The sequence below is a fragment of the Benincasa hispida genome, chromosome 9 (assembly GCF_027475165.1).
Source record: "Benincasa hispida cultivar pf3 chromosome 9, pf3_genome.v1.1, whole genome shotgun sequence".
Taxonomy (NCBI): domain Eukaryota; kingdom Viridiplantae; phylum Streptophyta; class Magnoliopsida; order Cucurbitales; family Cucurbitaceae; genus Benincasa; species Benincasa hispida.
This window is the reverse complement of record NC_143486.1, coordinates 61500030-61572118: the sequence shown is the minus strand read 5'-3', so window position 1 is coordinate 61572118 and position 72089 is coordinate 61500030. Positions and strand designations below refer to the sequence as shown.

The 72089-nt window shown below is 34.0% G+C and overlaps 2 protein-coding genes across 2 annotated transcripts; both read right to left on the bottom strand.

Moving 5' to 3' along the window:
* Window positions 1–21888: 21888 nt before the first annotated feature.
* On the bottom strand, window positions 21889–24586 carry LOC120086792 (cytochrome P450 CYP82D47-like). Its single transcript, XM_039043586.2, has 2 exons — window positions 23578–24586; window positions 21889–22812 (listed from the first exon to the last, which is right to left on the bottom strand). Exons 1-2 carry the CDS (start codon window positions 24532–24534, stop codon window positions 22147–22149), a joined length of 1623 nt encoding a protein of 540 aa, XP_038899514.1. The 5' UTR covers window positions 24535–24586; the 3' UTR covers window positions 21889–22146.
* Window positions 24587–36364: 11778 nt separating this feature from the next.
* LOC120086933 (cytochrome P450 CYP82D47-like) lies at window positions 36365–38534 on the bottom strand. The gene is made up of 2 exons (XM_039043740.2): window positions 37552–38534; window positions 36365–37154 (listed from the first exon to the last, which is right to left on the bottom strand). The coding sequence occupies exons 1-2, from the start codon at window positions 38509–38511 to the stop codon at window positions 36489–36491; spliced, it is 1626 nt and encodes a 541-aa protein (XP_038899668.2). The 5' UTR covers window positions 38512–38534; the 3' UTR covers window positions 36365–36488.
* Between the last annotated feature and the right edge of the window lie 33555 nt (window positions 38535–72089).

The window sequence follows — 72089 nt, the reverse complement described above, 5'->3', positions numbered from 1 at the left end:
TTTTAGAGGAAAAAATTGCTCACTAAATAGTTATGTGTGCTGAATCTCAAACGTTTTGCAAGTCTCTTAACCAAAAGGAGAGAGAGATGAAGGGAATGTGGGATAACCCACGTTTCAGATAACTCCCCTACGTAGGAGTTATTTGATTTAATTAACTTATTAAAAATAATTAAATTAATGAAATTAATAATTAATTAAATCTAATTTAATTAATCATTTCATTTAAATCATATTAATTGAAATATCTCTCACATAACCTATAGTTTTAATTCTATTAATTTAATTAAATCGAATCAAATAAATTAAATAATTATTTAGTTCTTCAATTAAAAAATTTTCAAATTAAATATCAAATATTTAATTTGACATACAAATGAATCATATTCAATTGTATTTCTCTCATAACCTATATTTTTAATGTGTATCTAATAGACATTAATTTTAACCTATAGTTTTAATATGAATCCAATTCATATTTAATTAATATCTGAACTCCTTCAAATATTTAATTCTCCCATAAGTTAATTTTGAATCAAATCCAAAATTAAATTTATATTATATAGTTTAATCAGAATACAAACTTTATATTATAATGTATCATTGTACATTATATTATTTTCCTAAGTGAATCTGAACATTTCAAACTCTACTTAATACATAGTTACCTCAATTCCATTTACGAGCTAGAAAATGGACCTCATGGACCTAAAGATCAGAAGCTCCAATGATATAAAATTAAATTGCTAAACTCATTAATCACATTAATCAATATTCATTAATGTGGGTACACTTCACTAAAGACCCACAGCTGCCCTCTTGTCACTACATATATATTTCTGTGTCCACGGAAATAGATCAATAACAGCAGGTTAGTTCTTCAAGAGTGTTCGTAATACCACCCTGGTCAAATTACCATTTCACTCTTGGGTTACCTCTGTATCTTTAAGTACTAGTGCTCCTCTAATGAACAACTTGTTTATGGTCCAACAATTAAACAAAAACCCCTCTCGAGTAAATGAGAGGGCAGGGCCCTTTGTTTCATGTTTTGAAAACATCACTTAAGGGAAAACTCATCTACTTACCCTAAAGTCGGAGTGAAATCCATCTTGTATTATTATGTTACCATCTCCCTACTCTGTCTTGTCCCCAAAATGGTAGGCTTATTGAGTCGGTGAACTGGCCACTCTCACCCATACAAATCAAAGGTCAATCTCTTGTGAACAGGAGTTCATAATAGACTCGGGATTAAGACTAAGTTGCGTAGGTCATCCTATTGAAATAGAAACCTAACTAGTCAATGGTGTTATATCTAGTGGTTACTATTTGGTGGTTCGATCTTATGCAAACTCATTGTATAGGATACCCCCAATCACATGTCGCCTACACGAATGTGTTGGATCATTGCGTTTGTATCAAATACAGAGTGAGTCGTATCCATAGTGTCACCAAGATAAGGTACCCAGCCTTATCCCTAACTATAGACCCTTTAGGTTGTATCTTGAGCATTGATCCTTATATGTCTCCACATACAGTTCAAGACTTAAAAGATTACCTAAGATGTTAGTTTATTGGATTTAGGGTTATTAAGACAAAACACATACAACACAATTAATAATACTTATTGAAATAACATCGATAACTCTTTATTGATAGAAGTCAATTATTTACCTTTACTATCTACGATTTTTAGGGCACACCCAACAATTATTTCCTCCATTGCTAAGGTAAATATAAAGAGTTATATTTATTAATTTCTTCTGTACGCTTGTTTGACTATCATGAAATGATTGATATAAGTGTTATTGTAATAAATTTGAAATTCAATTTGCACTGAGCATGATACATCCATAGTATAATATAAATGTTATATTAAACTCATGAAATTCATATTAATATGGTTTTCTAATTAATTAGAATTTGATTGTTAATTAATCAAACCATAGAAATCATGATTAATTTTGTAATATTTATAAAATAAATATTTAGTAACCGTCAACCTATAATAAAGAGTTGCATGCAAACTTATGATCTTAGGAAATTAAAATTAATTTTAAAATATTTAAAATTAATTTAGACCTTAGATCACATTAATTCAAATAAGATTAGACTTAAGTCCTATATTTTTTTAATAGATTTAAAATATGACCAAGTAGGATATACAAGACTTTAAGGTTATAAAAGAACTTTATCGGTGAAGTTCTGTCTAAGTTAGGGGTACATAAAATGACAGTTTATGGAACAACTCCTACCAATTGTTTGTTATTCTTTTCAGCATGTCTTCAACAATTATGTCCTTACTAATGAACGAAAAATTAATTGGCAAAACTATGCGACGTGGAAAACTAACATGAATACAATTCTAATTATAGATGATTTGCGATTCATCTTATCGAAGGAGTAACCTCCAATCTCTGCTCCATATGCATCCCAAGCAATGAGGGATGCTTATGACCGCTAGACAAAGACCAATGATAAGGCCCGAATCTACATTTTGGCTAGTCATCTGATGTTTTTACAAAGAAGCACAAGGCCATAATCACTGCATGTCAGATCATGGAGTCCCTTCAGGAAATATTTGGACAATCGTTTTCAACGATCCAACATGAGATCCTTAAGTACATTTATAATATGCGAATGAAGGAAAGCCAATCAGTGAAAGAACATGTTCTTGACCTAATGGTCCACTTCAATTTCGTCGAGATGAACTGCGTAGTCATCGACGAGCAATGTCAGGTGTCATTTATTCTAGAATCTCTTTCGAAGAGTTTTCTCCAATTCCGTAATGATGTTATGGATAAAATAGAGTACACCATAACTACCCTCATAAATGAGTTACAAAGTTATCAGTCTCTTATGAAAAGTAAGGGATTAGTAGAAGGAGATGAAGATGTTGCCCGGCCCTTTCCAAATAGTTGATAAGAGTTCATCTTTTGGAACTATGTTTGTTCCCTCATTGTCGAGTTCTAAGAAGATCAAAAAGAAGAAAGAAAAGAAGGGGAAGGTTCCCGTTGTTGGGAAAGGCAAGGGCAAGGCCACGTGGCTGACAAAGGCAAGAGCTTCCATTCAATATGGATGGTCACTAGAAACGCAAATGCCCAAGTACCTCGCTGAGAAGAAGAAAGAAAAAGAAGGTAAATATGATTTACTGGTTCTAGAAACTTGTTGAGTGGAAAATTACCATAATGTCTAGATACTTGATTTTGGAGCCACTAATCATGTTTGTTCTTCTTTATAGGGAATTAGTTCCTTCCAGCAACTTGAAGAGGGTGAAATGACGCTCATGGTTGAAACAGGAGACATCATTTCAGCTTCTGTAGTGGGAGCTGCGAAGTTAGTTTTTGGAAATATATATTTATTTTTAGAAAACTTATATATAGTTCCTAAAATTAAAAGGAACCTTGTATCTATTTCATGTTTAATTGAACAAACGTACTCAGTTTCTTTTTCAATTAATGAAGCGTTCATTATGAAAAATGGTGTACTTGTTTGTTCAGCTAAATTAGAAAACAACTCGTATGGGTTAAGATCAACTGAAGCAAAAGCATTGTTAAATCATGAGATGTTTAAAACTGCTAACACTCAAAATAAAAGGTAGAGAATTTCTCCAAGTAACGATAATACCTCTCTTTGGCATTTGAGATTAGGTCACATAAATCTCGATAGGATCGGGAGATGGTAAAGAATGGACTTCTAAGCAAGTTAGAAGATGATTCATTACCTCAATGTGAATCCTGTCTTGAAGGAAAGATGACTAAAAGTCCTTTTAGTGGAAAAGGTTATGAGCCAAAGAGCCCTTAGAGCTTATACATTCGAAACTTTGTGGTCCAATGAATCTAAAAGCTCGAGAAAGGTACGAAAACTTCATCTCTTTTTAGATGATTATCTGGGGTATGATTACTTATACTTAATGGAACAAAAGCTGAAGCCCTTTTTAAAGTTCAAGGAGTATGAGACTGAAGTTGAAACCTGTTAGGGAAAACAAATAAAACACTTCAATCCGATCGAGGTGAAACATTCTAGGACTATATGATAGAACATGGAATCCAATCTCAATTTTCAGCACCTGGTACACTTCAGCAGAACGATGTATAAGAAAAGAGAAATAGAACCTTGCTAGACATGGTTCATTCTATGATGAGCTACGTTCAATTGCCTAGCTCATTTTGGGGGTACGTAATAGAGACTTCAATTCACATCTTGAGCAATGTTCTCTCGAAGAGTGTTTCTAAAACACCTTTTGAGTTATGGAGGGGGCGTAAACCTAGTTTGCGCTACTTCAAAATCTGGGGTTGTATTGCACATGTGCTAGTGACAAATCCTAAGAAATTAGAACCTCAAGGTTATGCAAATTTGTTGGTTAACCTAAGGAAACAAGAGCTAGTCTTTTCTATGACCCACAAGAAAACAAGGTGTTTGTATTGATAAATGCTACATTCTTGGAGGAAGATCACATGAGAGATCATAATGTTAGGGTTGATGCCCTAAATCTTGTAGGGTCCTGTAGTTTGTAAACACATATATGAACAAACATTATGTGATTTATAATATATGATATTTTTTCACTTCAGTCTATAAAGTATTTGATATTTTTGTTGAATTCACCACAAACCAATTAACTAAGATCCATGGTTATTGTTGTAACTTAAACATGTATGTGGAGACATACAAGTGGATCGTGTGTTAGGTGATAACCTAAATGGCCTGTAATATATGGATAAGAAGGGATACCTTGTCCTGGTGACACTACGAGTATGGCCCGCTTTGTAGATGTTATAGATGTTGTAAAGTGTTGCAGATGATCTGATCATGATCATTCGTGTATTAGACATGCGAGTGGGGATATTCTATATAAAGGAGTTTGTATAAGACTGGACCACAAAATGTTTAGTCTCGTTATATAACGCTGTTCATAATTGAGACTTTCATTTCACTAGGATGACCATGCGTAACATGACCTTAATCCTGAGTGAGTTGTGAACTCCAACCTATGAGGGTGGTTCTTTGATTTGCATGGGTGAGAGTGGCCAGATCGCCGACTCAACAAGCCTACTATTTTTGGGATTCGTCTGCTTGGGGTGTTGGGAACTCAGCTACACAAGATGTAATTTATTCCTTCCTCGAGCAGGGGTAAGTAGATAAATTGCTCCCTTAAAGGATGATTTTGGGGCTTGAACAATGTGGCGCCACACCCTCTCTTAGCCCGAGAGGGGTTTAGTCATAGTAGAACTATGATCTATTATTCATTAGAGGGATCAATGCTACTTAAGGAGTTAGATGTAACTACAAGGGCAAAACAGTAATTTGGTCTAGCTATACTTATGAGCGATTTGTGAAGAGTCATCGTACTGTTGATTGGTTATATCCAATGGACACAGAAATATATTTGTAGTGCGAAGAGTGCAGTTGTTCGTCTTTCGTGGAGTGCCCGACAGTTAACGGATGGTGGATTATGTGATTAAAGAGTTTAGTCAATTATTCACGTACCGTTGGAGCTTCAAGCTACAAGTCCATAAGGTCCCCTTGGTAGCTCAATGTATTCATGTTGAGAATCAGTTTTTGGGTTAGTTTGAAATGCTCAAATTAACAAGAGGGGATTTTATTATATATGGTATAATTGATATAATGTATTTGATACATTATTGTTTGATTGGAGGAACTAGTATTTGAATATGGTTCAAATATAAATTCTTTAATAAGATTCATAGTTATTAAGTTTAATATAAATATGATTTATATTAAATGCCATAAAAGAAAATCGAACTATGGTTTATATATTGTATATGATGCAATATTAAAACTATAGGTTATAAATATAATATGATAAGTTAGTTATTGTATCCATTTGTAATTTATTAATTATATGATGATTAAAATTTCTTTTTCTCAATAACCGACCATAGTTGATGGTTACAGGGCTTTGTGGCAATTGTGGGATAAAATGAAAATAGTTTTCTAATGTTCCTAAGAGTTATCAAATTCACTATCGAGTGACTATAAGATAGCATCGAGTTTACTAAACGATCAAGTATCCAATCTATGCGATAGACTTCCATTTTCTACACGATACGTTCATTCGTTTACTTGATCGTTTCCTTCTCCACTCCAGATCTTCCCTCTAACCAAAATAATCCAAAACTCACAACTCTTGGAATCTCACACCGAGAATACCAGGGCAATCTTGTGGTTTTGTCCGGTTTGTTCGAGGATCAAGTTTCTACTTGCTGGTGTTCGAGGGAGATCGAGTTCTTGCTCGTTATGTTCACATTTGATCGAGGGATACACTTGAAGAAATTGTTCTTCAAAGGTATTGTCTCTCTAACCTTTTTATTTATTTCAAGAATCATGTTGTAATTTATGATTTAATGTATAATCTGTTTAGTATGACTGTGAATGTATGAGTTCTTTCACAATGGAGTTTGGACGATCCACTTCCGCTCATAGGTCTTCTATAATTAGAGTTCCTTCACATAAACCATGGAGAAAATTGTATTAAATGAAACTACTAAAGAGTCAACAAGAGTTGTTGATGAAGTTCGTCCTTCATCAAGAGTTAATGAAGAAGCTAGCACTTCAAGTCAGTCTCATCCTTCTCAATCTTGAGAGTGCCTTGAAGCAGTGGGAAGGTTATATCACAACCTGACCATTAATTGGGTTTAATTGAAACTCAGGTTGTCATACCAAATGATGGCATTCAGGATCCATTGTTCTATAAACAGGCAATGAATAACATTGGGAATGACTGATGGGTCAAAGCCACAGACCTTGAAATAGAGTCTATGTACTTCAATTCAATATGAGAACTTGTAGATTTACCTGAAGGTGTTAAACCCATAGAGTATAAATGGATCTATTAAAGGAAGAGAGATGTAGCTGGAAAGGTACAAACCTTCAAAGCTAGACTTCTAGCAAAGAGTTATACCCAGAGGGAAGGGGTTGACTATAAGGAAACTTTTTCCCCTGTTGCTATGCTTAAGTATCTAAAAATTCTCTTATCCATAGCCACATATTATGACTATGAGATTTTGCAAATGGATGTCAAAATTTCCTTTCCAAATTGCAATCTTGAAGTGAGCATCTTTTTGTCTCAGCTCGAGGGGTTCATATCCTAAGGTCAGGAGCAAAAAGTTTTCAAGTTAAATCGATCAATTTATCAGTTGAAGCAAGCATCCAAGACCTTGGAACATTACATTTGATACTGCGATCAAATCTTTTAGTTTTGATCAAAATGTTGATGAACCTTGTGTCTACAAGAAAATCATCAACAGTAAAGTAACTTTCTTGGTACTTTATGTGGACAATATCTTACTCATTGGAAATGATGTAGGGTACCTTATTGATGTTAAAGAATGACCAGTAACCCATTCCAAATAAAAGATTTGGGAGAGACACAGTATGTTCTTCAGATCCAAATTATCAAAGATCATGAGAATAGAACGTTGGCTCTATTTTAAGCAACATATATCGACAAAATATTGACTCGATATTCGATGCAGAACGCTAAGAAGAATTTATTATCTTTCAAGCATGGGGTTCACTTGCCTAAGGAATAGTGTCCTAAGACACCTCAAGAAGTTGAGGATATGAGATGTATTCCCTATGCCTCAGTTGTGGGCAGCTTAATGTATGCTTTTCTCATTACTAGGCCAGACATTTGTTTTGCAGTGGAAATAGTTAGTAGGAAAATAAATATGCTTCTTAAGCTATGCTTGATCTCCATGCATCGATGGTCATGCGTTGGACTAGAAAATACACAATATGCGTTTAATCATGTATGCGATGACCATGCGTTCATGTCACAAGTTTTCTCGCTTTCTCACCAAGTATAACGAGAATGCAAGTTTCTCGGGGTGATCCGAGGTCGAACACAGGGACTTGTAACTCAATACTGTTTGTGAAATGATGCGTTTGATGCGATGAATCAAAGTAAAAAGAAAGAAGTTAATGGATTATGTGCTACTCCTACTCCTAACTAAATAGATTGAGCAATGGAAGTTTAACTATGAGAATTGGAAAAGATGCAACAATTGTTAAAGCATAATACTGTTCATTATGTTAGGCCGCTCGAGTAATCCCAACTCGCCACACTAACCATTGCACACCTCTCGATGGCCAGCCGCATGCCTATATCTCTATAATGCATGGTTGCGTCGAGCATAAGATTGTGCCTATCTCTAGGAACAAAACTTACTTTGCTTTAGTGTGTTCCACTACTCACCTTCTCAGGCAATTAGTTGCGGCTAATTAGCTCATAGACAAGCATTGCGAGGGCTCATAGACAAGCATTTCTACTGCCTTAAACCAAGCAAAAAAGATTAACTCACTATACTCTTGCAACGCACACCTCTCGGTGGGTTGCTACATGCGTCCTATCTCTAGGTTGCATGATTGAGTAAGTGACTACCTTTGATAACTAAACAATGAATGTAAATGATGATAAAGGAGACGAAGATGAAGAAGATGGAGCTGAAGGAACTAATAGATGCATTGATTACAAAATGTTTTAATGTCTCAAGCTAAAATGTAATACAATACAGAGATAAGAGGAGAGGTGGAAGGCTAGATGCAATCAATCTCTTGCTTTTCATTGAAAATGCGTCAAGGCTGCTGGTGGTGCCATGGATAGATGGTGGAGAAGTCTCTCTTTGGCGTAACTTCGGTCGTCACATGAAAGGGGTTGTGGAGGTGGAGAATCCTCAAAGAGTATCTACTCATGCTCTCATCTGTGATCACAAGGATCTGCCTTGAGGCAGAAGTTCAAATGATTGCAGTGAAGTCCAAGGTGTTATTTATAGAGCTCAAATGCCGACAGCATTGATGATTGCATTCTGACTCACTGCAACCTTTATTGCGATATGGGCAATGCCAAGATCACCTTATCTTGTTGATACTCCCAAGGTATGCGTTCATGCTTATTTCTCTCGAAGTACCAACACATTCTACCCTCCTTGCGATCAACCTTCTATCACGGTTATTACTCTGTAGCTGCAACATCGATGCGATGAACTTGTCTTCTTGAAGATTAACGTAGGTGATCCACTTTGTGATTGTCTGGGATCAACGTATGCGATCGATTCCTATAATTGCTACAAAGAATAGATATTTTGACGCAGTATAACGCATGATATAGGGTTAATGAGGATTTTTAGTGCTGGTCGGCGTAAGCTCACTTTTTCACATGAATTCTTGGTATTATTGACGCATAATCTGCTTATTAGCCCCCATAATTCTAAGTAAAAGGCTACAATAACTTGTATTTCTACAAGCTATCACATCCCTAAACTTAGAATCATGCTTGTCCTCAAGCATGTCTTATATTTAGGAAATTCAAATTTTACCCTCCGGCTTTTCCTTTGCTTTGACCAGCTTTTCAAAATATAAATCACTTGTACCTCTAACCTTGGTAGTAACACTCCCCTCAAAATTAGCTACTTCTTCTAAGAGATCTTTTCTATGTTTAATTCTGGCAAACCTCTGCTAAAAAACTTTTCTCATTTCAAGCAACTTTGCTTTTAGCTTTTTATAATGCGTTTGATTAATACGATTTAAAGCTTTGTGATTCATTATTGAATTGGGGCATTGAACTTGGTTACACTCTTCATTTTGGCTTACCTCCATAGGTGTCATGTGGGTATCCAACTTCGGTTGCGTGCCATATTCAACTCAAATCTTGTCTTCATTTGGGTTGCGCCAGACAAAAGAGTTGTTCTTATGCGTTGATTATAGTCACCTACTTTTGTTTTGGCTTACCTGCACGGGTGTCATGCGAAATATCCAACTATAGGTAGGTGTCTTTCACAACTTTACATCTTATCAGCTTGGGTCTCCCCCTTGCGCTGACAGTGGAGCTTTTATTAAGTGATTTTTTTTTTATTTAATCACTGCAATGTTTAGGATGGACACATTTTCCTGAACCACTGCCACCCCCAAATTGAGAGATTAGCAGGGTCCTTGCCAAAAAGCTAAAAAAAAACTTGCTTAGGAATGCGGTAAAAATGTTTGAGCAGAGGTTTGCACATAATAAAACGTAAGAACCTTGAAGGAGTTTCTAAAGTGAGGTGAGCCCTGCGACGTTGGTTAGTGGATATAGTGAATTATAAGTGTCATCATGGATGTTAATCTTTCAATGCAAAAGAAAGCAAGCGGTAAAAAGAGAATTTCAAAAGGATAACGCATCAAAGATTACAATAAAAGAACCTACGAGCAGAATATCAATTGCTTCAATACTTTAAAATTCATGTAGAGGATATAGCCATGCGTTGAATGATTGAGAGGACTCTTCCGTTGAAACCACGCACTGAGAGGAATTATTATCGCACCCACGTGGAGCGAACACACACCACATCCAATAAAGAAGCCGCAAATCCAAAATGACAATAATCAAATAAATAAACTAAAGTTAACTAGGAAAGCAAAGTAAAGATAGAGTAGAAGACGTCCCTAGAGAAATTGGAGTGAAGCTTCTGCAAGGAGTCTTCCATGCAAGAGATTGATCTCGACTACTTAGGTCAAGAGACTCATTGTCCTGACCATTGGAGCTTCCAACATTTGTTGGCTGCATATTGGTTGACATGCTCCTAAGATTGCTTCTAGCTCGTGCGATGGATAACCTTTCTATCTCGGGGTCAATATTGACTTTCGGCGCATCGCCTTCACTCAAATATCGTTTGCAACTTGGTCGCACAAGCTACAATACACCCATGATTAAAAGGGTGCCTGCGAAAAGACAAAACTTAACAAACTATTAGCTGCCAAGTCCCCGGCAACGGCGCCAAAAACTTGTTGGTTGGAAAAAGGAGAGGAAAATAAATATGTGTCTTATGCTATGCTTGATCTTCATGCATCGATGGTCATGCATTGGACTATAAAATACACAATATGTGTTTAAGCATGTATGCGATGACCATGCGTTCCTGTCACAAGTTTTCTCGCTTTCTCGCCAAGTATAACGAGAACGCAAGTTTCTCGTGGTGATCCGAGGTCAAACACAGGGACTTGTAACTCAATACTGTTTGTGAAATGATGTGTTTGAGGCGATGAATCAAAGTAAAAAGACAAAAGTTAATGGATTATGCGCTACTCCTACTCCTAACTAAATAGATTGAACAATGGAAGTTTAACTATGAGAATTGGAAGAGATGCAACAACTGTTAACGCATAATAATGTTCATTATGTTAGGCCGCTCGAGTAATCCCAACTCGCCACACTAACGTATCGCACACCTCTCGATGGCTAGCCGCATGCCTATATCTCTATAATGCATGGTTGCGTCGAGCATAAGATTGTGCCTATCTCTAGGAACAAAGCTTACTTTGCTTTAGTGTGTTCCACTACTCACCTTCTCAGCAGTTAGTTGCGACTAATCAGCTTATAGACAAGCATTGCGATGGCTCATAGACAAGCAGTGTTACCACCTCACACCAAGCGAAGAAGATTAACTCACTATATTCATACGGATGTTGAACTGATCAAAGTTCATACATAACAGAATTTGTCATATATGTTAACCAAAATTCTTCCAGCTCATAGATTTCAAGGTCTGTTAAATGGGTTGAATATTAAATTTGGATGATAGGGTGATTAGATAATTGGCCTGGTGCCTTAAATATTCTTGTCATGAGGGAGATTTGTCAAAAAAAAAAAAATACATGTTATTTAAGAGCTTTACGTTAATGACAATTAAGTAATTATACTTGGTGCCATTTATGTAAATAAGGGCTGATGGCATTTTTTAAATCAATTCACCTTCCTTCCTTCCGGGCTTAAAATCCTGAAAGCCTTAAGAAGCGGGAGATAGGTGAGCAGCCATAATATAGACATCTAGAGAGATTTTTTTTTTTGCAGGCCTGCGAAGGAGAAAACGAAGCCACTGTTGTGGGTGTTGTTGTCCGATCCAGTCCTGGGGTTCCGTTTGGCAGTCAACTTTCACTAGCACTTGGCTAGTTACCGAAACCCAACGAGATGATCATTGATGCTTGGAGTTCCGATAACATAGTGCCCTCCTACTGGGGAGAGAGGAGGATAGTCATTTCCTTCTTCAGGCTTTGGGAATGTTAGAATGCCACAAAACAAAAAACAAAAAAAAAAAAAAAAAACGTTATCAAGCAGCAGAGTTCGGTATCAGCAACAATGAATTCTTCCTTGACTCGCCAGTCTGGGCGGGTTTGCAGCGTGGGTAGTCTTCGGTTCACTGGGTTATCTCCGGCGTGGGTAGTTCGGTTTGCAGGGGTTAAGAATAGCACGTGGTCCTCGGTCCCAGAGGTATTTCCTTAGTTTCGGTATTAGAGGCGTTAGTTGGCACATGGTCTCTCGGTACAATGGATGTTCGCCGACTGTAAAGTCAGTGGTTTGGCATAAATAGCTCAGGCGATTGGTCTCGGTCAAGAGGATGAATAATCATGGCTACATTCTTCTTGAATGGTTAAATACAGATGGTTAGTTATTTCTAATTTCTATAATTTGTAATGTTGATTGCTCTTAATAAAAATCATGCCAAACAGGTTCTCAAAGTTTGATATAGACCAAATTGGTCAAACCACTGTATATATGGTTGTGTTCTCTATTCTATTTTTTCTAAGATCAATTTGATTTTGATACTTTTGAAAAAGAGTGGTCAAACACATTATTGTTTTTAATTTAAGGAATTTTTATCAAAAGTATTCGAATGGAAGTAAATTTTTGAAAAATATTTTTTTTAAGTCATTCCAAATATGCAACTCATAATCCATACTGAAAGTTTGAAATAAGTAAAGTTATAGAGATATGTTAAGAAAATGCTTTAGGACTGAAACAAGTCCACTTTGTTTAAGTTGATTGTGTCAAAAGTTGTTCCTATTTTCAGGGATTAGTTACTTTGTTATTCATGCTCTATAACCGTGGAGGAAGTATAGGACTTTTTGTTAGAGGGTTGTTACGTTAAGCTTTAAATATTACAAATTTCTATTGTCTTTGGCTCAACAAGCTTTACTAAATAATTCATTGCTTCAATTTTGCAATAACAAAATCCTTTGTTTTTCTCATATTAAAACTGTCAAAAAAGTAGCTTGTAACTCTAGGGGCATTTTAGTAATTATGTGTACCCTAGGGCTTCCCCTTAGTCTATTTATTTTGCCTATTCTCTTGAACTTTGGGTATCATAATTAATAATAAAAATCAGTGTCTATCGTGGTTTTTCTCCCTATACTAGGGTTTCCACGTAACTGTGTTGTTACTCTCTTCTATACTCTTTTATTTTTAACATGGTATCAGAGCAAGGGGACGAAAATTATGGAAGAGAACCATCCACATTCATCTTCAGCTGGTGGATCTTCGAGTTTTGATATGAAAATTGCTATTCGAGCTGCGGTAATGGAGTGTTTTCAAGCTGCCTTACCGGAATTAATTTCTGCCGTCTAGTTGCAGTCAACAGAAAGCTGCCGTCAATGGGAGCCGCACATAGACATATCTGAAGAATACAAAAACAGAGCCGATCTGCGTCGTCTCGTGCCGCCGTCGACTGATCCCTCAGGTACGGCTGCAGTAACCCCTCAGACCCATCGCGAGGCAGACCAGATCTAGCTCCAATCGGGGACGTCCGCATCTGCAGCAACCCTTCGGCAGACAGAGTTTCTTTCGATCGCACCTTCGACCTGTAGCTTCCGATTGACGAACAGGGTGGGCTTCCGATCACGCCTAGGGCTTCAGACCTTCGACAGCTTCCGATCGCGCCTAGGGCTTTGGCTTCGACCTGCAAAAACTCAACTGCGCTGGCGTACCCTAATGTTTTCGTGTCAAATCTGGCGAACCCACTCGTCCAACAAAGAGAACAGAACCTCTCTTATTCTACCCTAGGCACATTCGACCAATAACAGGCCGACAACTGCCTCCAGCCGTCGATCTCCTTCCAACCGTTAATGGCTGCCCCGTTTCCAACTGGTTGTGGCTCGACCCAATACCTAGATGAAAGCTATGTAAATTCTTTCCCTATTTTACCTACTACAAATATCCTGCCTATGTTTCCCTCAGTCGACAGTACGACCAGCCTAAGTACGGTTGGAATCAGTACCATCACCCAGTCAAGCAATATACAATCTTTTGGTCTTATTAGTGTGAACGGTAAAAAACCTTGGATTGTTGACTCAGGGGCGACGGATTATCTTACTGGTACCTCTTATCATTTTCTCTCATATTATCCAAGTGCTGGTAACGAACAAAATAGGATTGCAGATGGGTCGTTCGCACCTGTTGCAGGAAAAGGGGATTTATCTCCATTTGAGGGTTTGGTTTTGCGGGATGTTTTGCATGTTCCTAAAATTTCATATAATTTGTTATCCATCAGTAAGATTACAAGAGATTTAAATTGTCAGGCAGTTTTTCTTCCGACTATGTTTTATTTCAGGATCTAAGCTCGAGGACGACGATTGGCACTGTCCGGCACGATGGAGGACTCTACTTCCTAACTGATGATGTTTCCTCTAGGAATGATTATAGGACTAGCCTTTTCTCCTTAAATTTTTCTACCTCTGAGAATGATTTTCTGTTATGGCATTACCGCTTAGGGCATCCGAACTTTCAGTACATGAAACACTTATTTCCGCATTTATTTTGCAATATTAATGTATCTTCTTTAAAGTGTGAAATGTGTATTCATGCCAAATAGAGTCGTGTCTCCTTTCACTCCCAGCCCTATAAACCATCCAAACCCTTCATCTTAGTCCACGTGATGTTTGGGTCCCTCACCAACCATAACCTGCACAGGAAAACGCTGGTTTGTCATTTTTATAGACGACCACACTCGGCTTACTTGGGTCTTTCTTCTCACTGATAAGTCTGAGGTGTTATCTGTATTCCAGATATTTTATGCCTCTGTGGAAACCCAATTTAATGCCAGAATTGGTATTTTGAGAAGTGACAATGGGCAGGAATTCTTTAACACTTCCTTCCAGGAGTTTCTTACTTCCAAAGGGATTATCCACCAGAATTCATGTGCCTACACTCCCCAACAAAATGGGGTAGCAGAGAGGAAAAATCGTCATTTGGTGGAAGTTGCTAGGTCCTTAATGCTATCCACATCACTCCCGTCTTACCTATGGGGTGATGCTATCCTTATTGCTACTCACTTAATCAACCGAATGCCTTCCCAGGTCCTCAATTTTGAAAACCACTTAGACTGTTTAAAAGAGTCATACCATACGACTCGTTTAGTCTCCGATGTACCACTTCGAGTTTTTGGCTCTGTTGCCTTTGTTCACTCCCATGGTCCAAACCACACGAAATTTACCCCCATGTTCAAAAGTGTGTCTTTGTTGGGTATCCACTCCAGCAGCGCGAATATAAATGTTACCACCCATCCTCTCACAAATATTTTGTTTTCATGGATATCATCTTCCTTGAGGATCAACCCTTCTTCCCTGTTAGCCATCTTTAGGGAGAGACCTCTAATGAAGAGACTAACTGGTCCACATATACAATTCCTTGGAGTCTGCCTCTATTCCCAAACATGTTGGTCATATCCTTCCTACCAATCAAGTCCCATGGATAACATACTATAGGAAAAATCTCAGGAAGGAAACAGCGTCACCTGTTGCATCTCCAGCTCCGGTCCATGAGTCAAACTTGACATCAGGTACATGTATTCCTAAAATTAATGAGATTGGTACTTGTACTAACGAGTGCAAAAAGGAAAAAGGAGGAAAATGTGCTGATAGTACCACTATAGCAGGTGGGAAGATGACAGTGAATGACGATTCAGACACAGCTCTAGAAAATGTGAGTGATACTAAAGATAATGGTGAAAAAGGTGTGATTTCTTAAGATCAGAAACAGGAAGAGGAGACTAGTGATCACAATGGAAAATTTGACAGATTGAAGGAATATGATGCTTCTCTTGATCTTCCAATAGCCCTGAGGAAAGGTATTCGGTCATATACAAGGTACCCCATGCATAGTTACATGACATACAGTAACCTATCATTAGAATTTAGGGCCTTTACCACTAGCTTAGATGCAGAGGTGATACCGAGTGACATACAGGAAGCAATGGGAACTGAAGTTTGGAAAGCTTCTGTTATAAAGAAGATGAGAGCTCTAGAGAAAAATGGAACATGGGACCAGGTGATCCTACCTAAAGGGCACAAGGCGATTGGGTGCAAATGGGTTTTCACTATAAAGTACAAGTCAGATGGGACTGTTGATTGGTACAAAACCAGGTTAGTTGCCAAAGGGTTTACTCAAACCTTTGGGGTAGATTACTCCGAGACATTTTCTCCCGTGGCTAAACTCAATACTATCCGAGTATTGCTATCAGTTGCAGTTAACAAAGATTGGCCCTTGCATCAACTGGATGTAAAGAATGCCTTTCTCAATGGAGAACTTGGGGAGGAAGTCTACATGAATCCTCCTTCCGGATTTGAAGATCAGTTAAAATAGCGAGTCTGTCGACTGAGAAAGTCGCTATATGGGTTGAAACAGTCTCCGAGAGCCTGGTTTGACAGATTTGCCACCTTTGTCAAAGGATAAGGATATACCTAAGGGCACTCAGATCATACACTTTTTTACAAAGAAGTCAACTTCAGGGAAGGTAGCAGTTCTCATTATGTACGTTGATGATATTATGCTCTCCGGTGATGATGATGTTGAAATTGTGAAACTCAAAGCAACGATGGCCGAAGAATTTGAAATTAAAGACCTTGGGAAGTTAAGATACTTTCTCAGAATGGAAGTAGCCCAGTCTAGGGACGGAATCTCAGTGCCCCAACAGAAATACACGATTGACCTTCTAATGGAAACGGGAATGACTGGGTGCAAACCTGCTGACACCCCAGTTGAATATTATTCAAAGCTCAGCAATACTAGTAACAGTGTTCCGGTCAATAAAGAAAGGTATCAATGGTTAGTTGGGAAATTGATATACCTATCTCATACGAGGGAAATTGATATACCTATCTCATACGAGACCTGATATTTCATATGTAGTGAGTGTCGTCAGTCAATTTATGCAGGCTCCTTGTGAAGAACACATGATAGCAGTTGAACACATCCTTCGATATCTGAAAGGTACACCAGGTAAGGGGTTCATGTTCAAGAAGTCTGATAAACGCTACATTGAAGCCTACACAGATTCTGATTGGGCAAGGTCTGTTGTTGATAGAAAATCAAGGGTATTGCACATTTGTTTGGGGTAATCTTATGACCTGGAGGAGCAAGAAATAGGGAGTTGTGGCTAGAAGTAGTGCAGAAGCTGAGTATCGGGCCATGAGTTTAGGGATATGTGAAGAGATCTGGTTGATGAAAGTGTTGTCAGATCTTCATGAAGACAATGAGCTCCCAATGAAACTGTTTTGTGACAATAAGGCAGCAATAAGTATTGCAAATAATCCTGTTCAGTATGACAGAACAAAACACGTTGAGATCGACCAGCACTTCATCAAGGAAAGACTTGACAACAGAAGTATATGCATTCCTTATGTTCCCTCAAATCAGCAAATTGCAGATGTGCTCACAAAAGAATTACTGAGACAAAGCTTTGATTACTGTGTCAATAAGTTGGGTCTTATTGATATTTACGCCCCAACTTGAGGGGGAGTGTCGAAAAAGCAGCTTGTAACCCTAGGGGCATTTTAGTAATTATGTGTACCCTAGGACTTCCCACTAGTCTATTTATTTGGCCTATTCTCTTGTACTTTGGGTATCATAATTAATAATAAAAACCAGTGTCTATCGTGGTTTTTCTCCCTGTACTAGGGTTTCCACGTAACTGTGTTGTTATTCTCTTCCTTACTCTTTTATTTTTAACAAAAACAATAATTGGTATCAGAGCCTCGTTCTTGAGGGATATGTGAGTAAGTGTTTTTTGTGTCATGGACATTCAAGTAAGTTCTAATTTTTCTTCAATTTCTCCACCAGTGTTTGATGGAGACAACTACTAGGTTTGGGCAGTTTATATTAAAGCATATATGGAAGCTTTGGATATTTGGGAAGCTATGGAAGAGGATTATGAAATTCCTTACGTCCCAAACAGTCCTACCATGGCACAGATTAAATTGCAGAAGAAGAAAAGGACAAGGAAATCCAAGGCAAAGGCTTGTTTGTTTACTGCAGTCTCATCTACTATATTCACTCAGATTATGACTCTAAACTCAACATATGAGATATGGAATTATCTCAAGTCAGAGTATGAGGGAGATGTAAGAATCAAAGGAATACGTGTGCTAAATTTGATTCAAGAATTTGAGTTGGTGAGGATGAAGGAAACAAAATGAATTAAAGAGTATTCTGATAGGTTATTGGGATAGCAAACCGAATCAGATTACTTGATTCTACGTTTAAGGACTCAAGAATTGTTAAAAACATTCTTGTAACAGTGCTTGAATAATTTGAGGCATCTATTTTCAGCCTTGGAAAATACCAAGGATCTAACTTAAATTACTCTTGCAGAAATTCTCAATGCTTTACAAGCACAGGAGCAAAGAAGAGCTATGAGGCTAGAAGGTGTTGTTGAATGAGCCTTGCGAGCCAAACATGAGAATGCAAGGAACAATAAGAAGAATCAAAATCTTAATGAAGAATCCTCAACCAACAACAAAGTAGGAGTTAGAAAGGGGTCCTATCCTCCATGTCAACATTGCAATAGAAAGGGTCATCTTCCTTTCAAATGCTGGAGAAGACCAGATGCCAAGTGCACTAAATGTAACCAAATGGGGCATGAAGCTGTAATTTGCAAGAGCAAGAATCAACAGTAAAGTGAAGAGGCTAAGATTGTTGATCAGGAGGAGGAGGAGGATCAATTGTTTATGGCTACATGTTTCGTGGGTAATGAAGCAAACGAAAGTTGGCTAATTGATAGTGGTTGCACCAATCATATGACTTATGACAAGGAATTCTTTAGAGATTTGAAACCAACTAACATCACCAAAGTAAGAATCGACAATGGGGATTACATCTCTATCAAAGGAAAAGGCACTGTTGCGATTACAAGTTATACAGGTACAAACCATATACAAGATGTTCTCTTTGTTCCCGACATTAACTATAATTTATTGAGTGTGGGTCAACATATTGAAAAAGGCTTTAAAGTTACTTTTGAAGATAAATATCGTTTGATTAAGAATGCAGCTAATCAAGAAATTTTCAAAGTTAAAATGAAAGGAAAAAGTTTCTCACTCAATCCTTTAGAGAAGGAGCAATCTGTTTTTCTTCTCAAGGAAGATGTCACATAGATTTGGCACAAGAGAGTTGGACACTATCATCATCAAGATTTGCTGCAACTAAAAGAAAAGAAGCTAACACTTGATGTTCCCGAGCTTGGTAATGCAATCTCAAGCTACAAAGAATGTCAGTTTGGAAAACTAAACAGAAAGTCATTCCTGAAGTCAACCTGGAGAGCCATTTCCAAGTTGCAGCTCATCCACACAGATGTTGTAGGACTGCAAAGAATACCTTCTTTAAAAGGTAGTCTCTATTATATTGCCTTTATTGATGACTTCACTCGAATGTGCTGGATTTTTTTCTTGAAGTTTAAATCAGAAGTAGCTCAAGTTTTTTGGAAGTTCAAAGAAATACTTGAGAATGAAAGTGGCTGGAAAATTCAAATTGTAAGATCCGACAACGGGAAGGAGTACACTTCGGCAAAATTTGATAAGTTTTTTGAAAATTTAGGCATAGAGCATAAACTTATAGCCCCTTACACACCCCAACAAAATAAAGTTAGTGAGAGAAGAAATAGATACATCATAGAGATGTCAAGATGCACGTTGTATGAGAAAAATCTACCAAAGAAGTTTTGGGCAGAGGCAGTAAATACGGCTGTGTTTCTTCAAAACAGGCTTCCGAAAAAGGCAGTGAAGGAACAAACACCATTTGAGGATTGGTATGGTTACAAACCCTCATTGAAATTTCTTACAGTATTTGGTTGCTTATGTTTTACTCATGTTCCATAGAGCAAGTGTGACAAGCTTGATAGAAGAGTTTCATCAGGTATTTTTATAGACTATAGTACTATCAGCAAGGCTTATAAAATTTTCCAGCCACAAACTGGAAATATTGTTGTTAGCAGGGATGTCCACTTCCTGGAGGATTAAGAGTGGAGCTGGGATGAAGCAAAGAAGAAGGATTAGACCATAATAGAGCAACTCAAGTTCTCTGGTTCAAGCATCAAAGAAGAAGATGATTGACAAAATGAAACAGTGGATGATGTGTCTGTGAGAAGAACAAGGTTACTCTCAAATGTTTATGAAAGATGCAATGTTGCTGTTTGTGAACCTGCTGCCTATGCAGAAGCAAAAAAGGATCAAAGGTGGATGGTTGCAATGGAGGAGGAGATGTCAAAGATAAAGAAGAACAAGACTTGGATCCTTGTAGATATACCTCAAGGCAGAAAGGTAATTGGGGTGAAGTGAGTGTTTAGAACCAAGCTTAATACCGATGGGTCGATCAACAAACATAAAGCCAAACTTTTTGTCAAAGGGTATGCTCAAATATTTAGTGTTGATTACTCTGAAATTTTTGCTCTTGTTGCTAGGTTAGACACAATCAGGTTACTGCTCGCAATAGCTGCACAAAAGGCCTGGAAAGTTTTCCAGTTGGATGTCAAATCAGCTTTTTAAAATGGTGTCCAACAGGAAGAAATTTATGTTGAACAGCCCCAAGGATTTGTGAAGGAAGATGAAGGAGATAAGGTTTATCTTCTCAAGAAGGCTCTCTATGGACTAAAACAAGCTCTAAGAGCTTGATACAGCAAAATCGATAAATATTTGCTAAACTTGGGTTTCGTGAAAAGTCTATCAGAAACAACCTTGTATGTTAAGCGCAATGGTACTGAAATTCTTATGGTTTCATTGTATATTGATGACTTGTTGGTTACAAGAAACAACACAGATCATATACAGAATTTCAAACAAGAGATGATGAAGACGTTTGAAATGACAAATCTGGGGTTCATGTCATACTTCCTTGGTATGGAGATTAAGCAAGGAAAAGATGAAGTTTTCATATGCCAGAAAAAATATGTAAAGGAAATACTGAAGAAGTTTCAAATGGATGAATGCAAGGCAACAAGAACTCTAATGAATCAAAAGGAGAAGCTATTTAAATAATTTGTCTCAATTTATGCATTATGCAAGCAGATTACATCTCAAGGCTACCAAAAGATTGATACGATATGTAAAAGGCACAAGTGATTTTGGTATGAAGTTCACAAGAAGCAAGGAGTTCAAGCTAGTTGGTTTTTTTTTACAGTGATTGAGGAGGTTCCATTGATAATATGAGGAGCACTTCAGGCTATTGTTTTACTCTTGACTCTAGTGTTTTCTCATGGAGCTCAAAGAAGCAAGAAACTGTTGCCCGATCCACTATCGAAGCAGAGTTTATTACTGTAACAACTACTGTTAATCAAGCTTTATGGCTAAGAAAATTTTTATTTGACTGATTTTGAACAGAAAGAAAGCACAGAGATTCTTGTTGACAACCAAGCTGCTATTGCTATCTCTTATAATCCTGTGTTTCATGGGAAGATTAAACATTTTAACATCAAGTTATTTTTCCTAAGGGAAGTACAGAAACATGGAGATGTAACTCTTCTTTACTGCAAAACAAAAGATCAATTTGTAGATATTTAAACAAAACCATTATCTACTTGCAAGTTTGAGTTTCTAAAGTCAAGACTTAGTGTTTGCAGCTCCTAACGCAAGAAGGAGTGTTAAGAAAATGCTTTAGGACTGAAACAAGTGCACTCTGTTTAAGTTGATTGTGTCAAAGGTTGTTCCTGTTTTTAGGGATTAGTTACTTTGTTACTCATGCTCTATAATTGTGGAGCAAAGTGTAGGACTTTTTGTTAGAGGGTTGTTATGTTTAGCTTTAAATATTGTTATGTTCGTCCTTGTAATGTAGATTTCTATTGTCATTGGCTCAACAAGTTTTACTAAATAATTCATTGCTTTAACTTTGCAATAACATAATCCTTTGTTTTTCTCATATTAAAACAACAAGATACTTAAACTTTATCTCACTAGATTTGTAATTTAATCATTTGAGACCAATCAATAAGCTTAAAACTTCCACAATAATTTATTTTACGTCCCCAAGACACAAAATTAATCATATGTCTTGCGATTAATTTCTTTTTAATAAGAAAACAACTATATAGTTTCCAACCAAAGAGCCATTCCTACCAATCAAGAACTTCCATTTTTTCCGTCATCAACTTTCTGATAAAGGTTTTCATAAACTTCAGCAGGGAGACGTGGATTTAAAACGATTTCAAGAGAGTTCTTTCTAATACACGTTGTTCCAACACCCATCTCCATATCGATCAATTCATTTGATGGCCTACTAACTTCAAACATATGGAGTAGATTCGCAAGTGTGAGACTCACAAATTGGAGGGCAAAAGATATTCCAGGACACATCATTCGACCACTTCCAAATGGTACTAGTTGGGGATTTTGTCCTCTAACATCAAAGTGATTTTCCCTACTAAGAAATCTTTCTGGCCGAAATTCATTGGGATCTTTCCAAACAAGTGGGTCTCTTTGAAGCTTTTGACGATTCACTAACAGACGTGTTTGTGTAGAGATGTGGTAGTCAGCAACTATGCAGTTTTCTATAGATTCATGAGGGAGTGCAATCGGTACTGCAGGATATAATCGTAATGTTTCCTTCACTACAGCTTGGAGATATAATAGATTTTTCACATCTGACTCTTCAACTTTTCTTTCTTGTCCAACTTGTTCGTGTAATTCAACTTGAAGTTTCTTGAGTGTGTCTGGATTGTTGAGAAGTAACGAAAGAGCCCATTGCATTGCTATTGCTGTAGTATCAAATCCACCTAATATCATACCCTACACATGCAGTTTCATCCACTTGGATTAGAGAAGACAATGGTCGTATAAGGAAAAAAAATACTTTTCTATTAAATTGGTTGCACCTATTTTTTTCAACACAAACTTAATGGCCTAACCATGATTTATAACATGACATTTTCTTAGGCTCGTTTAATCGTTTCATTTTTTCGTTTTTGGTTTTTTAATATTAAGTCTATTGTTTCTCAATTTCTTACAGTAATTGACATATTTCTTAAGTAAAAGAGTCGAGTTATTAGCTAAATTTCAAAAAACAAAAACAAAATTTTAGAATCTACTATTTTTTAATTTTAAAAAATTGGCTTGATTTCTAAAACACTGCTCAAATGTAGCTAACTAAACTTAGAAACTAAAGGATGAAAGTGAGATTTATCGGCTTAATTTTAAAAAACTAAAAATAAAAAACCAAATAATTATCAAACCGAACTTTAATATTTTGATTTTTTTTTTCAAATGAGGTTACTGGTTGGGCTCAACCTTAACTAGTTGGGACATATTACTCATAATCAAATATATATCGAAATGTACTGGATATATATGTGAAGACAAAACTCTATAACTACAGTACATGGTATTATAATTTGGATATAGCTTAGCATGCATAGATTAAACATATGTAGTCTTAATTAAGGGATCGGAAGTTCATATTTCTTAATTATCACCGTGCATAATGCTCCAAGAAAGCCAATAGAACTATATATCAATTTTCTATAAAAAAATATATAATAATTTAAGTATGCATACCAAACAAGTAGCTTTAGTGACTCTATCATCATCATCATAACGAGAAAGTTCTGCATCATCTTTAACAAGAGAAAGCATCACATCCATGAAGTCAAACTCTTTGGCGCGGGCCAAGTCAATGAAATTTCCCTTTTCTCGATGCTCTTTGAGCCATTTATTAAGCATCTCGTCCATGATCTTAGCCGTCTTCTTCATAGCCCTTACATGTCCTCCCAAGTCCAACCACCGTAGAAATGGAAATGAATCTCCCGGAACAAACACCCCAAATAAATCAAAAAAATCCCTCATTGCTTTCTTATACCTTTCCCCATCACCACCTTCAAAAGCCCTTGTAAATCCCTCCCCAATCACCATCCTAAAGATGGTATTCAAACTTAATTCTTCAAACAATGTCTTCATCTCCACCAACACTTTGTCGCCGATCATTCCGTTGTGTCGTTGTCTTACCCATAACTCATATAGTCCCTTCATCGAGCTCTCGACTTCGGAAATTCTGACGTGTTTGAGTTGGTCGAGGCGGTGGTTCGAGAGGAGTTCGTGCATGGCTATTTTCCGCATATGGGTCCGGAGTGGCCCGTGTAGGGTTGTCCCAATCAGGGCATAGTCGTAGCCGAGTAGTTTCCCGGCCGTAACTTTGGGTCGAGACGCAAAGATTTTATCGTTCGTAGTAAAACACTCTCTCGCTATTTTCCAATTGCTTACAACCAAGGCCTTCTTCATGCCCAACCTCAACGTAAAGATTGGGCCACAAGTGTCTGCCATTTTGGCTAAAGTTATATGAAGTGGCTCTGTTGCACTTAGCAGATGGAGGTGACCGATCACCGGCCAACAACCGTGGGCTTCTGGTGGTCGTCTCTTCTGCTGAGCAACAATTTTTTTTGAAATTTTAAAGACGGCATACAAAAACAAGATTCCGGCGAGGATGAATCCGGCGGAGGAGATGTGAGGTAGTCCCATTTTTCAGTCTGGCGACAAATGGTGATTTTTTTAGAGTTTTTTATTGTATCATATCAATACATTATTGGTTTTCAAACTTCATAATAAACAGAATATGTCAATGAAAATAATACTTTGAATTATTGAATGTTTGGTTAGATATACAGACTAGTCTCTAATTCTTTTGGTTAATTCTCCATGTAGTTCTCTACCTTCCAATATTTTCAATTTTACATTTAATGCAATAAAAGTTCTTAATTAGATTACCATTTCACTTGGAGTTTTATTGAATTTTAGGTTAAATGTGGGTTTGGTTCAATTTTAGTCCTTTATACTTTCAAATTTTCAAAATTTATAATAAAAGCATTAATAAATAATTCAAAAAAATAAAAAAAATCAATAATAAACCAATGAAGTAGAAACTAAAGTTAAGATTTATTGAATACATATTAACTATGATAATATGTGAATATGTGGAGTAGGCAATCAATTTTTTTATTAATAAAATTGTTATGATAAGTATTAAAATTAATATTATTATTAATAATCATTAATTAATATTAAAAAAGATCAATGAATACTAATTACTTTATATGACGGATAAGTTCAAATAAGTTAAGTTTATAATTTACAGAATTAATTTTTAAAATAAGAAAAATTATCATAAATGAAAAAACTACTGAAAATATTTGTAAATAATAGAAAAATATCTTAGTTTATTTATGATAGAGCGTAATAGACTACGATCTAAGTCTAGTATGACGTAGATAGATACAAATAGTAGTCCATCACAGATAAAAAGTGAAATTTTATTATATTTATAAATATTTTAATTTATTTTCTTATATTTGACAACAACCTAAAATCAACCATTCAATATAATAATACAAATGATTCACATTTTTATTGTTAATAATGCTTTAGAATATTAACCCAACTAATTTTTAGTTATTTACCCAACTAATTGTTCTATTTTAATCCTGTTTTAGTTATTTTACATGGGCCAAACCAGCCAGCTGTCTGTTTGAGTTATTTCACTTTTTTAGTGAAGCCCAATAAAGGTCCACTTGGGCATTAGGTTATTTTGAAATAATCATGAGCAGCCAGCTGAAAAGTTATACAGAAACCGAGGAGTGATTTTGATGGCAATAAAGAAAAATTAAGAGAAAATCCTTCTTCTGACAAAGAGCATTTTTCAGCTGTTTGGGATCGATTCGTGGTCCGATTGAACTAAAATTTTAACAGCATACTTTTGACATGAGGGTCTTCAATCTAGATAGTGAAGATTTCGCTTGGAGCTACCTACATTTAGATATAATGGGTAATTACTTGCCAACATCAAGTGAGACCCAAAATTATTTCTTCTTTCTTGTTATCGTTTATTACCGAAATTGTTAATCTTGAGATATTTATTGTGTATGCCTCTAGTTGTGACTATAGATATATAAAAAGAGAGAGTGAAGGTGAAGGAATTGAGGTTCTTTGTACCTCGGTGCATGTTATTGTCACTTTCAGACTAGAAGGTTTAAATCTTGACCTATTCAAGCCAGAGTAGAAGGAAAACAATGGAGGGCTCTATAAATCTCTTCTGAGCTTTGCTTAAGTTTAAGTAGATGGTCTCTAAATTTATTTATGCATGATATGATTTGAAGAAGCTTTTTTAAATTGCTTAGATTGATTACTTGTGTTCGGATTATATTATAAATTTCATGCATGATCTTAATAAACCATTAAAACTTGAGGCACAAGCCATGAAATTTAGCAAACTTATTTATGCATGATTGATTGTATTTCTACCTTGCTCAATAACGATTAAAGGCTAAGCTGGGGGTGGTTTGATAGCTTTCTAAGCCCATTCCTTGATTTTATCATTTAAATTGTTGGTTTTGTAGACTTTGAGCAGATAAAAGGTAGATTGGGCCATTGGAGTAAAAAAGAGACTTAAATGCATCCCAGTTGAGCTCTAGAAGCGTCGAACAAACAAAGACACAAAGGATGGAATTTGGAGCCCAGTCAAGCACTACTGTCCTAGCTCGACGTTGGCCTCGGTGCTCTAGCACAATATCAACCATGAGGCGAGCACCGTTGCACCCCTTGATGCTCTTACGCTGCGCTCAAAGGCAATAGCATGCTTCGGGTTGAGTGTTGCTATGCTACCCTGAAGCGTCGCAACACTCCGATCTTTTACAAAAGACCAATCTTTGCGCACGCTGCTACGCCTTTGCCCTTGTGCTTCGATAGTGTTCTACGCTCTGGCTAGAGCACCACTGGGCTCTCACAATTTTTTTTTTTTCATAAATATGGAATGATTTCTTGATTTTCATTCCTTCCAAGTTCCACCAAATTGAGCAGCCATTTTGAAATCTCTGCTATCACTCTGCAGATTCTCTTCCTCTATCTTAATTTTCTTTGTTTCTCATTGATTCTTTTCAATGTAATTGGGATTTTTGCATGCCGATGAGAGGCTAATGAATCCATTCAACTTGGGGGTAGGATTTATTTAACTTCTTCGAGGTCTTGTTGTAATGATGATCAAATTATTTTTGAATTCCTTTGAGTTTTGCATTATTAATTATGGATTGATTTTTTAATGAATTGACACTTCTACAATTTTCAATCTTGTTTGCTAAAGTTGATTTGTCTTACATTTATTGGACTAAGTAGCATCTTTGGCTAAGAACCTTCCACTTTTACCTAGACTCGTAGTTTTATTGTCTTGAACCATTGAAATTCATAGTTAATCAAATTTTAAATTAACCTATCTTGTTTCTCATTCGTCTCGATAATTTATTCATGTTCTTAATGCAAATCATTTTGGTTTCCAAGGGGTCTAATTTCTATAGTAACTAATACGGTTTAGTTGATTGATGATATCATTATTCATTGCTAGAGGTATCTAGGGTTTGTGAGTATGTTATTGCATATTCACAAATAGAGATTCAAATTTTTAGTGCCAATGATAAGAAGTAACTAATCCTTACCTATCTCCAAGTTGAGTTTCTTTCTAATTGATTTTTACAACTTGTTCTCATTTAAATTTCATTGCATTTTTAAATTTCTTGCAAATTGGTTTCTCACAAAGAATCCCCCTTCCCCCAGTTATTAGAACTCATTAATCTCGACTAGGTTTCTCCTTGATTCCAAGTGGACTCGACCCACTTTCACTAGCAAGCTTGTAAGAGTGGTTAATTTTATTTGTTTTGGGTCTCAATAGCCCGCGGAACAGTGAAGAAACTCATATATGGACTATATGGAACAAGTTTAAGTCACTATGTGCCCCTAAAATGTGTAATAATAAAATATTTCTGATTAAACAAATGATATCATTGATGTATCAAGATGGAACACCCATGTGAGATCACTTGAATACATTCCAAGGTATTGTTGATCAATTATCTAAGATGAATATCAAGTTTGAGGATGAGATATATGGGTTGTGGGTCCTTGGTACATTGTCGTACTCGAGGGAGATATTCAGAAGTTCCTTGTCAAACTCAGCCCCAAATTGAGTACCAAGTATGGACTTAGTTAAAAGTAGTGTATTGAATAAGGAAATGAGAAGAAAGTCACAAGGCTCTTTTCACAGTTAGATGTTCTCGCCAATGAAATAAGAGGGAGGAATAAGAGTAATGGTCCGACGGATAAAGATAGGGGCAAAAGTAAGAGTGGCCAGTTTACAAATGTTGAGTGTCATTATTACCATGTGAAAGGGCATATAAAGAAGTATTGTCGGAAATTTAAAAGGGACAATAAAAATGATAAAAGCAAGGAAAAGAAGAATAACGATGACAATGATGAAAACAGAATTATGTAGCCACTGAAGATTTCTACATCTTATTTGACGGTGATGTTATAAATCTTGTTACATAGCAGAGCAATTGGTTGACAGTGGCGCCTCAGTTCATGCTACATTAAAGATGGATTTCTTTGCATCCTATACACTTGGTGATTTTGATAGTGTTAGGATGGGTAATGACGGATCAACAAAAGCAATTGGTATCGGAGACGTACACTTGGAGAACAAGAATGGTTCTAAACTGATTTTGATGAATGTGAAGCGCATTCCTGATATTCACATGAATTTGATTTCTATAGGTAAGCTTGATGATGAAGGCTTCTGCAATACCTTCTATGATGGTAAATGGAAGCTTACTAAAGGTTGTATGATGGTAGCTAAAGGAGAGAAATATTCCTCATTGTATTATATGGAGGCGAAGATCACTTATTGTGATATAAATATAGTGGATGATGAAGCGAATGTTAAAATTTGGCATAAAATACATTGTCACATGAGTGAGAAGGGTTTGAAGATATTAGCCAAGAAAAATCATCTTCCTGATATAAAGAGTGCACCCCTAAATAGGTGTCCTCAATTTTTGGCAGGAAAGTAGACCAGAGATACTTTTAAGTCATCTCAGCGTTTAAGAAAACCAAATATACTAGATTTGGTACATATTAACGTGTGTGGTCCTATAAAAATAAAAACACTTGGAGGTGCATTATATTTTGTGATGTTTATCGATGACCTTTCGAGAAAAATATGAGTTTATACCTCGAAGACTAAAGATTAGGTGTTACATTTTGGGGTTGATGCCCTAAATCGCATGGGTCCTATAGTTTGTAATATTAATGTACGAACAATTTATTTGTTTAATAAAATATGAGATATTTTATCCATTTAGTAGCATTAACCCATAAATTAATAAACTAACATCTAAGGTTATCTTTTGTAACTTAAACATGTATGTAGAGACATATAGGTGGATCATGTTTAATTGATAATCTAAATGGTCTATAGTAGATAGATAAGGCTGGATATCTTATCTTGGTGACACTACAAATATGGTATGGATACCTTATCTTGGTGACACTACAAATATGGTCTACTTTGTAGATGTTACAATTGTTGTAAAGTGCAACAAATAATCTGATCCTGATAATTCATGTAAAGACATATGAGCGAGTGTGTTCTATACAAAAAGATTTGTATAAGACCACACCACGAAATGAATAGTCTCTTTACAAAAAGGTATGTAGAGATATATAGGTGGATCATGTTTAAGTGATAATCTAAATGTCTATAGTAGATGGATACGGTTAGATACCTTATCTTGGTGACACTACAAATATGGTCTAATTTGTAGATGTTACAATTGTTGTCAAGTGCAACAAATGATCTGATCCTGATAATTTATGTAGAGACATATGAGCGGGGGTGTTCTATACAAAAACATTTGTATAAGACTAGACCATGAAATGAATAGTCTCTTTATATAACGTCGTTAATTGTAGAGACTTACATTTCATCCGAATGACTATAAGTTACATGACTTGAATCCTTAATGAGTTGTGAACTTTTTTCTATGAAGGCAGTCCTTTGATTTCTATGGATGACAGTGGCCAGATCGCTGACTCAGTAAGCCTACTATTTTAGGGATTCGTCTGATTGCAAAGTTGGGAACACAACTATACAAGAAGAAATTCACTCCTTCCCTAATGTCAGGGTAAGTAGATAAATTGCTCCATTAAGAGCCGATTCGGGGCTTGAACAATATGGCGCCACACCCTCTCTTGACTCAAGAGGGGTTTGATCATAGTTGGATTATGACTTATTGTTCATTAGAGGGATCAGTGGTACTTAAAGAGTTAGATATAACTACAGGGGCAAAATAGTAATTTTGGCTCAGTTGTACTTACGAGCAATTTGAGAAGAGTCATCCCATTGTTGACTGGATATATCTGATGGACAGAAATATATCTGTAGTGTGAAGAGTGTAACTGTCAGTCTTTAGTGGACTGACAGGCAAATGTTGAGTAATTTAATTAAAGAAGTTTAATTAATTTTTTAAGTACCATTGAAGTTTCAATCTATAGGTCCATAAGATCTCATTGGTAGCTCAATTGGGATAATTGAGAATCAAATTATTTTTTTGTTCATTTGAATTGTTCAAAATAAATGAGGAAATTCATTATATATGATATTGAATTCATTATATATGGTATAATTATTATAATGTATTTGATACATTATAAAATAAAGTTTATTTGAGAAGAATTAAATATTTAAATATGATTCAAATATTAATTATGTGAATTGCATTCATATAATTAAATTTAATATAAATTTGATTTATATGAAATACTATGATTAATTGAGAGATTTTTCAAACTATAGGTTATATTATATTATAATATAATATAAAACATAGATTACAAATGATATATTAGATATGACATTTAATATAATGTATATTATATGATAAGTTGGCTATCATATAATTATATTATATTATTATTAAATTAAAAAAATTACTTTAATTTCAAAATAAAATGGATCAAGGAAGTTATGTAACTCCTTCCACATATCTCTCCTAAAAATGACCGTGGAATGTGGAGTCGTTAGAACATTTTATGCTTTTCAAATTAACACAAAACGTTTTTTGCTTCCCCCAAGAATTTCCTCTCTTCCCAAAATTAACAAAGAGCCCACAATACTCCTGTAGATTCTCAACCAAACGAGAATACCTTGGTAATTTTGTGGTGATAGTCATGTTGGATTGCTACGTTTTTGGGAGTTTTTTGAAATTTTTATGACCAATCGAGGAGGAGCTTCATGAAGAAGTTGTTCTTCAAGGGTTAGTCGAATTCTAACCCTTCTCCTAGTTCGTTTCAATTTGCATGATGTAAAATTTCTGTAATTTGCATAATTATTGTTCTGTAAATTTTATTCTATGAAACCTGGGAATTAGGAACAATCTTGCTTTCGCACTGGACCTCACGATTCCTTCAATTGGTATCAGAGCCAGGTTTTTTTGTCCCAATTTTAATTTTTCATAATTGAATTTACAGTTAATGGTGGGTTTTGTACATTTACTGCATTTATAGTTGATGAATGTATGTGAAATGTAAATGTTTTGCAATTTTGGATGTTTTGGGATTGGATTGTTTAGTTTTATTGCATTTCTTAAAAATTGATTTGTAAGGGTCGGGTGTTTTAGGCATTTAATTGCAATAGAGTTTGTAATTTCATTATCATGTGTCGTTCGTTATTTTCTATAGAAAACGAGGCCCAATTCAGAGTAGAATCGATGAAGATTACCACTGTATAATAGGCGACTGTATAGTAATGTTGCAACGTTGTGCCCTAGAATTGCAACGTTGCGATGAGGCAGATGGATCATCTTTTCCGTAGAATTGTAACGCTAGGTCAAAGCGTTGCAATGCTCTGAGACGGAAAATGAGTCGGTTTGTCGCTCAGCTTGTTTGGTCCGATTCGCTTGGTTTGAGTGGTTGCGGGTGGTTCAGGTTTTAGGCAGTTCGGTTCATGTCGTTCAAGTCCCAGTTCACTTGTTTTTTAACTGGTTTGAATGTTATTTTTGTAATAGTTATTTTTTATTAATTAAATTAATATAAATGGTATATTAATTTAATTAATTACTCAGAAAGTCCAATCCCAGTCTATAAATTGTTGTTTAAATTATGCATTTCATATGGTTTAATTTTGTTTATATATGTCATAATGTATGCCATATAGTAAAATCCCACCATAGGTTATGCCTTATTCATGCATCATTTATATTATAAATATCATAATATATAGATGCATGATTTTATTTTATAGCATGCTCATGCATCATAAAATATAAGTGTTATAATATATGCTTGCATGCATTAATAACATAGTATGCATCATTTAGATTATAAGGGTTATAATATATAGTTTGGATGTATGGATGTATATATGTTATTAATTTTTTCATTACTTTAGTATATATAAATGTTATGTATGTTAAGTAATGAAATGGGAATTGCATGAAGCATGACACTACTTTAAATACTTTTATAAATGTTATAATTTTATTAAGTATGTCATTTAATGCAATGTATGATTTTAATTTGTTTCATTTTATAATCGTTAAAATTCAATGAAATTAAAAATTAAAATCAATAATTTAGAATTGCATGCAAACTTAGGTTAAAATCATTTTTTTAAGATAGTTTTAAAATATGATTCACATATACCTAAGATCACAATATTTCTAATGAGATCGGAAATTAGTTTAATCTTTTAATCCATTTAATAGGATTAGGTTTGTTTTAATTAAAAGATTATATTGAAAATGTGAATTAGATAGATTTGTTACAAATATGCATTATTATTGATTAAAGTTGATTAAATTGTTTAATGGACATTAATCAAAGTTGTTCAACTATCTAAAGTAAGTGTTACTTTTGGACAAATTTAAACAATCACTTAGTAAAAATAAGTAGCTGTATTTTTTTAAGTTAAATTAGCCCTAGGTATAACACTCAGTGGGAGGAAAATTTCGTATATGATACTTCATTTTTCCTTTTCACATTTCTCCCTCAAAGTTCACACCATGAGATCTATACTCGGCCTCGAGGCATCTTTGCTTCTGTCCCCCTACGAGTGGTGTTTGTATAGGTCAATAACAAGGTGAACGAAGAGAGTGTTTATAGTAAGTGGGACCGGGATGTATTGCGGGATGTGTGTCAACACATCCCACGGTCTCTCTCATTAGTTTGTAGTAAATTTTCATGCGTGGCCTAGAGGCATCTTTTCTTGTGTGCCTAGATGGAATTTACTTAAGTTTGTAATAAATATTATAGATTCAATGTAGCCTATAAATGTCTCACTTATCTTTTTTTTTTATTATTATCAAAACACAACAATATCATGTACTCAAATCTCTCTCTTATTTTATCTCATTAGCTCTTCTGAGAGCAATTAGCCAAAAATGTGGTGTTTTTGGCTGTGGAGCGTTAGGCTTAAACTTTCAATGCATAATGATTTCAGCTACATAATGTTTTATTTGGGTTGTTGTATACTAGAGAGGAAAAGCCAGAGAATATATGCTACATGAATGATTAATATAAAGAAACTTTATATACACCACTGAAACATAATCGAGATTTCATGACATTTAAAAGCTGTCACAAATATCATCAGAATTAGGACCCTTGGACTTTAAAAACTTTTGGGTCTGGTTCGACTTTTTCTAACAAGAATTTTTATGTCTCTTGCTTCCTGTAGCAACTAACTCAAATTTCTAAATTTCCGTACCTTAATCAGCTAACCTCTAACAGACATCTCTAGTAAGTAGTGTGGATTTCACTTCTAAATTTAGAGTCATTTCCAATCAATATAAGAATCAATAAAATTCTCATGTGACAATGGCAAAGATATCTAACAAAATTAATGCAGCATATTAATAATCTACCTTAACCTTTATGTTACGCAATTCTAATATGACTTTATTAAACCAATCTAGATGATCTATAAGGGTTACAGCTTCCTGCATACATAGACATATACACATTGCTTCAGAAGCAACTTCTTGATTAACAACTTCGTCATGTAGAGACTTTTCAACTTCAACCAAAGATAAGCAACAATTTCTTTATCTAAAATCTCAATGATACATCATCACAAAGCATAGTGATGCAACAGGAAAGGTATTAGGCCAAATCCATGGCCAAGCAAGGAAAGTTCATCCCTAAGATGAGAGAGCACTCTCCTTAGAACACAAATTTAGATTAAAAAGATAATAATAAAATTCTTCCTATTTCAACCCATTGGCTATTAATAGCCCTACAATAAGATAAGACAATTATAACTAATTAATTATAATTAATTAATCTAAATTAACAACTAAGCTAAATATTAACTAAAATATACTCATTCTCCTAACTCTTCTCATCATTCACCTCAACTTAAAAAAATGAACTCATCCTTGAATTCAAGGTGATGGTGAAGTCTCATTATCTTGACTCTTCGAGTGTGATAGGCTCCGACTGAAAAATCTCGGTACAAGATTGACAAATCCAAAGTGGAAATAAAATCCAACTTAAAATTAAAATCATCCTCCGTGAAAATTTGATAAAATATAAATGGAAATCAAACTTGCAATCACCTAATAATAACCCCAATTTGAATGACTGGCCCAATGGAAAAATCAGCAATGTGTCACTTAGGTTTAGGGTTGTAGATGAAAATACCAAAATGGCCCTTGTCTCCAACTTCTTTTGTTCTTCACCGTGTGTAACTGCTACCCAACTCTCCTTTTCTTCTCCATAAAAATTCTTCTTCTCCATCTGTCCTCTACAATGCTGGGCGAATTGACGTCCACCACGATCGACTCTGATGAAGATCCGGTGGTGTAGGTGTCTCCCTCCAATGACGAAACTTCAAGTCCGATAACATCAAAAGCTGGCGAATCGATCTCCTCCGACGATATCAGACTTCGGCCTCTTCCAAAAACATCGTGAATCTCCCCTCTCCGTCCGGTGATTGGTCTCCGGCGAATCGGCCTCCGACGACGCTTCCGCAGCCATTGACGATCTGTGCTTCAGTTGGACGTCCTCTAATTCTTCATCAACGACCATTTTGGGTCTTAGGTCGATAACAATGGGCTCCGACGAACCCTTCTTTCCAGCCTTCTTCTCTTAGGCCTTCAATTTCTTCTTCGATTTTCTTTCTCGTTTCGGTTCTCTCTCTGCAACTATTCCACGGGCGTCAAATACTTCTCGAATCTGATTTCTTCTTTATATTTTCTTTTTTAATTTCTACAATGTTACTGTCATTCTTCATAATTGTAATATGCTTCGTCTTCACCATCATATTCTTTTTGTAATGATTTAAAAATATATCTTAGAGGATGAATTTTTTTAAGATCTTTTGGTACAGAATCTTATGGGTAAGTATAATATTCAGGATATTTCAATTTGTGTTATTTGGTTGGATGGACTATAACGTGTTAGATGAGATATAGTAGTGATGAACATGATGATACTCGGTGGTGGAGAAGCAAATCCGACAGTCCGCCATTGATGAGGGTATCACCAACTGCCATCTATGATTTCACATCTCTTTGGGAACGTCATTTCAAGCTGATATCAATTGATGCAGCAATTGATATCAAGCTTCAAAAGGTATTAGGCCAAATTTATAGACGAGTAAAGAAAGTTCATTCCTAAGATGAGAGAACATATCTTTATATTCAAAACATAAAAATAAAAAGTTTCTTATTACAACTCTAAATTGAGTCTTACACTAAATTAGGATAATGAACTAATTAATTCTAATTAATTAATCTAAATTTAACCACTAAATTAAATATTAACCAAAATATACTCATTATTATAATTCTCCTCTTCACATAGCATGATAGTTGAATGGGTCTTTTTCTCTAAAGTCTTCCATTCTTTGTCATCAACGACTACTTTCTTCGACTTATCAGTAGCGCGAAATTTCAAGCCCTAACGATTAGGCTCTGACACCAATTTGTTATGAAAACGTGAAATAGAGAATACATAAAGCGTAAAGAAATACAAAATCAACACATAGATTTACGTAGTTAACTAATAATTCCTTAGTTACATTCATAGGTAGAGAGAGATAATAATTTTATTAGACAAAAAATTCAAAATATAGATTAGATGTGCGTCAATGGCAACAAAGTTTATATAACGTGCTTCTCTCAACCCTAAATTAGAAAGCGTAAATCATGTAAATATGAAAAATATGAATTCAACTTAAATCATATTTAAGACATTCCAACAAACCACTTGGCCTTGAACTATGCATATTACGAAGTCATGTTGACATGAAATTGAAGCTTAATTACAACCTATTTAGAGGGTTAGTGTAATTTATAACAAAAAAAATATATAATTTTTTAAATTAAAATGAATCAAATTTGAAGATATAAAAACCAAAATGAATAAGATTTAAGTTCATAATCCATATTGAAAATTTGATGTAAACAAAGTTATAGATGCTTAAATTTTATCTCACTATATTTATAATTTTATCATTTGAAACCAAATAAGCTTGTAACTTCCACTATAATTTATTTTACTAAGATGCAAATTTAATTATATGCCTAGAGATTAATGTCTCTTTCATAAGAAAACAACTATATAGTTTCCAACCAAAGAGCCATTCCTACTAATCAAGAAGTTCCATTTTTTCTGTCCCCAACATTCTCATAAAAGTATTCATAAGCTTGAGGAGGGAGACGTGGATTTAAAGCAATTTCAAGAGGGTTCTTTCTAATACACGTTACTCCAACGCCCATCTCCATATTGATCAATTCATTTGATGGCCTACCAACTTCAAACGTATGGAGTAGTTTGGCAAGTGTGAGACTTACAATTTGGAGGGCAAAAGAGATTCCAGGACACATCATTCGACCACTTCCAAATGGTATTAGTTGAGGATGTTGTCCTCTAACATCGAAGTGATTTTTCCTACTAAGAAATCTTTCAGGTCGAAATTCATTAGGATCTTCCCATACAAGTGGATCTCTACGAAGCTTTTGAAGATTCACTAGTAGACGTGTCTGTGTCGAGACATGGTAGTCAGCAACTATGCAATTTTTGATAGATTCATGAGGGAATGCAATTGGCACTGCAGGGTATAAACGTAATGTTTCCTTCACTACTGCTTGGAGATATAGTAGATTTTTCACATCCGATTCTTCCACTTTTCTTCCTTGCCCAACTTGTTCGTCTAATTCAAACTGGAGTGTCTTGAGCGCTTCTGGATTGTTGAGAAGTAATGCAAGAGCCCATTGCATTGTTATTGATGTAGTTTCAAATCCCCCCAACATCATAGACTACACATATAGTTTCATCTACTTGAATTAGAAAAGACCATGGTCGTATATATTAGCTATTTATAAGGAAATAAAAAAACATTTTCCTATTAATTTGGGTGCACCTATTTTTTAAAATCCAAGCTTAGTGGCCTAACTATAATTCACATAAAGATCAAATGTATTCAATATATGTATAGACAAACTCTACAACAGTGTAGTTTTATGTTATAACTATAGAATTGTGTTAACTTGAGCATAACTTAATTGATATAAAACATATGTACTCTAAGTTAAGAAGGGAGAGGTTTGTCTTTACTAATCATCACGCATAATGTTATAATAAAAACTATATAACTATACCATGCCTTTGTTTCAATAATAATAATAATAATAATAAAGAATTAGGTATGCATACCAAACAAGTAGCTTTGGTGATTCTATCGTCGTCGTCATCATAGCTAGAAAGTTGTTCATCATCTTTAACAAGAGAAAGCATCACATCCATGAAGTCAAACTCTTCTACGTCCATCTCAATCAAACTTCCCTTTTGCCGGTGCTCTTTAAGCCATCTCTTAAGCATCTCGTCCAAGACCTTGGCCGTCTTCATCATTGCCTTCTCATGTCCTCCGATGTCCAACCACCGTAGAAATGGAAACCAATCTCCCGGAACAAACAATCCAAATAAATCAATAACATCCCTCATTGCCTTTTTATACTTTTCACCATCATCACCTTTGAAAGCCCTCGAAAATCTTTCCCCGGTCACCATCCTAAAGATAGTATTCAACGTTAGTTCTCCAAACCATGTCTTCATCTCCGCCAACACTTTGTCGTCGCTCCTCCCATTGTCTCTACGTCGTCTATGCCATAACTCATATAGTCCCTTCATTGAACTCTCAACTTCGGAAATTCTGATGTGTTTGAGCTGTTCGAGGCGGTGGCTCGAGAGGAGTTCGTGAGTGGCTATTTTCCGCATATGGGTACGGAGTGGACCGGATAGGGTTGTCCCAATCAGGGCATAGTCATAGCCGAGTAGCTTCCCGGCAGCAATCTTGGGTCGAGACGCAAAGATTTTGTCGTTTGTAGTAAAACACTCTCTGGCTATTTTCCAATTGCTTACAACCAAGGCCTTCTTCATGCCCAACCTTAACGTAAAGATTGGGCCATAAGCGTCTGCCATTTTGGCTAAAGTTAATTGAATTGGCTCTGTTGCACTCAGCAGATGGAGGTGACCAACCACCGGCCAACCGCCGGGTGCTTCAGGTGGTTGCCTCTTCCGTTGAGCACCAAATTTTTTGTAAATACTAAAAGCGACATATAAAAACAAGATTCCGGCGAGGATTAATCCGGCGGAGGAGATTTGAGGTAGTCCCATTTTGCAGTCCGGTGAAAAATGGAGATTTTTGGAGGGTTTTTAATTGTATCGTATTAATAAATTATTGGTTTTCCAATTTCATAAACAGAATATGTCAATGAAAATAATACTTTGAATTATTGAATGTTTGGCTAAAGATACAAAATAGTCTCAATAATTCTCATGGTTAGTTCTTGATTTAGTTCTCAATCTTCTACAATTTTCAATTTTGCATTCAATGCATAGTTTTTAATTTGGGGATCATTCCACTCCAAATTTGTTTGAATTTTAGGTTAAATAGCATTTTGGTCTATATATTTTGGACTCCTTAAATTTCAATTCCTTGTATTCTTAGGTTATATTTGGTAATCATTTGATTTTTTATTTTCAATTTTTAAGATTAAGCATATTTCATGTACATTTCTTACAACGATTTGCATCTTTATTGAATACTGTGGTTGAATTTCAAAAATAAAAACAACTTTTTAAATACTACTTTTTTAGTTCTCAAAATTTCACTTGGTTTTTTAAAGCATTGGTGAAAAGTAGATAAGAAATGAAGAAATTTAGAAGTGGAAGTAGTGTTTATAAGTTTAATTTTAAAAAAAAAACAAAAAATAAAATAATTACCTAACGTAGCCTTAGGTTTCAATGTTAGTTCCAGTAGTTTCTATAAATCCTAAATTTAGTCTATTGAAATTAATGTATGGAAATTAATAAAATAATAATAACATGTTTTATGAAAATAAATAAATTATGTGAATATGTTTCTAAAAATGATAATAAAAATGCAAACAAATAAATAAAATCATTTAGAAAATAATATATATCTATAATAAACTAGAAGCATGGACTAAAATTGAAGGTTTATTCAAAGAATTTGAACTAAAGTTTTACATTTGATAGTATAAGAACAAATAAACAAGCTCTAAAGTACAAAACTAGAGTTATATTTTAACTTAAATTATACTAACAAAAATTTTATAAATCAATATTGTTAAGTACCTACAAGAATGAATAGATCATTAAACTATCATTTTATTAATATACTTATATACATGAATTTGTTGTTCGAAATTAAGCTAACGCAAAACTTCTCTGTCTTTTTAAGAGACTAGTTAAAGAACATGTGTAATACACGTGACAACTCGTAACCTTAATTAAATTTTTTTTAATATTTTAATATTATCATTTTTTAATTTCATTAAAAATTTAGATCTTATACAAAGTAAAAAAATTGTGCTAGTAATTAAATTATAAAATAAATATGTTAATATTTTAGCATTCTAATATAGAGGTATACCTCAAATCATGTAATTTTAATTATAAGAAACCAAAGAATGTTTAGTTTTTGTTTAAAGTTTATTTTTATCATAAATAGATATTAGTTTAACACTATTTTTTTAAAAATGACATTTTGTATTATATTTAAAATAGTAAAATACATTTTTCATTCGTAAGTTATTCAACAAGGAAATATAGTAAACGTTTTTTTTTCACCCTAAATTATATGAAATCGTAAACTTACAATATATATTGTAACTTTCGTATATAAAAGCAAAAAACTATCCTTATTATGATTAATTTTTAAATGAATATTATTATTTTTATCTCAAAACCAGTTTTAATTATATTTTAGAACTTTTCTAATAGATCTCATTTGAAAATATTTTCTTCATATGAGAGTACTCAATAACTAACGGACTGAAACAATTGAATAGTTTATTTTTTACAACTGTCTCAACTACCAAATTCAAGAAAGACTGTAATTTATGCAATGTGAGCCTTACTGTAATTTATGTAACGTGAGCCTTTCTTCTATTAACTTTGATATAAATATATATCCAGATCAAAATAAGTAAGAAATTCTAAAATGATATAGGAAACTGATAAATTATATAAATATTACAATATTTTTATAAATCACATAAATAAATGTTGACTTCTTAGAATTTTCAAAACAAAAACATGCCTCTAATATATTATGCATTGGTCTTTCTTCTATAAAAACTTGCCTTGAAAGTGGTATTTCAATCTTCTAAAATTGATAAAATTGTTTATACTAAATTTTTCATATTCCAACTTTTAACATTTTTATCGTTTCACAATTCTACAAACAGTGGCACAATCAGAAATTTTATACAGGGACACTATATATATATATATATGTAAAAAAGTATTCATAACTTCATAAATGAACTAAATTAGTATATTACAATTGCCTTTGTTTTGAAATCGTTCCATGATAACTTCAGTATATAACTTATCAAATAAATCCTTTTCAATATAAGTTATAAGACAATCATTCATCAATTGATCTCCCATTCGATTATGTAATCGAGTCTTCACAATATGCATAGCAGAAAATGTTCTCTCTACCATAGTACTTTGAACAATTTTCATTTTCAAAAATCAAATTTCTTTTAATTTTAAAAATCATTTCAAAATTAAAACTACAATTCAACTCTTAATTTTATAACTAAAACTGAAATTTTATTAATTTTACAAAAAATAATTCATTAAATAATTTTTCTAATAAAATTAATAATTAATAGTTAGTCAAACAATTTTATTAATCTATTAATTTCATATCAAATATTAAATTAATTTAACACCAATTCCATCACCATGAATCTCCATTCATGAAATTAACTTTTAGGTCATTAATTGGTTCTCCAATTTCGTTTATTAAATGTGTAATTATATCACATATAATTACTAATTTCTTAAACTCAAATTTGAACGATTCAAATTAACTTATCATGTTATTCTAAGGCTAATTCCGTTTGTGAGCTAGTAGGAGAACCTAATGGACCTATAGATCATGAGCTCCAATAATTCGAGATTAATTGGTTAAACTCTTTACACTGAATTAACCTACATCCATTAACTAGTAGGTCACACCACTATAGCTCAATAGTTGCACTCTCCTCACTGTAGATATAATTCTGTCCACTTTAACCATGATTAGTAAGTCGACCCTTCACAGGTTGTTCGTATTCACAGCTAGGTCAAAATAACCATTTTACCTCTGTAAATACATCTTGCTCCTTAAGTTCCCAATAATCCTTTATTGAACAATTGGTTTATAATCCAACTTATAAACCATGACCCTCTTGATCATAAGAGGATGGAGCCCCATTGTTCAAGACTAGGAATCAGTGCTTAAGAGAACAACTTATCTGCTAACCCTAAGTCGGGTAGGAGTGAATTCCATCTTGCAAAACTATGTCCCCCTCTATCTATCCAGTCTTATTCCTAAAATGGCAGACTTATTGAACAGTGCTGTTGGACTACTCTCACCTATGAAGATCAAAGGATAATCTTGAATAAATAGGAGTTCATAGTTAACTCAAGATTAAGATCGAGGTTATTGATTTTGAAATAGTCGGTTTTAACAGTAAACAAACATTATAAAGAAAAATGATTATTTCGAGGTCCGGTCTTATGCAAACTCATTTCATAGGATGCCCCACTCACATGTCTCCACATGAATTATTTTGGGATTACATCATTTGTATCAGTATACAAAATGGGCCGATCCAATAATGTTACCAGGATGAGGTACCCAATGTCATCCATATACTTATAGACCATTTTGGTTGTATACTAAAATTTGATCCTCTTTTATGTCGCTACATAAAGTTAAAGTATTCATATTATAGCCATGGATTCGGTTAATGGATTTTTATAACCAAATGCAATATCAACAATAATTTATTGAATAAAATACTCAATAATACTTTTATTGAAAAATAGAATATGTTAATAATAATTATGAGCTGTGAGTTTAGGACATTCTCAACAATCTCCCACTTAGACTAATACTCTAGTTAGACAAATAGTGAGAAAATATTATAAACTAGGGCATCCAAATATCCTTGACATTCTCCCACTTGCCCTAGGTTGAAATGCTTGTAATCCTAGTCTGACCAGGTGGCCCTTGAACACTTTAGCCGAGAGGGCCTTCATAAAAGGATCAGCAAGGTTGTCTTTTGAGGCCATCTTCGTGACTATCACGTCTCTTCGGTGATACTTGAGGATGTTCTTGACAGTATTCCAATGACTATGTCTAGGGTTAGATTGGAACCTGCTGACGATTCCAACTACAAAGCATATGTTAGGACTTGTACACAACATAGTATACATCAAACTCCCAACTGTCGACACGCATGGAATTCTTTTTATGTCCTCAAGTTCTTGAGGCATCTTAGGAAACTGCTTCTTTGACAAATGAATTCTATGTCTAAAAGGTAACATACCTTTTCGAAATTTTGCATATTATATCTTGACAACATCTTGTCAATATAAGGTGCTTGAGATAGTGATAAGGTTCTGATCTTGCGATTTCGAAAAATTTGGATTCCAAGAACGTATTGAGCATCTCCCAAATCTTTCATTTGGAATTGTGAAGCTAACCATCTCTTTATGTCAACAAGGAAACTTGTCTCATTCTCAATGAGCAAGATATTATCAACATAATGGACCAGGAAAACTACAGTTTTGTTGATTATTTTTTTGTATACACAAGGTTTGTCAATATTCTGTTCAAAGCCATAAGACTTAATTTCAGTGTTAAATCTTATTTTTTTGGACCTAGAAGCTTGTTTTAATCCATAAATGGATCTTTTCAGCTTACAAAACTTTTGTTCTTGACTCTGTTCAATGAACCCTTCTGGTCGAGACATGAATATACTTTCATCAAGATGGTCATTCAAGAAAGCTATCTTGACATCCATTTGCCATATTTCGTAGTTATAATATGTGGCAATGGATAAAAGTATTCTTATTGATTTTATCATGGCAACAGGAGAGAAGGTTTTTTCATAGTCAACCCTTTCCTTTTGAGTAAAACATTTTGCCATAAGTCTGGCTTTATAGGTTTGCACCTTGCCAGTTTGGTCTCGCTTTCTCTTGTAGATCTATTTACAATCTATAGGTTTAACCTCATATGGTTGACTACAACTTCCCAGACAGAATTGAAGTATTTTAACTCCATTTTCACGTCCATGGCTTTTATCCATTATTCTCTATCGACATCACCCATTGCCTGTTTGAAGGACAATGGATCCTCTAGGCCATCATCAGGTATGATGTCCTAAGTTTCTATTAAACCTATATAACGTTCAAGTTGATGAACAACCCTCCCACTACGTTGAGGCATTCTCGACTCTTGAGAAGGATTTGATGGGGATAACAACTGTTGTTGATGGACCAGCTTGATCAACAACTTTTGTTAATTTGTCTGTAGTATCTTTGGTCATTTCATTCAATACTAGTTTACTGCGAGGTTGATAATTTCTAATATGATCTTCTTCCAAGAAGGTAGAATTTTTCGATACAAATACTTTATCTTCTTAAAGATCATAAAACAATCCACCTTTTATTTTCTTAGGGTATCCTACAAATAGGCATAACTTTGAACGTCATTCTAATTTTCTAGGGTTTTACACCAACACTTGTGTCGGACATCCCCATATTCGGAAGTGACGTAAACTATTTTTACGCCCTCTCCACAACTCACACTGTGTTTCTGAAACACTTTTTTAGAGAACCATGTTCAGAATATATACTGCAGTTTATACTGCATACCCCCAAAAGGATTGAGGTAACTGAGAATAACTCATCATCGAACGAATCATGTCTAACAAGGTTCGATTTCTCCTTTTTGCAACGCAATTTTGTTGTGGTGTTCCAGGTGTTATGAGTTGGAATTAAATTCCATGATCTACTAAATAGTTTTATAATTGTAAATCCATATGCTCACCACCTCGGTCTAATTGAAGTGTTTTAATTCTTTTACGTAATAATTTTTCAACTTCTGTCTTAAATTCTCTTAACTTTTTGAGAGTTTCAGACTTGTGACTCATTAAGTAAATATAGTCACATCTTGAATAGTCATCAACAAAATTGATGAAATATTCATACTCATCTCGAGTTTTTACATTCAACGGACCACAAAGGTCTGAATGTATAAGTTCTAGGAGTTCTTTGGCACGAAGACCTTTTCCAGAAAAAGATATTTTAGTCATTTTTCTTGAAAAACATGATTCACATGGAGGTAAATAATTGTCTTCTAAATGATTTAGATAACCATTTTTAACTAATCTCTCAATCTTGTTGAGATTTATGTGACCAAGTCCGAGGTGCCAAAGATAGGCGTTAAAAGAAATTTTCTATCTTTTATTTTGAGTTTCTGCCATTTTAAATATCTTTATATTTAAAATGAAATTTGCTTCAGTTGGTTTTAATACATACAAGTTATTTTTAGGTCTAGTAGAAAAAAAATATGAATACCTCTTGAAAAAAAGAATACTTTATTGATTTCAAAAGATACTTTATACATATTTTCTAACAGAAGATACGGAGATTAAGTTTCTTTTCATTTTGGGTACATAATATACATTCTTTAACTAAATGAAAGATTTTACAAAATATAACTTGATGTCTCCCGTTGCTTCAGTTGATATGACTTCTCATGTTCCAACCTTGAAAGTCATTTCGTGTTCTGAGAGTTGAGTCCAAGAACTAGTTTCATGTAGAAAGGTGCAAACATGATTAGCGACGCCTGAATCTAATATCCAAGTTAAGTGAGAACTTTCCACTAAGCATGTTTCGATTACAAGTAACTTTGATTTACCTTGTTTTTCCTTTTCTGCTCTCCTTTCAGCCAGATATTTCAGACAGTTGCGTTTCCAATGCCATCTTCTCCACAATAAAAACATTTTCCTCTAGGAGCCTTGGTTTTCTTAGTAGCAAGTTTCTTCTTTCCTTTTCAATTCGTCTTCATTTGGATACTTTTATCTTTAGAAGAGGAGGGGGCGAACTTCTTTTTTTCTAAAGACTTCGTTCTCGAAAATGATCCCTTCAGAAATTTATTCACTTTCTTTTAATTTCATCATCGATTGGTAAGTCTGGAATTCGTTTAATAGAGTAGTGAGGTTGTAATTAATATTATTCATTACAACATTAGTTCGGAAGGTCAAGAAGCTCTTTGGAAGAGACTCCAAGATCATACTAACTTGACTAGCCTCATCTATGATAGCGCCGTGAGCTTCTTTAGACCAAATTAATCAATATTCGTTAACCACCGAGTCACACCACTATACCTCGAAAGTTGCATTCTCCTCACCGTAGATATATTTATCTCCACTTAATTTAACCATAATCAGTAAATCAACCCTTCACAGGTTGTTCGGAATAACGATTGGGTCAAATGTTGTTTTACCCCCTAAGATTAAGTCTTGCTTCTTAAGTTCCATTGATCCTCTAATGAACAATTGGTTTCTGATTCAATTATTAAATCAGATCCCTCTCAGGCCAATGAGAGTGTGGAGCTCCTTGTTCAAGACCCAGATTTAGCACTTAAAAGAACAACCTTTCTTCTATCCCTTAATTAGGTAGATGTGAATTTCGTTTTGCACCCTATGTCTCTAGCTATCTATCCGGACTTATCCCTAAAAATGAGAGGTTTATTGAGCCAGTGTTGTTGAGCCAACCTCACCTATGCAAATCTAAGAATAATCCTAAATAAACAATAGTACATAGTTAGCTCAAGATTAAGATCGAGTTATCTAGGCCATCTAAGCGAAATAGTCAGTCTTAAACAATAAGCATCGTTATAAAGTAAGAGTGACTTATTTCTTGGTCCGATCATATTGGATTCTATGTCCTAAAACTCGTAGTTTGTAATATCATATTCTTGTTCAATAAGTTGTTATTGAAAATCTTTAGTAAATTTAAATTCTATATTCATTAATCCAATAAACTAAGGTTCCGAGGCTATTAAGTTTAACTTTGAACTTTATATAGTGACATAAATATGGATTAAGTTCAAATATATATAGCCAAAATGGTCTATAGTATATGAATTAGGTTGGGCGCCTTATTCCGGGGACACTATGGATGTGACCCATTTTGTAGTTAGTACAAACGATGTGATCGTAAACTGTTCATGTGGAGACATGAAAATAGGGGCATCCTATGTAAAGAGTTTATATAAGACTGAATCATGAAATAGTCACTTTTTACGTTCTAAATGTCGTTTAATGTATAAAACTGACTATTTCGTTAATCGATGACCTAAGTAACTTAATCTTAATCATGAGCTAACTATGAACTCCTATTCACTCGGAATTATCCTGAGATCTACATAGGTGAGGGCAGCTCATTATAGCTGGTCCAATAAGCCTCCCATTTCAGGGGTAAGATTAGGTGGATAGCTGAGAACATAAGCTGCAAGATGAAATTCACTCCTACCCATTATAGGGATAGTAGATAGGTTATTCCTTTTAGTATTGAATCCAGGTTTTGAACAAGGGGTCCCACCCTCTCATTGTCCCAAGAGGGGTTCAATTTATAGGTTGGACCTTAAACCAATTGTTCATTAGAGGATCAGTGGAACTTAAGGAATAAGATGTAGTCTCAGGGGTAAACCGATTTTTATGACCCAGCCGATATTATGAACAACCTGTGAAGGATTAGCTTACTAATCATGGTTATATCACATGGACACAAATATATCTATAGTGAGGAGAGTGCAACTACGAGACTATAATGAAATGACCCGTGAGTTAACGAATGTTGATTAGCTCCGTCTAGAGAGTTTAGCCAGCTAATCTCGGATCGTTGGAGCCCATGATCTATAGGTCCATTAGGTTCCCCTACTAGCTCATATGGAATAAACTTAGAATAGTATGATAGAATAATTCGAATTGTTGGAATTAGGTGAAGAGAGAGAAACCGACAAGTATATGTGATATAGTGGTCGGTTTTACAGTTTAGAGATATAGCTTTAATATTTAAATATGATTTAAATATCAAGAATATGAATATGTTCATATTCGGAAGCTTGGAAATAATGGAAATGGTCAAAGATGTAAAAAGTCAAAGAGTTGACTTTTGACTTTGAAAAGTCAAACTTTTAGTCGACCTTGTATTCAAATGTGATTTGAATTTCGAGAAAATGAATGCGGATTCATGCTTAGGAGGTCAAAATTAGTCAACACGGAAAAAATAATAAAAAGTCATAATGTTGACTTTTTGGTCAAAGTTTGACTTTGACAAAATGACTATTTTTCCTTTGACTAAAGTTAGTGGGAAAATCCAAACTTTTGTTGGATAATTTCACTAACAAAGTGACATTAAAATAGTGGATTATAGGTGTTGGGTATTTATGGTTTTGTTTCATGCAAATGTTGCATGACTTTTTTTTATAAATATGGGCTTTGAATTTGGATTAAAAACTTTTGCCATTTTTCCAAAATTATTTTCTAAATTTGGGTAGGAAAAGTTAATATTTTTGAGTGAAAATAAAGAAAACCCATACCCAACCCAAAATCTATCTTTTATTTCCAACTCTTTCTCTCTCTCGGGTTCTTCATCCACCTGGTCCCACAATTCGGTTCTGAGTCCAGAGGATAGTAGGTCAACTCTAGTGGTGGTCCGAAAAAGTTCGGATCGAGATTTAGCGAGGAAAAACGGTTTTCGGGAACTTCAAAGGTAATTTTCCTGTTACTAATTTTTTCTTCAATTGCATGCTTTTTTCCTTTAAATTAAAAGCAATTAGAGTGTAATTAGATCCTTATTCCGTTGCGTATGTCTCGTGTTCCATCATGATCTTACGCAAACTCATTGTATAGGACATCCCTACTTCTCATGTTAATATATGAACGAATCAGTATCACTTTGTTTGTTGTACCTTACAACAAATTGTAACAGCTACAAAGTGGATCGCATCCGATAGTGTAACCAGAATAAGGCACCCAACCTTCTTCATATACTATACATCATTTAGATTTTTTAATCAAAACCTAATCCACTCTATGTCTCCACATAAAGTTCAAGTACTCATGTAATAGTCATGGATCTTTTAGTTTATTGGATTTATTTCTAAAACGAAATAAACAATTCATATATTCAATAGAACTTTATTGAATCAAACTTTAATAACAACTTTATTGATTTACAGAATGAGTTTATTGTTTATAAACCACGAGTTTTAGGATATAAAACCCAATAGTTCATAATTATGAATTGTTTAAGATAGATGCAAATGAAACTATAATCGATATGTCTACTAGATTTACTAACATTATGAATATATTGAAGGGACTTGATAAAGTCTATACAACCTCCGAAAATATTAGGAAAATTATTAGGTCTCTACATAAGACTTGAGAAGCAAAGATGACAACAATCCAATAACAAAGGATCTCATCAAGCTCCCATTGGAGGAACTTATTGGCTCATTCATGACCCACGAGATTACTATGAAGGAACACTTAGAGGATGCATCTAAGAAAAAAAAAGTATTGCATTAAAGACCATTTCTTTGGAAATTGACTCCAAAAATGAGAATGCTCTTAATGAAGATGTTGCCCATAACTTATATAAGTACAAAATTTCATCAAGAGGAAGAAGCAATTGAAGAAACACCTATGAACCCAAAAAGAGACAAAAGGTTAGAAGAGCAAAAAGAATGAAGTAATTTGTTATGAATGCAAAAAGATGAATCATATAAGAATGGATTGTCCACTCCTCAAATCATCTAAGAAATCCAAGAAGGAAACAATGAAGTCTAGTTGGGATGATAATAGTGAATGTGAAAGTGGAAGTGATGGTGAATAAGTGGCACACCTTGGTCTCATGGCTCATAGTGACAAAGATGATAAACATGATGATGAGATAACTTTAGAACCCCATTCTTATAATGAATTGTTTGAAGCTTTTGAAAGTATACAAAATGACTTAGAAAAACTTAGTTGTAAACATGTTGTTCTTAAGAAGAAATACGATGCATTGACTAGTGAAATAAGTTATTACTTGATAAAAAAAAATTCTTTAAAGAAAATGAGCATGTTGTGCAAATTGAAGAATCTAATGTCTGTTGTTGTAAGCATGTATACGATAGACCCGATAAACTATCTGTGTCTATCATGATATATATAGACATAGATAGTAGTCTATCGCATTCTATTGAGATCTAGTGCAGATAAATTATGATATTCACTATTATTTGTAAATATTTTCAGCAATTTTGTCATTTAAAATAATTTTCCTTATTTTAACTTTAAAAATTACAAAAAAAAAAAAAATTTGATTAATATTGAAAAAGAAGAAATGGAAATCTCACCAATGGTCAAATGAAAAAAATAAATAAATGGAAAAATTTTACATTGGGCACTGCTCGCACACACATTTATATATACTAGTTGGAAGGCACGTGTGATGCATGTGACTAAAATTTTCTATGACAAAGTTTTAAGATATAATTTAAATTTGATTGAATATTCATTGACTTTAATTATTAAATGTTTAAAATGAAGTAAAATAATTAAAATATAAAATTATATAGTTGCAATAAAATTTGTGAAGTAAAATTAGTAAAGAGTGATATAAGAATATAAATTACTTTGATTTTGGGATAGTTCTTGGATGGTTGCTTTTTAGAAAAAAAAAAAGAAAGAAAAAAAAAATATTTCATAAGAATTATATACCTCAATTTAATAAAAAAGGTAAATAAATATTTAATAATTTTGATATTGAATAAAGAAAAATCTTTTTGTAAACAAAATTGAATATATTTCCTGTTATATTCGGATCAATCTATTAAATCACTTTTCTTAAATAAAATTATAATAACTAAATTTTCTCGTGGTTTTAAGATTCTTTTAAGTGTTACTAGAATTTACGTTTTTTAATTTATTGATACCTAATTTTGATGAATATTTTTTTGCATGCTACTAAGATATGAATTTTTAAAAGAAAACTAAAAAAAAAAGTCAAAAACTATGATTAGACTAAAATATCAATTTAGAATAATAAAATTACCTTCGTATTTTACTTAAAATATAAAACTTGAAAGATACGGACTTAATAACAAAAACTTGAACTAATTTTAACAAATAATAGGGAAATAAATTTGAAAAATGCAACTTAATGATTTTAAATCAACAGAAAAATGCGGACTAGATATACATATAGGTGGATTGGACTAAAATATCTACAATAATAGATTTGAAATTGAGAGTGGGAAGAATCTATAATATCCATACAAAGAACTATGTGTATACAATAATAATTTGGAAATAAATTTGAAAATTTGAACTTACAAATTTTAAAAACTTAACAAAAAAGACCAATAAATTTACAATGGTAGATTGAATTAAAACATCTCCAATGACGGACTTAGAATTGATAATAAAAACAATTTGGAGTGCTTGTAGAAAGAACTATGTTCATAATAATAATAGGGATATAAATTTAGAACTTAGTCTCTATGGAGAAAAGCAAAAAAATGAAATTTAGATTTGAATTTAGATTTGAGATATCACAAACTATTCAATTTCAAATCACAAAAAGACAATTTATTAGGAAGTGTAAACAATACAAAAAATGTCAATGCCATGCTTCACTATCTTTACAATTCTTTTGTTGAGATTTGAAGGAAAAGTTTGGAACAACATGTTGTAAATATGGAGAAATCGAGTGGGTTACCAATATATATCAAACACAATTATAACAAACAATCACATAAAAAAGGTGGGAGTAAATAGAATCTATGATAAGTAATAACTAACTTTGAGAAATGAAAGGATATGTTGTAACTAACTAAGAGATGAGAGGGTAGTAACTAACTAAGAGATGATAGGGTTTAAAGGAAATTTATTTAAAATTGAAGGGCAATATAGGAAGGTAAAGATTCTTCCATATGCCCCATTTAATATAGTATATATATATATATATATATATATATATATATATATATATTTTTAAATTTTCACTTTTAATCTCTACCTTCCATTTCACTTTTTGATCAATCTAATGGCCCAAATTGAAATCTAATTTTTACCCAATTTCTCTCTATTGTTATACATCATCTTCCTAAAAATTGTTTAAACTTTCACATACTTTACAATCCTCGAAATTTGAATAAAGGCTATCATTGTTACTCTTCCAATTTTCTTTGTTTTCATCTTATTCTAGACAAATATGTATTGTGAGGATTATATTAAAGTTGTGAGCTCAAATTTGTACATTTGCTCTTTTTAGAGAGTTTTATCGAGTGTTTTAAAGCTTTAAAAATATTGTAACAGTTAGATCCTCACCCGTAGAAAGGATCAGGTTTGCTCTTGAACTCGAAAAAGGAGTAAGGTAGGAGTTTAGCTCTCATCCATGGAAAGAGTCAAAGGAGATTTTTAATCAAAATCCCATAAGGCACTCGGAAAAGTGGATATAGATTGAATTTGACCGAACCACTATAAAAGTCATGGTGTATTCTTTTCTAACTCTTTCCTAATTATTTTTGCATAATTTTAATTTTATACTCTTGTTGGTTGAGATTGATTGAGTATATTATTACATAACTTTTACCAATCTTGTTATTTAGCATCAATTAGGGCATTTATTAATTTAATTTAAAAATATCTAATTAGTTTAAATTGAGGAGTTGTTATCAAATATAAAAAAATGAATCGAAATATTTACAAAATATAGAAAAATTTTAGAACTATTATGATAGACACTAATAGGCTTCTATCTAAAATTTTGCTAGATCTTGTAAATATTTTCAACAGTTTTACCATTTGAAATAATTTTTCTTAAATTGAGTATATTTTTCAAATAGTTTAATTAAACCTATTCACTCTCCTTTAGGGTTGTCATAACGGTCCAACACCAAACAATTAGATGGGTATCCTATGCCTTGCAGGCAATGAGGAGGGCGCTTTGTGACAGAGCAAAATAGCAAGGTATAGGTCAGAGAAGACTTCACAATTGTTCCAATTGTCTAAACATCCCATGTAAGGTTGTCGACAAAGCTTTGTTGTAGGTTTGATATATGGTGCCATGGTGATTTAGCACTCTTGCATCTGCCAATATATTGGATAGTTCCAGGGCACTGTGATATTTTGCATCAATGAGTTTTTTCCACAAACTATGGGATCAGTATAATGCATCCACAGCTACTTGCCAAGAAAAGCAATATTTTTCACCTTCATCTTGTCAATGCCAAGGCCTTCTTTCCCTTTGGGCAAAGTGATAAAATTCTATCGAACAAGGTGTGATCCACCATCTCTTTCAGCACCCTTCCAAAGGAAATCTCTCATGAGCTTTTCAATGGTTTTGTATATTGATATGGGAGCCTTAAAGCGAGATAAGTAGTATGTGGGAATATTTTTGGGAAAAACCTTTCCCTTCTATTGCAAGAATAAATAGAAAAATAACGACAATAAAACCGTAGAAAACACCCAACTTAGAAAAAAACCATGACTTACTCGAAAGAAATCTACTATGTGAAAAATTATTACATTCACATAGAAAAATTCTCTTCCCGTTCCCAATTACAATACTTTCTCAAAACATTTGACTACTCACACCTTTTTACCACTCTCCAACTAGAGAATATAAAAGGAATTTGATTAGAGTTAGCACACTAAGGTTAAAGTGTTTCTAATTTGGATAACTTAAAACTAGAGGCATGAGCTCATTTTATAGGCTTGGAGCCCATCTCTATGGTTCAATTTAACTGATTTGGGACAAATTACACTTCTATTATTTTGCCAAAAACCTAACAGATTCCACCTTGGCAAGATATTTGAAGAATTCACAGCTTCTGCAACACCCATTATTTTCATCAACAATCATAATTCTCATCTCATAGAATTATAACATACTTCACCATAAAAAGTAGACCATTTGGAATACCACCTCCTTTTTTGTCACATGCCGATAAATCTTGCTCATATTTATAAGGGCAACTTCCACCTACTTGGCTCACCTGGAAGTCCTTTAGTCATCAACAAAACATCCACCACACACCTTTCATAACTATAGTCAATGTATGTGTATAAACTTGTGGAACCGCTAACATCACATCCTCTATCATGGTAAAGTGGATATACCACGAGGATGAATTTTGTCTTCTTTAAAGGAAGTCACCGTCTCCTCTGACGAGAAAGACACCATCAGCATCTGATCTAGAACCCTTTGCCTAGACTGTCTGTATGCCCAGCAACCCATCTCTGCTTGAAGACTCTCTTTTTTAAACCTCTATTGGAATCACTCCGAAAATACATTGCAACTCCATCACCACTTAACCTGTATTTGTGTAAACCATTTTGTATCAACACATCCTTGACTTGCACTTGCCACAAGTCAAAGTTGATCCTTGTATCAATTTTTTCCACATCAAACTCCATTGATCTCATAAAGCCTTGACACACATCTGCTTCACTCCTAGTAAATCAATAAATAGTGAATAAACTACACTATTCACAAACACCACAACCTGTTTCAAGAATTATTTTTTGATAACAAAGCTGCTGGAAAAACCTCCCACTTCTACTACAGGAATAAGCAACAAAATAATAGAGAAATTAAAGAAAAAAATAAAAGTGGAAACACAAGAATTTATGTAAAAAACTCCCAACTCGAAGAAAAACCACAACCCACTAGAAAGAAACTCATTACAGAACAATTCTCTTCCCAATCTTAATTACAAGAGCACTCGCTTAATGCTTTTGACTACTCACACATTTTGACTACTCACACCTTTTGTCTACTCTCAAGCTAGAGAATACAAAATAAATTTAATTAGAGTTAGCACACAAAACTTAAAGTGTTTCTAACTGGGACAACTTGAAACTAGAGGCATGAACTTCTTTTATAAGTTTGGAGTTAATCTCCATTCTTCAATTTAATCGACGTGGGATAAACTGCACTTGCAATATTTTACATAAAACCCAACAAATATTGATAAGGACGACTTGAATAAGAATCAATCTTCCCCCTAGATATGTATGACTACTTCCATGAATCAAACTTTGTTTTTTCAACTTTCTCAATGATAGGAGTCTAGAAATCTTGTGCCTCAGGCTTCCCACCTAACGATATGCGAAGGGTGATGCCGAGCAATTAATATTTGAATGTGTGGGAAAAGTTATGTAGCAATTAATATTCAGGTATAAATGAAATGATCAATGAGAGAGGAAGATTATGAGGCAACGTGGGATTAGGGAGAGATTATGAGAGAGGGTGATCAAACAAAAGATAAGTTAGCCATTATATAGAAAAATTAAGGATAAAATTGTCCAAAAAATTCTTCCTTAATTCATACGTTTATAGCTATTATAGATTGTAGACGTGGGATTGGAAAATCAAACCTGATGTTTATAGTGAGGTTAACACATTTACTAGCAAAATCATTATGATAATTATTAAGAGTGATGTCAAATTATTAATTAATTAGTATTAATATTAATTAATTCTAATTAATTACATATGGTAATAAGTTAAAATTAGTTAAGTTTATAATTAATAGAATTAATTTATAAAATTAATTATTCATTATATTAGTGCAATCGATTAAATTTTTTGTCCATAATATTGTTTTCGATTAATTAATTCAACTAATGGCCTTCTAAGAATTAACCCAATTACCTCATGGTTGGTTACCCAACTGATTTTTCTATTATAAACCTATTTTATCTATTTAACATATTATTAGTTAGAAAAATGGTTTTGCATTTTTTTCTGGTCATTTGATTATTGATAATTTGGATAATGTAAGTCTATAAGGTCCCTTGCTAACTCACCACGGACCAACAAGGATCAAATATATTAAAAGAAATTAGAAATATTCAAAGGTATGAGAAAAAATATTAATTGTATTGGATACAATTAACTATATAATTTAAAATTTATTTAAATGATATTCAAATTATAACTTTATAATATGGAGAATTAATTTATTTGAATATAATTCAAATAATTGATTATTTATTTTGACGAGATCCGTATAAATAAATAAATTATTTAATTTGAATAAGATTAGAATTAAATAGATATTGAGAGAATTAATTTATTTGAATATGATTCAAATAATTAATTATTTAATTTGAATGAGATTCAAATTAAAGAGAATCTATAGAAGATAAATACCTAAATATGATTTAAATATTTTAAACTTTTTAATATGTGATATTGAATGGAAAGATATTTTTTATTAGATATTTAAGTATTTCGTCTAATAGGATTAAGAGTGACCAGGTAGAGATCTATAAATATGGCCCTAAGGAGCCCTCATAGAACTCACTTTTATACTTCTACTCTCTACAACATAATCTCTAGAGTCATTATGTAAAGAATTCTCTCAATTTTTTTAGACTTGTTCCCTAAAAATTCTTCTTCCCTATTCCCTCTCCTCTTTCAAGAGTGATTCCCCCAAACTTGATCTCTCCTAGAGATATAGCAAGGAAAATCTCGTGGAAAGGGCAGACATCAAGGAGAAAACTACTAGTTCAAGGAGAAGATTTTGCTACAATTGTGGATCAGCAAATGTATGTTGCTTAGCCTTTTTTTTTCGATTATTAGTATTTTTAATTCGTTCAAGAAATCAAAGAATGCAATCACAGTCTTCCTCTAAGATTCGATCCCTTGACGTATGGCCTTCATTAAGGAGAAAGATAGGTTGGGTTTCAACGATATCCATATGTTCAATCAAGCTTTGTTGATAAAACACACATGGCACATTTTAGAAAGAGAGAGCTCGAATATTAAAGGTGAAATATTTCCCAAATTCCTCTTTTCACTAAGTAGGATTGGACTATCAACCTTCCTATACTTGGTGAATCTTTTTATGGGTCATGAGCTTTTTATCAAATGTGGGCGTTGGAGGATTGGTGATGGTCGATCGATCAAGACTATTTTCAAGCCCCCCCCCCCCCCTTTTTTCCATCTCGTTTCTGTGTCCTCAGTGGATAGTTTGATTTGTGTTCGAAAATGGAATCAAACTCTGTTAACAGAGTTATTGTTTTCATAAGATGTTGAGATTTTTCGGAGTATCCTGTATACTCCACAACTCGACCAAATAGTTTCTTTTGATATCATTATAAAAAGAGTGTGTATTCCATGAAAAGTATGTACAAGTTAGCTCATGCTTCAATTATGGTAGCATCGTCTACCTCTAGAAATTGAAATGGATAACTTTGGGAGATTGATGTGTTCCCTCTCTATCCCCCAAAAAACGAAAATTTTTATGTGCTGTGCTTGCCTAAATTCTCTCCCTACGTGTAATGTCTTGGCTTGTCGCTCTATCATTGCTTGTGGAGATCCTCCATTTTTCTATTGTGCTCTTGAGTCGAGTATCCATGTTCTTTAGTATTGTAAAGGAAGCAAACACATCGTCTCTCTGACCTCCTAGTATTCATTTCGTTTAAATGCATTACACTGGTGTTGCTTCTCTTCTATGCAGGGCTTCTGAAATGTTGAAACAATTGGATGTATATATCTTTTCCCTTATTGCATTTGCCATTTGGCATGAGCACAACCAACTAGTTTTTTATGGCCAAATCTTTCCTTTTTTTCATTCTATATGGTGGGCAGTAAATCTGGTGGAGTCTATCAATTATCAGCCTGAGTTGGTTCCTGATCCTTCGAGTCGTTCTCCCTCCTTGATTATGCTAGCTCCCCATTGGTCAACCCCTCCACCAGACTCGTTTAAGGTGAACTCTGATACTGCTTATTTGGATGGAAAAGTTATTGTCGATGCCATTGTTTGCGATTCATGTGTTGATGTTATGCTCATTATGGAAAGTCACTTTCCTTTGATGGGATCCGTGGATCTAGCAGAAGCTATTGCCATGTTTATTTGGGTTTCCAATGCTCTTGATTCTGGTATTCCTCTCTTTGGGTTGAAACTGAATCCAACATTCTTTGGAACTTTTTGGTTTGGAATTATACCTGTGCGAATGAAATACAGACTTTCGTTGAGGCTCTTAGAGATCTCCATCGTTCTGACACTATCCTTGGTTTTCCATAGGTTAATCACAAGTATAACTCCCTCACTCATGGTTTAGCTACCCATACTCGACATTTTAGACCCTTCGCTATGTGGCTTGAAGACCATCATTCATGAGTGGAATCCGTCATTCGTTATGATTTACTTGTTTCTTAAGTCTATTTGTACAAAAAAAGTTTCATCCCTATGTTTTAAATTTTTTTTAGAATAATTGCAATTCTTGAGATCAGATGTCACAGTATTAATTTTTTTTATCGAAGTATTAACATTTCCATCGATATTTTGACATTTTCATAATCAGTCGAAATCGACATAAAGGGGTGAGTTGGCATTTCCATTATATCGTAAAAGATCATGAAACATAAAAATAAGCAACAAAATGTCACTAATATGGATATAATATAAATAATAAATATTTTAACATGTTTAAAAAGCATAAATGTTTTATTTTCTAATTGAAATATTTTTTACATTTTTGTTATAATTTTGTTAAAAAATATCCATTAATATTTTTTATCATTAATTGCATATAATTGAAACCTCGATATTTTTGTTGATGTCGTCATTGACCATTTGAATTTGGGTTCTACTCTAAAGTTATTTACCAATGAGATTACTTGAAGAATAATATTTTGACTGTTAATAGAGTGATATGTATGTACTCTGTTTTTATTGTCCAATCATATAGCATAATTACATGGTAGCAACTTTTTGTATGGAGCAATACTTGGGTAAAATCTAAACTGAATCTAAGTCTCATGCTTTCCTTACTCTATACACATCAAAAAATAATTAAAAAATAAATAAATTTTCACATGTTAATTTTAATTGAGAGTAGTAGGAATTATACAAAGATGAGTGTGGCACATGTAGTATCCAAATTTTTTCCTCTTGTATGTATGTACAATGTAGTTATCGCTGGCAAATAATTTTTTAGATAATTTTAATTGAGAGCAATAGATACTATACATTAGAGATCTATAAATATGGCCTTAAGGAGCCTTCATGGAACCCACTTTTATACTTCTACTCTCTACAACATAATCTCTACAGCCATTATGTAGAGAATTCCCTCAATTTTTAGAGAATTGTTCCCTAAAAAATTTTCTTCCCTATTCCCTCTCCTCTTTCAAGAGCGATTCCCTCAATCCGATCCTTCTAAGAGATATAGCAAGGAACATCTCGTGGAAAGGGAAGACTTCAAGGAGAAAACTACTAGATCGAGGAGAAGATCTTGCTACGACTGTGGATCGCAAATGTATGTTGCTTAACCTTTTCTTTTTTATTATTAGTATTTTTAATTCGTTCATGAAATCAAAGAATGTGATCATAGACTTCCTATGGAATTCGATCCCTTGACGTATGACCTTCCTGAAGGAGAAAGGTAGGTTGGGCTTCTACGATATCCATATGTTCAATCAAGCTCTGTTGGTAAAACATACATGACACATTTTAGAAAGAGAGTATTCACTTATAGTTTGAATATTAAAGATGAAATATTTTCCAAATTTCTCTTTTCTCTAGGTAGGATTGGACTATCAACCTTTCTATACTTGGTGAAGCTTTTTATGGGTCACGAGCTTGCTATCAAATGTGGGCGCTGGAGAATTGGTGACGGTCGGTCGATCAAGATTTACTTTGATCAATGGATGCCTAGATAAACTCTTTCCAAGCCTTTTTTTTTTTTTGCGTCCCTTTCTATGTCCTTAATGGATAGTTTGATTTGGGTTGGGAAATAGAATCAAACTCTGTTAACAGAGTTATTCTTTTCACAAGATGTTGAGATTATTCGGGGTATCCCCTATACTCCACACCTCGATCAAATGGTTTCTTTTGATATCATAATAAAAAGGGTGTGTATTCCACGAAAAGTATGTATATTAGCTCAGGCTTCAATTATGGAAGTATTGTCCACCTCTAAAAATTGAAGTGGATAACTTTTGGAGATCGATGTGTGCCCTCTCAATCCCTAAAAGACATAAAATTTTCAGTGATGTGCTTGCCTAAATCCTCTCCCTATATATAATGTCTTGGCTCGTTGCTCTATCATTGCTTGTAGAGATCCTCCCTTTTTCTACTATGCTCTTGAGTCGAGTATCCATGTTCTTTAGTACTGTAAGGGAAGTAAACACAAAACATCTGGTCTCTCTAACCTCTTAGTATTCATGTTTTTCAAATGCATTACACTGATGCTGCTTCTCTTCTTTGCAGGGCATCTGAAATGTTGAATCAATTGGATGGACAAATCTTTGTCCTCATTGCGTCTACCATTTGGCATCAACATAACCTTCTGGTTTTTTTTATTGCCAAATCTCTCTTTGTTTCATTCTATTTGGTGGGTGGTAAACCTAGTGGAGTCTATCGATTATCAGTCTAAGTTGGTTCTTAGTCCTGTGAGTTTTTCTCCCTCCTTCGTTATGTTGGCTCCCCATTGGTGAACCCGTCCACCAGATTCATTTAAGGTGAACTCTGATACGGCTTATTTGGATGGAAAAGTGGCCGTCGATGCCATTGTTTTCTATTCATGTGTTAATGTTATGCTCATTATGGAAAGTCACTTTCCTTTGATAGGATCCGTGGATCTAGCAGAAGCTATTGCCATGTTTATTTGGGTTTCCAACACTTTTGAGTCTGGTATTTCCCTCTCAAGGTTGAAACTGAATCCAACATTCTTTGGAACTTTTTGGTTAGGAATTATATCTTTGTAAAGGAAATACAAACTTTTGTTGATGCGATCTCAGAGATCTCCATCGTTCTAGCACTATCCTTGGTTTTCCATGGGTTAATCGCTAGTGTAACTCCATCGTTCAAGGTTTAGCTAACCATGCTCGACATTTTGGACCCTCCGCTGTGTGGCTTCTAGACCATCTTTCATGAGTGCAATCCGCCATTCATTATGATTTACTTGTTTCTTAAGTCTCTTTGTACTAAAAAAAAGGTTCATCCCTATGTTTTAAGAATTTGTTAGAATCATTGTAATTCTTGAGGCCACGTGTGTTCTATTCACATTATTAATTTTTTTTATCAACATGTTAATATTTCCATCGATATTTTCACATTTTCATAATCAGTCGAAATCGACATAAAGGGGTGAGTTGGTATTTCCATTATCTCATGAAAAATCATAAAACATAAAAATAGCACCAAGATGTCACTAATATATCCATCAATATAATATAAATATATTTTTTAACATGTTTAAAAAGCATAAATGTTTTATTTTCTAATTGAAATAGTTTGTACTTTTTTGTATTATTTTGTTAAAAAATATCCACCAATATTTTTATCATTAATTACATATAATTGAAACCTCGATATTTTTGTTGACATCGTCATTGACATTTTGAATTTGGGTTCTACTCTAAAGTTATTACCAATGAGATTACTTGAAGAATAAATACTACTGTTAATAGAGTGATATGTATGTACTCTATTTTTATTGTCCAATCATATAACAGAATCACAAGGTAGCAACATTATGTATGGAGCAATATTTAGGTAAAGTCTAAACTAGATCTAAGTTTCATGCTTCTCTTACTCTATACACACAAAAAAATAATTAAAAAATAAATAAATTTTCACATGATAATTTTAATTGCGAACAGTAGAAACTATACATTAGATGAGTGCAACACGTAGTATCCAATTTTTTTCCTCTTGTATGTATGTATAATGTAATTGTCGCTGGTAAATAATTTTTTATTTTTTATTTTTTGAGGAAGCTGGCAAACAAACTAATATTAGTTAGATTGATTATTATTGTTTATTATTATTATTGAAATGGTGAGACTAATAATATTATTTGTTCCACATCCGACAATTTAGATATTATCGTTAAAACATCTGCATTGGATACCTTAATAAGAAAAAGAAGAGAGTTAAATGACACAGAAATGAATAATATCTCTTCCATTCCGACGAAACTGATTCACATAATAAAGTTTGTTGTCTGAATTAGATAAAGACAATGCTTTTGAAATTGCGATTTGAGATTGGTAACACCATTGTCATCATATTTTTCGTTAATTACCTACAAAACAGACTGCAATGACTAAAATGTTACTGAAATCAAAGCTAACGGGTTAAAATTGCAAATTTAAAGACCACGTTGCTTTTAAATTCAAACGGTATAACCTTTTCAAAAATTACTAAAGTCTATTTTTATATTTTTTTAAAGAAAATATTTATTTATTTTTTAAATATTTTTTTAGTTATAAAATTTTTATTGCATATTTTCCGAATTGTAATACTTCGATAAATGTATAATAGGTCAATCTATAAATATGATGGAAGAGTGATAAGCTCATGAACTTTTAATTTTATGTTCGATAGATTTGTGATATTTTTTAAAAAAATTTATCTAATAGATTATTATATCTTTGAAGATAAGGTTTGAGAATAACACAAGGTTGGGAGAATAAGGATCTTGTAATTTTTTATCTAATAGATTATTATCTCCTTAAAAATAATAGTTTTTCTCCCTAATATCCCCCTCAAACATGGTGTATGTTCAACAACACTAAGTTTGGACCGTAGGCATTGAGACTAAGAGTGAGTGAGAGCTTTTATTCACTCCCTCCCAGATTACCTCCTTAACCCAAAAGGGAATATGAAGACAGCAGATGTCAACTCTCTTATGACATCCACTACCCATCTCAACCTTAAAACCCTACATTCCAAACCTTGTGCACTTGATAAACAATTTATAGGCATGTAGTCAACTAAACACTCTGCAATAACAATACGAAGCCAATTCAGAAGCATAAGCTATATATGTACATGCCAAAACAGTTAACATGACAATGAAATCCATCTCAAGTTTACCCTTAGCCCTAATATGTGAAGGAACTCATTTTAAAGAGATCCTTGAGCGAAAGTGGATCGTCCAAATTTTATTTTGATTGAAAAAACAAATTTACAGTAAACATACGAGGTATGCATTCTTAACAAATTACAACATGCTTTTTGTTAAGAAATAAAGTTCAGGAGATAATACCTTTGAAGAACGTTTCTTCGTGTAAAACCTTCGAACTATCACGAACTCAAAAACAGCAAACCTTGAAGACTCTCTTCAAGAACTTCACGAACCAAAAGAGAAGACACAACCACTTGGAGCCTTTGGTATACTCAGGGTGAGAGTCAAGGAGTTGTGGGCTCTCACTATTTTTGTTAGGAGGGTGAGTTTGATTTTGAAGGAGGAAGAAGATTGAGGAAGATACAGAACAATTTTTTGATATTCTCTATCGTATAGCAAAGCTCTCAAAAGTGTAATGCTCAACATAAGTCTGTAAGAAAGAAAAGAAAAACTAAATTATTTTATTCCAATTTTCCATAAAACCACTTAGCCACCCACTAAGGTGGTTGGAGAGAAAAGAAGAATAATTATAAAAAAATAATAAAATTAATATAAATAAATATGATAACCAACTTATCATATCTTATTTATATTAAACTATCTATTTTATCAAATATAACACATAATTTATATTTTTAATATTGTATCATATACAATATAAACTACAGTTCATTTTCTCTATTTTATAACATTTAATATAAATCATATTTATATAAAATTTAACAACTATGAATCACATTCATAGATGGTATATTTTAATCTTATTCAAATATTTATTTTCTCCAATTAAACAATAATACATCAAATACATTATAACAATTATATCATGTATAATTGAATCAATTTAATTATATCATATATTATTAAATTCCCTCTTATTAATTTGAACAATTAAAATTAACCCAAATCCTTTTGAGCTATCAAGGGGACCTTATAGACTTGTAGCTTGAAGATCTAACGGTACATGAATAATTAATTAAACTCTTTTTAACTGTCGGGCTTTACACTAAAGTCTGACAGTTGCACTCTTTGCACTACAAATATATTTCTATTTTATGGAATTTAATATAAATCATATTTATATTAAATTTGACAACTATGAATCACATTCATAGATAATATATTTAAATCTTATTCAAATATTTATTTTCCCCAATTAAACAATAATGTATCAAATATATTATTAACAATTATATCATATATAATTGAATCAATTTAATTGTATCATATATAATTAAATTCCCTCTTATTAATTTGAACAATTCAAATTAACCCAAAAATTGATTCTCAACTAAATCCTTTTGAGCTACGAAGGAGACCTTATGGACCTGTAGCTTGAAGCTCCAACGATATGTGAAGAATTAATTAAACTCTTTAATTACATTATTCACCATCTGTTAACTGTCAAATACTCCATTAAAGACCGACAGTTGCACTCTTCGCACTACAGATATATGTATGTGTCCATTGGATATGACCAATCAACAATACGATGACCCTTCACAAATTGCTCGTATGTACAGCTGGACCAATTACCGTTTTACCCCTGTAGTTACATCTAACTCGTTAAGTACCACTGATCTCTCTAATGAACAATAGATCATAGTCCCACTATGACTAAACCCCTCTTGGGCCAAGAGAGGGTGTGATGCCAAATTGTTCAAGACCCGGAATCAGCCCTTATGGGAGCAATTTATCTACTTATCCCTACTTCGGGAAAGAAGTGAATTCTATCTTGTGTAACTGTGTTCTCAGCTCCCCAATCAGACGAATCCCCAAAATTGTAGGCTTGTTGAGTTGGCTATCTGGCCACTCTCACCTATATAAATCAAAGGATCGCCCTCATAGGCAGGAGTTCACAACTCACTCAGGATTAAAGTCATGTTACCTGTGGTCATCTTGGTGAAATGAAAGTCTCTATTATGAACGATGTTGTGGTCAGGTCTTATACAAACTCCTTTGTATAGAATATCTCCGCTCGCATGTCTAATACATGAATGATCAGGATTAGATCACTTGATAGTACTTTACAACAATTGTAGCACCTACAAAGCGAGCCATACTAGTAGTGTCACAAGGATAAGATACCTAACCTTATCCATATACTACAAATCATATAGGTTATCACTTAAACATGATCCACCTGTATGTCTCCACATACATGCTTAATTTACAACGATAACCTTGGATGTTAGTTTATTGGTTTGTGGTTAATATAACTAAAATGTCACATATTTTATAGACAAAGTGAATAAAAAGATCATATATTATTAATCACATAAGAGTTTGTTCATACAAAGTTTACAAACTATAGAACAAGACGAAATTTAGGGTATCAACCCCAACAATATGCACATATGAGTATACTTAAAGAAGATATGCTTATCCACCTAAGCTTCTTATATTCTGGGTCATCTGGAGATCTTGATCTTTGAGTGGTAAACTGGCTGCTAAACTAGGGTTTGGGGTGTTTACTAGTACTTGGGAAAAATGAAAACAGTGTTAAAGAGTGAGTTAAAGGGCCAGTAAGTGACCTTTTAAAATTCACTTTTAGTAAACATGGTATAATACATAAACGTACTCAGAGTAGAAACTTAATAAACTTAGGGCTCATTAAACATTAAAAGCATTAAAATATAACATATTTAAAAATGGTTTAGGAATCCTAAAAATCTTGAATATCAATCAAATCGTTTGAAAAACATCATCCTTTAGCCTTTGTTGAGGGAGAACCCTTTTTCTCAATCACTTAACATAGAATTCCTTAGCTGATGCAGAGTAATCTCGATGCAATCAGCGTCGTCAATATAGAACCTACATGCAGGTCAAGCCCCCTATGCTACTCAATGCCATGGATACTGTCATCCCTTAGGTATCAGAAGACCCGGATACCTTCATACCTTCAGTATCGGGTTTCCTCAACATAACATCATTGATTTTTTCTTAAAGTAAACTTTAATAAACACCTGCATAAAGTCAAATAATTAGATAATGGTTTGACTCATGGAATGCTAGTAAACATGCTATCAAACCTTCAAACCCAAGTATGTATCACAATCTCTTTAAAAACTCATCCCATATATGCTTTAGACTAGATTTGGAAACTACGAAAACATATTAAAGAACTTGTAGTGCAACTCAAAAAAGGCATGCTCAACTTCACATAAAAACTCAAGCTTTTAAAATAAAAGGGGACCATGCGTCCACCCATCACCAAACATGCTTTGAAAGCTATTCAATGTAAAGCATGTTCTGTAACAAGTAGACATCTTTGAAAAGTAGGCATTTCTGTAAAATGAGTAGCTATGTGTTGAAAACTCATTGAAAAAACTCAGTAGATTTATAAGTCTTACCTTATGAGAGTCAAATTATGTTCAAGTTAATGAAAACTAGGCACCACTATTTTTAAGTTACTTCCTCAAGTGGTTCTAGGCTTCCCCTATATGCGTTTGTCCTGTGGAAATAAGAGGAACCTTTGGTTAACGCCTTTAGCTCCTTGTTGAGTTTAGCTTCAATATTCGAATTAACACTATTATATAGAACTCCCTCACAATATTCTAAGTTTAAACTTAACTCAACGCATCATCATACTTAGCCATGCTCAACACTTAGGTAAATTCAACACATCACCACAATTAACCAATTTTTTACCTTGCAACTAGGTTGGTGGGTGGCAGCATGCAGACGAGTACTCATAGGCACTAAGATGTGCCTACCTTCCCTATGTGATGAGTGTTCATGGCTGCAACCCCTAGCGCGCCTCAAATATAGCACGCAATCTCACACTTGTGCGCACACACCTCGGCTAACACCCATCTACACCAGTATGTGCCCTCGTCAATCACGCGCACTCACCTACATACAGCTTTAGTCGGTCAACTGCTTGCTTATTCTTGGGTAGTAGCTATCTACTTATTCATCGAACCAAAATTTCATTCATCTTTCAGCTCAAATAACTTAAATTCCAAGCATTATCTAACAAACTTTCCTTCTAAGAACTTGGTCTAACTTTCTTACCTTAAATTTTCAGCCTCTGATTCCTCTTGATGAACTCGGAATCCTTCAATATTTCCATACTGCCTAAGCGATCCAAGAGCCTTGACACTTGAGTGGAAATTTTCAGTTTTTCAGCTCAAATTCGTGAGAATTTTCTCTTGGCAACCCTAGATCAATTTCAGCACTGGCCAACCTTCAGTTTGGCAGCAACATTCCTCCTTTGGCATAAGTAAATTGCACAAACAGAATTCTCAATTCCAACCTTCCCTTTTATACTAGAGATTGCATGATCAGATTGTTCATTAAGGTGACACTTTGCCAACTAATGCTTGTTTAAGGCCTCTAATCAGGCCACTTAGCCCATTAACCGGGTGATTAAGCTGGTTACTTCAGCCTTTCATGAATGCATAGGCTCGCGACCATGCAACCCTCCCTTCTCAACCAATGCATACCCTGATTGGCACTACACTCCCTTGGTCATCGCATCTCTAACCAACGCACACTTTTGTCTTGTCTTAGGCGTCTGTGCCTATGCCTGTCGCTCCACAACACATTAAATAACCTCTAAGCATGCCTTGGTGCCCTAAGCAACGTTGCATACCCTTTGGTCAGCCTGATGCCCTAACCTTCGATCCTTCCAGCCAATGAACTCCTTGTGGTCGCCTAGTCCTTGCCTTGGGCCACACCCTTTTGACCACACCTACTAACCTCTTAAGCATTACTATGCGACCATCATGCACTCACTTATTGTGGCGTTACTAACCTTCTTGTGAGGTTATTTCATCCTTGGCAGCCTTGGCCAAGTCCTACATTGCTAGGCACACTAACCTCAATATATGTAGCCATCATCACAAGCCTCCTACCTTGCCCGTCCTACATCCTGATGGAACATAAAGAACACATGCACAATGGAAGCGATGAAATCGACAACATTCTAATTGTATTAAAAATAAGAATAAGCATGGAAAGGGTTAGATAATACAACCTTTGAAGACTCCACCATAATCTTCCTCTCCCGAGCTCGATTGACACCACCAACGGTAAATCCCGCTATTCTTCGGTTGAATAACACAGTTTGGGACCAATATGTTAGTGAAAATAAAGGAATTTCACCATAGAAAGAAGGAGAGAAAAAAAAAAGAGGTGGAATATTTTAGATTAAAAGTTGTAGAAGCATTAGTCTTGAAAATTTAAAAAACAAAGTCTTTTGTAGAGAAAATACATGCAAAATCCCATTTTGCATGTCTTCCACCTCAAACATTATTAGCATGTAATCTCTAGGTGTCAAGCTTGGAAATGCCACTTCAAAGTCCACTTAGTGGGAAAATCCAACAATTGGATTTTTCCACTAACTAATTTTTTTATTAACAAAATGAAATACAATTTTCAAATTTTGGAAATTTTTTTCTTAAAAAAATTTCAATTAAATAAAAATAAACAAATTTAATGTCATATATTAAATAGTTTAAGACACCTAGCTTTAATTAATCACATTAATCATGTTTAAAAAACACTTTCATGGTAATGATCAAGTATACTCTAAAAAATAATTAATTAATAAATTAATTATTTAATTGTAAATTATATCTTATATAAAATACTATTCTCTTAAGACCGAATTTGAACATTTCAAATTCTTAGTTCACCCAATTCTTCATTTTTCTTTGTATTGAGCTAGCAAGAAGACCCGATGAACCTACAGATCATGGGCTCTAATGATCCGAGGCTAACTTGTCAAACTCTTTAACCTAGTTAATCAACAATCGTTAACTAACAAGACTGTCAACTATAACCTATATTTGCACTCCTCTCACTGTAGATATATTATGTGTCCATTTGATATATCCGTCATTAATAAGTTGATCTTTCACAGGTTGTTCGTAACCTCAGCTAGGTCAAATATTGAAATACCCTGAGTTACATTTTTTCTCCTTAAGTACCACTATCCTTCTAATGAACAATTGATTTAGAATCATAATCACTAAATTCATTCCCTCTCAGGCCAACAAGAGGATGGGGCCCTTGTTTAAGACCCAGGATCAGCCCTTAAGGGAACAACCTTTCTACTATCGCTAAAAAGATAAGAGTAAATTCCATCTTACAAATTCTATGTTCCCAACCATTTACCCGGTCTTATCCCTGAAATGGGAGGCATATTGAGCAGCGATCCTGAGCTTACTCTAACCTACACAGATTAAGAAATAATCACAAATAAACAAGAGTTCATAGAAAGCTCAGGATTCAAATCAAGTTATCTAGGACATCAAGAAGTGAAATTAATCAGTGTTAATAGTAAACAGTGTTAGTACGTAATAGCAATTATTTCGTGGTCTGTCTTACACAATCTTATCGTGTAGAACACCCACGCTCACATGTATCTACATGAACGAATTGATCACATCGTGTATGACACTTTACAATATTTGTAACAATCATAAAGTGAGTCGTATTCAATAGTATCTCCAGAAGTAGGTACCCAACTTATTCCAAGTACTATAGACGGTTTAGGCTATTTTACTCGAAAATGATCAAGTTTATGTCTCCACATAAAGTCCAGTATTCATGACAATAGCCAAGGGTTCGTAGTTTATTGGATTTAGAGTTATTAAACAATAAACAACACTTGTCTGAATAAACTTCATATATGTTTACTATTTACAAAACAACGAGTTTTAGGACATACAACCTCGCACATCCTCCCTTTAACCTTTGGACGCATAGCATGACAAGACCTTTCCTATTTCTTTTAAGTATCAAATTTCCTTATTTCACCCGAGAGCTTCATATTCAATACTTAGGGATTTTCCTTCCCTCCTTTTGCTTAGCTTCACACCCAACTTCCCTTTGCTCAAAGCTCTCAATATTTTACTAAGTATTGTCTAACAAGCTACCCGAGGCACACCTTCTTATTACATAGAGGAATTTCTCTTCTTCTTACCATTTACATACATTCTACATTGTATAAAAAAAACACTTAAGTTTAACACTTCCAAACATCATAAGCACATAATTAAATAAAAACAAACAAAATTACTTAGTAAAGTAGGTTTAGGGGTTTACATTTTGTTAAGGAGTCAACAAGCTGATTAGAAGTTGGGACATATCAGACATGAAGTGCTCGCGCAAAACTTACTCACGAGCAAAGTATACATCAATCTCTATATGCTTTGCATGAGCATGGAAAATTGGATTCCCAGCAAGTGCACTAACACTCAAGTTATCACACCATAATACAGAAGTTTGAGACAACGACAAAGCCAACTCAATCAGAAGTTTCTATAGCCGTATAATCTCAAAGGAGGCCTGAGCAAGGGCTTGATATTCGAATTCAGTGATAGACCATGCCACAACATTTTGTTTTTTAGAGGACAAGGAAAAAAGATTGTGTTGGAATAAACAAACAAGCAGCGGAAGAAAAACAAGATCATTAAGCATTCTAATTCATTAATTTGTGTTTCAAATTCAACATGCTCATAAACTAAAAAGCGAGTTTCAATACTAACCTTTCAAGTACCTCTTGAATCACAATCTTCAGCTGCAATCTCATTTTTCTTTGATTGTGAACCACCACAAGGTCTTCCTTACTATTCTCTTAGAGTCTTAGATTGAGTTGTGGGACTCAAACCAAGCTTGAATTAGGAAAATTGGAGGTGAAGAACTGGTTTTTCAACAATGTGAAGAACACTTCTCCAAACACTTTTTTTTAAGCAAAATTCAACTACTTGCATGCAGGATTTCTACTCAGAACTGAAGTTTATATTGCAGGACATTCAAGCAGTAAGCCTTATGCATGAATTCCAGTTCAAGCTTGAGAATTTGAGCTGTAAAATTAGTGAAACCATGAATGAGCTACTAGATTGAAAAAGTGAAAAATCCCACTTTGAGATTTTCTCATTTTCTTCATTTTTCATTTAATTTTGAAACTATTTACAAAATTAAATTTAAATTTCAGTTTTTAATCTTAAAATTAAAATTAAAATTTAATTTTACAAACATTAGTACAAAATTAATTTTTCTAATAAAATTAATAATAATTAATTAAACAATTTAATTAATTTAATATAAAATATTAAATTAATTTAACACCAATTCCACCACCATGAATCCCTATTCAAGAATTTAATATTTAAATCATATTTAAATATTAACCAATTCTCTAATTTTGTTTAATTCCAAAATTAAATTTGTAATTATATCACAAATAATTACTAATTCCCTTAATTCGTATTTGAACGATTCAAATTAACTTATCACACTATTTTAAGGCTTATCCGTTTGTGAGTTAGTAGAGGGACCTAATAGACTTTCAGATATGGGCTCCAACGATCCGAGATTAAATTGCTAAACTCTTTACACTGAATTAACCCCCATTCGTTAACTACCAGGTCACTCCGCTAAAGCCCGTAGTTTCACTCCCTTCACTGTAGATATATTGTGTCCACTTGATATAACCATGATTAATAACTTAACCCTTCATAGGTTGTTCGTAATAACGACTATGTCAAAAGGCTATTTTACCCCCAAGATTACCTTTTGTTCCTTAAGTCTCACTGATCCTCTAATGAACAATTGGTTTGTGATCCGATCATTAAACTGGGTTCCTCTTAGGTCAACGAGAGGGTGGGGCACCTAACCTTATTCATATACTATAGATCACATAGACTATTTACTCGAACTTGATCCACACCTATATCTCCACATAAAGTTCAAGTACTCATATAATAGTCATGGATATTTTAGTTTACTGGATTTATTTCTAAAACGAAACAAGAAATACATATATTCAATACAACTTTATTGATTCAAACTTCAGTAATAACTTTATTGAATTTATCCGAATAAGTTTATTGTTTACAAACCACGAGTTTTAGGGCATAAAACCCAACAGATTGTTGCCAAGAAACACACAAAAGGCAGTAACAGATTTCCTATCATTCACATTAGAGGCTCAGTTGGCATAAAAAAAAAGCTGAGATCTTGAGATCGGTCCTTGGTTGAAACAAGAGCCCATAGTGTCTAGTTCTAACAACATACTGAATAACATGTTTGGTAGCCTGCCAATGGGGATCCATCGGGCATTGAAGGAACTGACTCAGGTGATTCACAATGTAAGCAATGTTGGAATGCGTATGAGTAAGATACTAAAGTGCCCCGATGATGTTGCAATAGAGGAATGGATGATTGAACGGAGTCCCTCCATCATGAGAAAGTCATTTGCCCAACATGCATGGTGAGGCAGCTGGTTTGAAGATAGGTAACTTAAGCTTAGTGAGGAGGTCATTAGCATATTTGGCTTGATTAATAAGAAGGCCAGACTCCAGTTAGTGCATTTGAATGCCCAAAAATTAATTCAGAGTACCCATGTCTTTTAGAGCAACTTTGTTATCTAAAGTTTGAATAAACTGGTTGATCGTGACTTTAGCATCATCCACATAGACAAGTAGATAAATTATGGTAAAATCAGAGTGAAAAATAAAAAGAGAGGTATCGGGCCTTGAGTTAAGGAAATCCCAGGAAATAAGATCATCTTTCAGCGTGTGATTCTAGGCTTATGAAGATTGTTTGAGGCCATATATGACTTTATTGAGCTTGCACACATATTCAGGATGTAGAGAGTCCTCATACCCTTGTGGTTGCTTCATATAGACATCCTCATGAAGTTTTCCATTAGGAAAGGTATTATTAAAATCAAGTTGACAGAGCACCCAACTCTTGGTCATGGAAACACGAAGGATTACATTGATAGTGGAAGCCTTGAAGACTAGACTAAATGTTTCAATGAAGTTGACACCCTAATTTTGGCGGAAGCCCTTGGCCACTAATTGGGCTTTATATTGCTGAATAGACCCGTCTGCACCCGGTTTAAGCCAAAAAATCAATTTATTGTTGACAATGTTCATGGACGGCGAGGGTGGAACCAGGAAACAAGTGTTATTCGTTAGAAGAGCA

Bases quoted from the DNA above. Each gene is read 5' to 3' on its own strand.
- LOC120086792 (XM_039043586.2), bottom strand. From the start codon at position 24,534: ATGGGACTACCTCACATCTCCTCCGCCGGATTCATCCTCGCCGGAATC. The intron at 22,813-23,577 runs GTATGCATACTT...CTGCATGTGTAG, and splicing joins TCACTAAAGCTACTTGTTTG to GGTATGATATTAGGTGGATT.
- LOC120086933 (XM_039043740.2), bottom strand. From the start codon at position 38,511: ATGGGACTACCTCAAATCTCCTCCGCCGGATTAATCCTCGCCGGAATC. The intron at 37,155-37,551 runs GTATGCATACCT...CTATATGTGTAG, and splicing joins TCACCAAAGCTACTTGTTTG to TCTATGATGTTGGGGGGATT.